Raw genomic sequence first — 70,028 nt, forward strand, 5'->3', positions numbered from 1 at the left:
TCTTGGAACGCGTCATGAAAAGGCTTTTTAAAGACTACTTTCCTCTCCATCCCGGCTGAAATAGCCTCTCGGGTTGCTTCCCGTTTACGCTATCCCGGTTTTCCAATTTCTTCTCTTCCTTTTCCTTTGGCTGCCACTGAAGTTTGTTGAACCATCCACAAAGATGATTAGAGGGACTGGAGGATGGCGGGTAGAGAAGCTGAAATCCCATCTTATCCGTTTAGTGTAAGCTGCCGTGGGTGTTTCTAACACTCTTATTCTAATGCTATTTGTTTCATTAGTTGCTCGCTCTAATCTGCCTGCTGAAACAACTTGCAGTCTTACCATGCTGAAAAATACGAGATTCAGCAAATAGGCTCGGTAGATTTATTACGCAGCGTTCCAAAATATGGGGGGGGTGTCTGAATTTTTGTGCAGTGCAGAGGATGCCTAAGCTCCCAGGAATGACCATCCTGTTCGCTGGCCTTTGTCCACATTCGTCAAGACCTCCTGAAGGAAGGGGCGGGTGGGTGGGCTTTTTGTCTTGCGAGGGCCTGTTTGATACAGCTGAGATTCTCCTCCCCGATGAATAATGAATGGAAACTGTAAATAGATCCTGAATGGGGAACAAGATTCTTTTATTCCTTCCTTGACATTCAACACCACCGCTTCTGTCTCCGGCTGACTTTCTTCCACAGGAGATCCTATAGAGAACCCGGGAGGAACCTGACACAAACTGGCCACAAAAAGACGACTCTCAATTGGCGAGAGTGGTGCTTCTTAGCCTCTCTCTGGTCTGGCCAAAGAAGGGCCCACCTGGAGCTTTGAAAACACAGCTACACTCTTTCCCCCTCCAGGGTCTTTGCCAGTGTGGGAAGTTAGCACCCACTCCCCTCTCCTAAAAGAATGAAATATTCTAGGAAATATGCAAAAAAGGCAGAATATTGTATTTCTCTGGATGAGGGAAGGAGAAACGTGTTTTTAAAGACAAAGATATTTGGTTCCCATTGAGCAAGGCTGGGCCAGCCTACGATAGTGGCCAAAATTGTGAGAACCTTTTGGAAAAGTGTATTTTTGAGGTTTGAAGCCAATAACACCACTTTTGTTGTTGTTGTTGTGAGTTTCAAGATAATCCTATTCCATTGCTAGAATGGCCTAGGAATAGCCCAGACCTTCACCCAATTGAAAATCGATGAATTTTCCGACTAAAGAAACTTGTTAGTCAGAAGCAACCCAGCAATCAAACCTAGTTAATAGAAGCCATCATTCCATCTTGGTTTCACATGATAACAGCTGCAGAACTCAAAGACTTGGTTCACTCCATGGGAAGATGTTGTAAGGCCGTCATTCATGCTAAAGGTGACCCAACTGAGGATTAGCTGACATGGTGATAAATTTTGTATATCTCTTTTTTTTCTAGGGTGATCATTTTTGTATATCTCGGTTTTTTCTACCTGTTTCACTTTTCTTCTGTCACTGCTGTTCTAATAGCAAATCCTTCATAAAAATTATTGCAGTGCATTCTTGATTAAATGATCTTTCCATTGATATATAATTTTATGGTACAACTCCAAACAAAACAAAAAAAAGTGGTGTTATTAGCTAGTTTTAGAAAATGCACTTTCCCCAAAAGGTTCCCACAATTTTGGCCACTACTGTATCTACAAGACAGAAGACCTTCAGCTCCAGGGTGATGGGATTAAGACATGACCCTCCAGGACATAACAGGATTATCAGTAGAGCTCACCACATGGCACAACCATCTGGAGACAGTGCATCACCCTCCAAGTTTCATCCAAACCTGGGAGCTCAGACAAAGTCAATCTTAACCCCTGACAGAGAACAATAGAATACATGCCCTTGTCACAGGAACAGGAAGCTGAAGGGCAAAGCCCAAGAGATGGATATTTCTTCCAACGGGCAGCAAAGCCATCACGATGCGGAAATGCCGTGCACTTGGCCAATAAAGAATTCTATTTTTATGGAAAGACACGTTGATGCCTACTATGGAAGAAGAAGAAAGGCTGCAGAAGTTGATGGAGTTGGCCGAACCAGCAAAACTGACTACTCCGGTTAAAAGAAAAGAACAATAAGTACTTTTCTTTTCATGTGGAAACCGCTTCTGAACTTTGTGCTTGATGTGGAAAAGAATGTAATTTTGACTTTGGGGTTTACAGATTAGATTGATAGATGTTTATAAAAATGACTTGTTCATATTATTATGGAGAAACAAAAAGCTGTGATTTGTCGAAGAAATCAATGCTTCCTTTTCTTTTCTTTTCTTTTCTCTTTTCTTTTCTTTTCTTCTTTTCTTTTCTTTTTTCTCTTCTCTTCTCTTCCCTTCTCTTCTTCTTTTCTTTTCTTCTTTTCTTTTCTTCTTTTCTTTTCTTTTCCCTATCTTTCCTCACTTCTCTTCCCCCTTTCCCCTCCCTCCTCACTGATCTTTTATTTACTTTTGTATTTTATAATCCTTAATAACCTAATTAAAAAAAATGTTTTTTATTAAATTTTGCCAGTCTACCATTATCTGCTTTGACTCACCTCCATCTGGCTTGAAGTTAAAACCCCTGCACCTGCGCCCTGCCCCCCCCCCCCCACGCAGGTGCAGCAGAGACCCGAAAACCAGCTGGCTGGCGGGAGGCCCATTCGTGGCGGAGCCGACCTGCGGCGACAGCTCGCGTGCCCGCAGAGAGGTCTCTGCGTGCCACCACAGTGTTATAGTCAAGGATTGTGCCTCCCTAACTTCTATTATCCATCTTAAATTGCTGCCTACTGTGGCTCGTTTTGCTTGGGCTGAAGGAGAAAATAAATAACTGGCTTTTGCAGAGGCATCGGCCTGGATAATGTAACCTCCGATCAGTGGGTTTTGGTTTTTTTTAATGCTTGTCAGATCTTATGTGGCTCCTTAGATATACAAGGTAGCCCTCAACTTACAACAGTTTGTTTAGTGACCGTTTGGAGTTACGAGGGCATTGAAAAAAAGCAACTTTTTTTCCACTCCCCCCCGAGGAAAAAGCAAGCTCTGACACCTTCCAAACTCTGCCAAGCTGAGCAGAACCTTTTGGAACAAAAAGTCCTTTTTACCTGAAGGGTCTTCCTGTACCTGAGGTGCTCTCCCAGAGAAAAGGGCACAACCTATTCCCCAAAGCACCTGAATGGCAGGAAAAAGAAGTAATGGAGCGAAGACGACCGAGGAGAGAGGCAACCTGGAACTGAGGAGGAATTTCCTTATAGTCCGAATAATTCATCGGTGGAACAGTTTGCCTCCCGGATTTGGAGTTGCTGCTACTCAAAGGTGCCAATCAAGAAAATATTGCACGACCATTTTCCTGGGATGGAATCAGGACTCCTAGATTTGGCTAGGGGGTGGGACTAGAACAGGGGGTCCCCAACCCCTGGTCCGCAGACTGGCATGCCAGCAAACAAGTTGTCGAGCCTGATCTCCTGCTCGACAACACATATGGGAGGAGGAGGAGAGGAGCCCGTGGGAACGCGACCCGAAGATACCTGGAAGCATTGGGGATACTCTTCACAGGAGGCTGGCGATGGTGGCACAGGCTGTTTAGGCAACCGGATGCGTCGGGGGAGAGGATCGGCAGTGAGTGGAAGGATCACGGACGAGCAGAGGAGGTGGAAGCATTTCACGGGCTGGCACAGAGATAATTGATCGCCCATTTGAATGCCTCACTCAGCTGGATATAACTCAGCTGTTCATTATGTGGTGGGACGGGTGGAGCCTGCACGGATGCATAAAAAACGCTGAGAGGCAGTTGCTCTCAGCGCCAACTTTAAACTATTTTAACTAGCGTTGCCGTGGAGCTACCTTGCAGCTGCAGTAAACCATTTGCCAACTCCAGTTTCACAGTGGGTTGTTTGGGGCCGTCAAGGTTTGTTTAGGAAGTTGGCGCTGCTCCCTTTTGTTTTACTCTGCTATCAGCTGATAATTGAGGCAGCATGGCAGAACAGAGCCAGGGGTCCAGGTACCTGATTCAGTGGAGAAGGAACAGGAGCTTACGGAGACTGTAGTACAGGAGGAAAGTGAGACCGAAGGAACGAAAAGCACACCAAGAAGGTGATACAGTTGAAAGCCCAGAGGAGACAGGAACTGGCTTAATGCGACCATCCTCCGGCAATGGGTGGCATAGTTCCGCTTTGGCAGGGCCTCGGGGGGGGGGGGCAAGGCACCAGCAACACCCCCTGCAGGAGAGCATTTCCAGGGGTGGCGAGAGCGGAGGTGGGTAAAGGATGAAGAGGGAGGGTGGAGAATGGAGTTACTCCACAGGCCCTGCACCCACTATTATGGATGTTTTAAGAGACAGGTTTGGGGAAGCCAGTTTTCGAGACACGCCATCCTGGCAACCGTGACCAACAGGGTTGGAGCTGTCCACCACATGGCAGGGACACTCTGGGCTGTCTGGGATAGAGACTCGTTTGGCCAGCCTGAAATTATGACTTGAGCAAGCCAGTGGCCGATCCAGGAAGAAGGAGAGTCAGCCCTGACAAGGTACCAGCTTCCTCACTGGAAGAAATTGGCGGCTCTGAAACAAAGGGGCCGACCGGCTAAGGACTACGTGAAAGAGTTTCGAAAGATTGCAGGAAAATTAAGAGCATGGCCTGAACGTTTGCTGGTGCATCAGTTCCGGGGAGGATTGGACCGTGAATTGAGGCAGGTGTGTGTCTATAGAGACTTACCGGTGCATCTAGCCGTTTGGTTTAGGGCAGCCATAGACTTAGATGTTGGCTTGAGGGAGTTTCGACCACGAGGCGACACTCCGCTGAGACGCGCAGTGGACAGAATTCCACAAAATAGGGAAACCACCTTTAATTGCCCCCTGGGTAGTTATAAATTCCAAGTTATGCCATTCGCTTTGCATGGCGCTCCGGCCGTATTCATGCAATTGATAAATGAGGTTCTGCATGAATATTTGTACCGGGGAGTATTGGTCTATTTGGATGATATAGTCATTTATACCAATACGATGGAAGAACATATCCAATTGGTTCGCAGTGTACTGGAGAAACTGCTGGCAGCCAAATTATTTGTTAAGGTTTCCAAATGCGAATTTCATCAAACCGAATTGGATTACTTGGGTTATAAAATATCGCAGGAGGGGTTAAGGATGGATCCCAAGAAAGTTAAGGCAGTAATGGAGTGGCAAGCCCCGAGGACAAGGAAGCAGTTGCAGAGTTTCCTTGGCTTCGCCAACTTTTATAGGCAGTTCATTCAATCCTTTGCTAAAACCGCATTATCTCTAACCAATCTGTTACGCACATGGGATGTGGACATAAAACCAAGGTCAGGACAGCTAATAAGGTGGACCTCTGAATGTCAGAAAGCCTTTGAGGAATTAAAAGCCTTGTTTGCCAAAGAGCTCATATTACAACATCCTGACCAGAATAAGCCCTTTGTCGTACAGGCTGATGTGAGTGATGTGGCAGTAGGGGCGATCCTACTACAGAAAAATGAGCATGGTCATTTACAGCCCTGTGCGTATACCTCTAGAAAACTCACTCCCATAGAAAGAGGATGGGCAATCTGGGAGAAGGAGGCTTTCGCTGTACGCTGGGCACTCCTTACTTGGCGACATTTACTAGAAGGTGCATGGGAGCAGTTCGAAGTTTGGACTGATCACAGAAATTTAATAGCATTGCAAACCCCTAGGAAACTGTCGCCAAAACAGGTGCACTGTTCCTTCCTTCCTTCCTTCCTTCCTTCCTTCCTTCCTTCCTTCCTTCCTTCCTTCCCTCCCTCCCTCCCTCCCTCCTTCCTGTGGTGGAACAGTGGTTAGAATGCAGGGCTGCAGGCTAATTCTGCCCACTGCTAAGAGTTCGATCCTGACCAGTTCAGATTGACTCAGCTTTCCATCCTTCCAAGGTGGGAAAAATGATGAGGCCCAGATTGTTGGGGGCAAGAGGTTGACTCTGTAAACCGCTTAGAGAGGGCTGGAAAGCACTGTGAACTGGTCTAAGGGATATTGCTCTTCCTCCCTCCCTCCCTCCCTCCACCCCACCCTACTTTCAAACTCCCAGTTCTTTCTTTTGCTGCTGCTGTTGCTGCTGTGATTATTCATTGTGCGACATTAGTTGCTCCCTTAATATCGTATGTTTTTTGTATTTTTTTGTCGTCGTCTTGTAAAAATGAGGGGGCATGAGTATAATGCCAAAAGGTGGCATTTTACCTGCCTGATGAGGGGCTACAGATTTGAGCTCCACCTGTTCTCTCTGCCTATCCTCTATGTTGCTTCTCCCTTCAGCCTGCAGGTTAATCATTAATATGCCCCAGTGGCAGAGAGGAAAGCAATAATAGCTACACACCCATGATGTCCCAAGGTAGGTTTACAGATTTTGCCCTTTAATGTGGAAGCGTTTGCTATGTGACTGTTTCTGTCATCACTCACAAGGGCGTATGGCAACAGGTAATAACTCTGAACAGCATCTGAAAGAAGCAGCCCAAATTTTAGCGTGCTTTGTTTAAACAATATTTTAATTTTAATTTTAATATTCAGGGGCGTGTATGTTTTTTTTTTTAATCTTGCCTTGCCTGCTTTTTTAGTCCTGGGGAGTTTAATCTTCAACCATCCCTGACATTTGCTGAGTTTGGATTAGAATTATGAGCTGTTAGCTGTTTTGCCCGCTCCTTTTACATAGGATGTAGCTGAGAATTTAGTACAAGGGAAATCAGTGGTGGGTTTCAAAAATTTTTTTACTACCATGGCTGTGGCTTGGTGGGCGTGGCTTGGTGGGCGTGGCAGGGGAAGGATACTGCAAAATCTCCATTCCCTCCCCACTGCAGGGGAAGGATACTGCAAAATCTCCATTTCCTCTTGATCAGCTGGGACTTAGGAGGCAGAGAATAGATGGGGGGCGGGGCCAGTCAGAATTTTTACTACCGGTTCTCCGAACTACTCAAAATTTCCGCTATCGGTTCTCCAGAACTGGTCAGAGCCTGCTGAAACCCACCTCTGAAGGGAATATGAGAGAGGATGCAAATGAAGCAGATAGATAGATAGATAGATAGATAGATAGATAGATAGATAGATAGATAGATAGATAGATAGATAAATATAGATGATAGATAGATAGATGATAGATCGATAGATCGATAGACGATAGAGATGATAGATAGATAGATAGATAGATAGATAGATAGATAGATAGAGATGATAGATGGAGATGATAGATAAGATAGAATGGACAATAGATGGATATTAGATGATAGATTGATAATATAGATAGATACTGGTAGATAGATAGATAGATAGATAGATAGATAGATAGATAGATAGATAGATATGATAGATATGATAGATAGACAGATAGATTATAGATAGAGATGATAGATAGATAGATAGATAGATAGATAGATAGATAGATAGATAGATAGACAGAGATGATAGATGGATAGATATAGATGATAGATAGATAGATAGATAGATAGATAGATAGATAGATAGATAGATAGATATAGATGATAGATAGATAGATAGAGATGATATAGATAGATAGATAGATAGATATAGATGATAGATAGACAGACAGACAGAAAGATAGATAGAGATATGATAGATAGATAGATAGAGATGATAGATAGATAGATAGATAGATAGATAGATAGATAGAGATGATAGATAGAGATGATAGATAAGATAGAATGGACAATAGATGGATATTAGATGATAGATTGATAATATAGATAGATACTGGTAGATAGATAGATAGATAGATAGATAGATAGATAGATAGATAGATATGATAGATATGATAGATAGACAGATAGATTATAGATAGAGATGATAGATAGATAGATAGATAGATAGATAGATAGATAGATAGACAGAGATGATAGATGGATAGATAGAGATGATAGATAGATAGATAGATAGAGATAATAGATAGATAGAGATGATAGATAGAGATGATATAGATAGATATAGATGATAGATAGACAGACAGACAGAAAGATAGATAGAGATATGATAGATAGATAGATAGAGATGATAGATAGATAGATAGATAGATAGATAGATAGATAGATAGATAGATAGATAGATATGCCTTCATGCACAGAGTTTGGTTGGAGCAAGAATTCACCAGGGCTAAAACAATACCAGTTAGTTAGAACATAGAATATAGCATAACGTATAGCCATCAAAGTTGACTCAGCCTTCTGTCCAACCTTCCGAAGTGGGTAAAATGAGGAGCCCGGATTGTTTGGGGGGGGGGCAAGAGGCTGACTCTGTAAACTGCTTAGAGAGGGCTGTAAAAGCACTGCGAAGCGGTATAGAAATCCTAAGTGCTGTTGCTTATAACAGGGTTGGAAGGAACTTTGGCGATCCAGTCTAGTCCAACCTCCTGCTTCTACCATCCCTGTCAAACAGTTCTACAGTCTATTCTTGAGCACCTCCAGTGATGGAGCCCCCACAACTTCTGAAGACCATTATTGGAGCAACGTCCACAACGTCTGGTGGCAAGCTGTTCCACTGATTAATTGTTCTCCCTGTCAGGAAATTTTCTCCTTAGTGCCAGGTTAGATCGAGGTTTCCACCCATTACTTCTTCTCTTGCCCTCCAAAGCTTTGTAGAATAGGTTCCCGACAGGGGTGGGTTCTAATTTTTTTTACTACCGGTTCTGTGGGCGTGGCTTATTTTGTGGGCGTGGCTTGATGGTCATGTGACAATTATTTAGGATTTAGCAGAGGTGCTGGTCTACCAGGCTTTTAACTGCATGCAGAGCTGTACCAATCTACCCATTTATTTTTGCAGGCACTGATCTACTCATGTATTTTTGCAGGCACCGGTCTACTCATTTGTTTTCTTTTAACACCGATCAGCCGTAGGGCGGCCCTTTGAAGCCCCGCGGCAAGAGTTTAAACAGTTTTTTTCCCTCTAGCCATCAGCTGGGACTCAGGAGGTAGCAATAGATTGGGGGTGGGGCCAAATAAAAGATAAGAATAACACGGGGGGGCAGAGGGGGGCAGAACCGGTTCAGTGACGTCATATCGTCACCGCTACCGGCTCGGCGGAACCGGGCGGAACCCACCACTGGTTCCCCACCCCACCCCACCTTCTCTCTGACAGCCTCTCAAGTACCAGAAGAGTCCTTTTCTTCACGAGACTAGACTTACCTAGCTCCCTGAACCGTTCATTGTACGGTCGGACTTGCAGATCCCTTCTCATCTTGGCGGCTCTTCTCTGCACCCGTTCTAGGGTCTCTCGGGATCTTGTTTTCGTAGAACGGTGACCAGAACTGGACGGAGTTTTTCCCAAGTGTGGAAAGACAACCTCCCTTCCAGTCTGAATTTAAAGCCCTTCGGATAAGCGCAGCCAGTTAAAACCAGCTTTACATCTTTTCAAGCAATCCCGGAAGAAGTAAGTCGGTCCAAAAAAAAAAAAAAAAACTCCAGGCGCTGATATATTTTTCTTATCAACTGGCACACATGTCAATGTATGCAAACATACCTTTTCCCCTGCTGGAAATCACCTCGCTGTTACAGCGGTGGCCAAAATTGTGGAAACCTTTTTGGGAAAAGTGTATTTTTGAGATTTGATGGCTAATAACACCACTTTTTTTTTTTTTTTTTGGTGAGTTTCAAGATAATCCTATTCCATTGCTAGAATGGCCTGGGAATAGCCGAGACCTTAACCCAACTGAAAATCGATGGAGCCGACTAAAGAAACTTGTTAATCAGAAGCAACCCTGGAGCCTTGGTGGCGCAGCAGACTAAACTGCTGTTGTTAAAGTAGCACTTAGCTGCCAGCTGCCTGCAATTACTGCGAGTTCAATTCTCACCAGGTTGTTGTGGCCCCACCCTCTGAGCCTGTCCCATCGGAGGAAGAAAGCTCCGAGCATGAGGAAGAGGAGTCAGCCAGGCCTCCCTCTCCAGGCCCCTCCCCTCTGGCATTGTCTCAAGTGCCGGCCGAGGGAGAGGAGACAGCTGATTCGAGTCAAAGTGATAATGACACATCATTCCTGGACGCACGCCTCCGAAGGCGTGATAAACGTTTGCAGCAGCTTGGGAGGCATGCTAGGGATTAGAACTGAGTCACTGGACCACACCCCAGAGACCACACCCCAGAGACTATATAATAGAGAGTGGTGGTCAAGGATCTTTTGTGACGAACAAAGCAAAACCTTGGACAGTCACTAAAGCCTCGTCCGGAACTGCTGGGAGGAATATTATTTCTGTTTGGACTTTCTTGAACGTTCGTATCTTATCTGTCTGTTTGTGAAAATAAAGTAACTTGGCAGACGGTGTGTCTATCGCTGCCAAGTCGGAGATAAGAACTGGGTGCGTTCCAAAGTGTTTCCTTAACCCTCGACTGGCTGTGTGTGTGTGTGTGTGTGTGGGGACGGGGACAGATCATCGGTTGACTCAGCCTTCCATCCTTCCGAGGTAGGTAAAGTGAGGACCCAGATTGTGGGGGCAATAAGCTGACTTTGTATAAAATAGAACACCGCTTAGGGGGGCCCAAAAAGCCCTACTAAGCAGGTATAGACAAAAGAATGAAGGCTATTGCTTAATGCATTGTAAGCCGCCCTGAGTCTCCGGAGAAGGGCGGCATATAAATCGAATTAATAAATAAATAATAAATAAATAAACCAAAGCAATAAAACCCAGTTCATAGAAGCCATCATTCAATCTTGGTTTCACATTAGAATAGCTGCAGAACTCAAAGACTTGGTTCATTCCATGGGAAGACGTTGTAAGGCCGTCATTCATGCTAAAGGTTACCCAACGAAGGATTAACTGACGTGGTGATCCTTTTTCTATATCTCGTTTTTTCTATGGTGCTCATTTTTGTAGATCTCGTTTTTTTCTACGTGTTTTCACTTTTCTTTTTTATACGGTAACTGCTATTCTAATAGCAAATCCTTCCTAAAAGTTATTGCGTTACATTCTTGATTAAATGATCTTCCCACTGACATATAATTTTATGGAACTACTCCCAAAAATAGTGGTGTTATTAGCTAGTTTTAGAAAATACACTTTTCCCAAAAGGTTCCCACAATTTGTATATCTCGTTTTTTCCTATGGTGATTTTTGTATATCTCATTCTTTTATGGGGATCATTTTTGTAGCTCTCGTTTTTTCTACGTGTTTCTCTTTTCTTCTTTATGCTGCAACTGCTATTCTAATAGCAAATCCTTCATCAAAGTTATGGCATTGCATTCTTGATTAAATGATCTTTCCATTGATATATAATTTTAGGGTACTACTCCAAAAAAAAAAAAAAAGTGGTGTTATTAGCTAGTTTTAGAAAATACACTTTTCCCAAAAGGTTCCCACAATTTTGGCCATGACTGTATATGAAATATCACCCCGCTGTCCAGTTTTCCTTTCCTGTCTGCGTTTCCCATCCCCTGCTGTAGTTCTGCAAAAATAACCTGGGTGTTTGCACCTTACCTTTTCCCTCTCTTAAGCCCTTTCTTGCACGCCTTCTTCTTTGCGAGGGTGTCGAAGCGAAGCTTGCCAAGGAAACCTGGATGATGCTTCTCCGACATGGAGCAGCCTCTCTTCAGGGAGATCCGTCCCAGGTGCTCCAGAAAGCTTGTTCTAGCCCTTCGAACCCAATTTCTCCCACTTGGGGCTAGCTCTTTCCCTCGGGAATTTCAAGGGACCCTCCCTCCCCCATCCCCTGGACAGAAAACGTTCAGCAGTTCAACTCCAGCTACTGTACTGCCACCCAGGCTGACTCTCCTCCCACTTTCTGCAGCACAGAGGAGACATTCACCAGCCTCCCAAGCCCGCACCGGAACAAAGCGACTGCTTGTATCTCGCTGCGGGACTGGCATCAAGAAAGACATTGTTCCTGGCATAGCTGCTTTTTCTTTCCCTCTTTCTCTAGCTAGGAAAGGCAAAAGCCAGCAGACTTCCCCCAGCCCAGTCTTATACTACAGGTAGTCCTCGACTTACAACAGTTCATTTAGTGACCATTCAAAGTCTCTCTCCCTCTCCCTCTCTCCTTTCTCTGTGACTCTGTCTTTCTCTCTCTGTCTCTGTCTCTGTCTCTCTCTCTCTCTCTCCTTTCTCTGTGACTATCTCTCTCTCTCTCTCTCTCTTTCTCTCTCTGTCTCTCTCTCTGTCTCTCTCTATCTCTCCCTCTCTCCCCCTCTCTCCTTTCTCTGTGACTCTGTCTTTCTCTCTCTCTCTCTCTGTCACTCTGTCTCTCTCTCCTTTCTCTGTGACTATCTCTCTCTCTCTCTCTCTTTCTCTCTCTGTCTCTCTCTCTGTCTCTCTCTTTCTCTGTCTCTCTGTCTCTCTGTGTCTCTGTCTCTCTCTATCTCTCCCTCTCTCCCCCTCTCTCCTTTCTCTGTGACTCTGTCTTTCTCTCTCTCTCTCTCTGTCACTCTGTCTCTTTCTCTCTGTCTCCTTCTTTCTCTTTCTCTGTCTCTCTGTCTCTCTCTATCTCTCCCTCTCTCTCTCTCCTTTCTCTGTGACTCTGTCTCTCTCTCTCTCTCTCTGTCACTCTGTCTCTTTCTTTCTCTGTCACTCTTTCCCTGTCTCTGCCTCTCTGCCTCTCACTCTCTCTCTCCTTTCTCTGTGACTCTGTCTTTGTCTCTCTCTTTCTCTGTCACTCTTTTTCTGCCTCTGCCTCTCTCTCTGTCTCTGTCTCTCTCTCTCTCTCTCTCTCTCTCTGTCTCTCTCTCTACCTCTCTGCCTCTGTCTCTCTCTCCCTCTACACCTCTCTACCTCTCTCGCCGTGTTAGAATCAGCAGTTAGCTAACATTGGTGTTACTTTTTTCAATGGTGAAAAAAGTAAGGTTCTACATTTAGGTAAGAAAAACAAAACAACAGGTACCGTATATGTGGTACCTTGCTCAATAGTAGTAACCGTGAGAGGGATCTTGGAGTCCTAGTGGACAACCATTTAAATAGGAGCCAGCCATGTGCAGCAGCTGCCAAAAAAGCCAACACAGTTCTAGGCTGCATCAACAGAGGGATAGAACCAAGATCATGTGAAGTTTTAATACCACTTTATAAGGCCTTGGTAATAAGGCCACACTTGGAATACGGCATCCAGTTGTGGTCGCCACGATGTAAAAAAGATGTGGAGACTCTAGAAAGAGTGCAGAGAAGAGCCACAAAGAGGATTAGGGGAGGATTGGAGGCTAAAACATATGAAGAACAGTTGCAGGAACTGGGTATGTCTAGTTTAATTAGAAGAAGGACTAGGGGAGACATGATAGCAGTCTTCCGAATATCTCAGGGGATGCCCCAAAGAAGAGGGAGTCAAGCTATTCTCCAAAGCACCTGAGGGCAGGACAAGAAGCAACGAGTGGAAACTCATCAAGGAGAGAAGCAACTTAGAACTAAGGAGACATTTCCTGACAGTGAGGACAATCAGTGGAACAACTTGCCCCCAGAAGCTGTGAATGCTCCAACGCAGGAAGTTTTTAAGAAGAGGTTGGATAACCATTTGTCTGAAGTGGTGTAGGGTTTCCTGCCTAAGCAGGGGGTTGGACTAGAAGACCTCCAAGGTCCCTTCCAACTCTATTATTCTATTCCTATGCTATGCTATGCTATGCTATGCTATGCTAACATCTGCAGTGTTTTGACACTTGCCAGAAGCTAAAGAGATTGGCCACAAAAGTTTCATTTGTAGGAAGTGTTGGACTAGCAGGCCGAATGTGGCTTTGTATCTGTTGAAGGATTCATGACTCACTTGGAACTTACTGTGTAGGATGCACATTTCTTGTCCCCGAGATAGCATCTCCTTTTCAGGAAGAAGAGGCCCTTGCAAAAATCAGAGCTAAAAGCAGCCATCAAAGCAGTTACCTGAAAAGTGCTTTTTGAATCATGGGATTGGATTCTCCTCTTCTCTTGGAAGCTGCAAAACAAAAATGCAAAAGATTCCGTTAGAGCTGAAATACTTACGCAGTCTTAATAGATTCCATTCTACATCAGATACTGTGTGCAATTTGTTTTTCTTTTTTTTTTGCCAATAATCTGTTCCAAATCAAATGACACCGTTGCGAGATTACTAAGAGAATATTCCTGTTTCTTTTCTGGCCTGGACGACAGTTGAAATTTATGGCATTGCTATCTTTCTCATTGTTAAAGATATTTTACGAGAAGAGTCCTCCATTCCTCTAACCGCAATAAAATACCTTATGCCACCAGACTCCAAATTTTGGGCTTAAGACAATTTAGAACTACGCCGACTTCAGTCTGACTTAAGCATAGTACATAAAATTATCTGCCACAATGTCCTTCCTGTCATTGACTACTTCAGCTTCAACCACAACAATACACGAGCAAATAATAGATACAAACTCAAGGTAAACCGCTCCAAACTCGATTGCAGAAAATACGACTTCAGTAACAGAGTGGTCAATGCCTGGAATGCACTACCTGACTCTGTGGTTTCATCCCCAAACCCCCCAAAACTTTAACCTTAAATTGTCTACTGTTGACCTCACCCCATTCCTAAGAGGTCTGTAAGGGGCGTGCATAAATGCACCAGTGTGCCTACGGTCCCTGTCCTAATATTCCTTTTTACTTACTCTTTTCATCCATTCAAATTATGTTTATACTTTCACCTGTTATCTTATATATGCTTGACAAATAAAAGCTTATGACTTATGACTTAAGTTGATTCCTAAAAGAAAACATTTTGAAACATGTTCAGGTTCTTGAAGAAGCATGATATACTGAAGCAGGCTTGTTTACCAGTAAACCCAAGTTTATCTGTGGTTAATCTTCTAACAGCAACCATTCATGATTCATGACACTGGACAAGGTATTACAAGAGAACAGCTCTGCTAATGTTCTGGTAAGACATCGAGAGTATGAATTTTGCAGTCAACCAACTTCGTCCCAGGCGAGTGTAGACTGCTATCTTGAAGAAGACAATCCCAGTTCATCTGGGAAAATTCTAAACGTAAATTTAGAATTCAGAAGCTCATATTTACCTGTGCTATTTTCTCTATATAAATTATTTTTTAAAGAAGAGGCCTTTAGTTTTGGAATCAGTCCCCCACCCCCAGCCCCCGTTTAATCTTACTTTGTGGGAAGGCCTATCTTCAATTCAGTATAATGTTTCTTCCTGGCAAACAGAGGGTTCAAATTAGAATTTTATAAACATCTCAGCACAATAATATTGTGGAAAAATTGCCCTAAATATCCTAAAACCAGGAATCTGGAAGCATTTCCCGCCCCCCAACTAACAAATGTTGTTAAACTTTTAAAAAGGGACTTGTCTGAAATGTCTCCTGCAGGGGGTTGGACTAGAAGACCTCCCAGGTCCCTTCCAACTCTTATTCTGTTACTAAAATGCAGACAATTTTTATTTATCAGATGCATAGAGTTGCGGGAGTGATGTAGGGTTTAAATTGGGGGGGAAGGGGAAATGGGGGAGTGGGGGAAAGGGAAGACAGATTTTATGCAAGTGTAAGTTACGTGTGACACAAGAACCCTGTTGGTTAGTAATGTGTTTGTTGTGCACATATTAGATTGCCTAAAAAAGGTTATTTGCTTTTGTTTGTTTGCTTTTGTTTGTTTGCTTTTAAGGTCTGTTTTTTCTAAAAATTGTTATTTTGCAGCCTACCATGGTTGGGGCTATCAGACATCTTGAAAAAGCAGGAAACGTCATCCTTTTGATTATTTTTATTTTTTATCCTTTTTATTTTTTATTTTTATTCTTGATGAATGTATTTTATTCTCCTTATGTACACTGAGAGCTGTTCTGTCCTCCTCCCTTACATCAAAGGCACCACAGACAAAACATTAGAGCTCAGGATGCTACCACACAACCCATTACCCAGGTCGTTACAACATAAAACATTTGTATTGTCTGTTACAACATAAAACATTTGTATTGTCTGTATTTTATCTTGGTTGTTCACCGCCCTGAGTCCTTCGGGAGTAGGGCGGTATAGAAATTTGATTAATAAATAAATAAATAAATAAATAAAAGACTAATGGGCACACAGCCAGGACTTCGGCCACACAGGATGTTACGAAACAGCCGACTAATCTGCAAACATCAACTCCATCAACTAACCAAGATGTAACAATACAGCCAACCAACCTGCTTACAACAACAAAGCCAGCACTCCACACCTCCCCACCAGTATTTATAGAGATGGCATCTCCGATCACGCTTTGCTCGCACATGCACAAAGCCGAAGACACCAGCCTGAAGATGACGAGTAGGACCTCGTTGAAACGTCACCAAGATACTCTCAATCTTACATGGGAATAGACCCGAATTCTCCAACACTTGCATACCTGTACCCGTGAAAATCTACGAATATATATATATATATATATATGTAGGTCTTTGGTTATTCGGGTCTTCTCCCACATAAAATTGGAAGTGTCTTGGCGACGTTTCGACGAAGTCTCATTCGTCATCTTCAGGCTGGTGTTCTCGGCTTCGTGCTTCCAGGAGCAAAGACACTTCCAATTTTATGTGGGAGAAGACTCGAATAACCAAAGACCTACATACAAACACCCGTGAAAACCTGAGAAAACATATATATATATATATATGTTTATATTATATATTATGAATTATATAAATGTATATATGTATATATAATTTATATATATATATTATATTTATTATAAATTTTTATAAATTTATTAAAATAAACTTAAAATATAAAAAAAGATCTATATATCGATTTATAGATGTAGATATACAGATATATAAATTTATTTGTATCTAGAGCTAGATTTGTTTTTGTATTACTTTTTCTCCCTCTACTGTTTCAAAAAAAATATATATATAAAAAAATCCTCCTCGTAGTCTCGTATCCTGAAGCATTAAGCTTATTCTTCTTTTTTGCCTTGCCATATAAATTTCCTTATTGTCTTGTTTAAGTATTGAAAATAAGTCTTTTTTTTATAATGTTTTTTTTTAAAAATTACATCATTTTTTTTTTTATTAAATAAAGGCCAAATATTTTTTAAAACAATAAAACAAAAAAAGATGGTTAGCTCGCATCAGCTAGGTTAACACAATGCACAAAACCTGACGGTATCAATCATAGTCTGTCAAGGGAACCAAATTAGTTGGGCTCACACTAAGCCACAAGCCATGGTTTACAACAACAAACCATATTATTGCTTTAACCAGGTAAGGAACTCAGCAGCAAACTACCAATATCATTTCATATATCAACTACATCAAATAGATAAAACAAATAGTACTACAAGAATCTTATTTTGCAGGACATTGAAAAAACCAAGATGGCAGTCAGACCCCTGTTGAATCCTCATTTGCGGCCGCCATTTTGACTTTTTTGACCCACCATGACTTCTTGGCTTCATGGGAGAGCACCTTCCCCCTCATTTTGGTAAAGATATACGTAGTAACTGCCTTTCATCCAAGACATTAGGGCCCACGCTTGCAATTCGCCATAGCTGCCATTTTGCTAAAAATCGCATTTCTTTAATCCAAAGGCCCAACGGAGCCCAGCCAAGGATCAACTGCTCTCTTCCTGTGCGTCACTAAGCCATCATTTAGCCCAAATTGATCCCAAAAGCCACAATTGGCTGGGTTCACACATCATGACACCACATGCTCGAGTGGGGAGGTTCCCTTGCTCAGCCCAGCCGACATTGCAAACCATGGCTGAGGAGTCGGCTGGCTGGAGATGACCAGTAAACCACCATTGAAGCAGGCCGTGGCATAAGGCCACGGGAGGCCGTCGCACAGCTGGGCCCAGCCCCATGGCAGCTTAGGCAGGATGGCGAACCATGGTCTGTTGGAAGGGCCTGTGAGAGACAGCCTAATGGAGGCCTAGCCAGGATGGCGAACCATGGTCTGTTGGAAAGGCCTGTGAGGAACAGCCCCATGGTGGCCTAGCCAGGATGGTGAACCGTGGTCTGTTGGAAAGGCCTGTGAGGGACAGCCTAATGGCGGCCTAGCCAGGATGGCAAACCATGGTCTGTTGGAAGGGCCTGTGAGGGACAGCCTAATGGCAGCCTAGCCAGGATGGCAAACCATGGTCTGTTGGAAGGGCCTGTGAGGGACAGCCTAATGGCAGCTTAGGCAGGATGGCGAACCATGGTCTGTTGGAAGGGCCTGTGAGGGACAGCCTAATGGAGGCCTAGCCAGGATGGCGAACCATGGTCTGTTGGAAAGGCCTGTGAGGAACAGCCCCATGGCGGCTTAGCCAGGATGGCGAACCGTGGTCTGTTGGAAAGGCCTGTGAGGAACAGCCCCATGGCGGCCTAGCCAGGATGGAGAAATGTGGTCCGTTGGAAAGGCCTGTGAGGGACAGCCTAATGGCGGCCTAGCCAGGATGGCGAACCATGGTCTGTTGAAAGGGCCTGTGAGGGACAGCCTAATGGCAGCTTAGGCAGGATGGCGAACCATGGTCTGTTGAAAGGACCTGAGGCGAAGAAACAAGAAAGAAAAGCAAAATCCAGCCACCTCGGACTGTCCTCCATTGACCTGCTGCACTGGGTCCAGTAAAGAGGCCGGAATCCTGGCTGGGCAGTTTGACCTTTTGCCCTGAATGACCACCACCAAGATGGAGGCCGAGCAGCCCGAGGCCAAAGGGGAGAGCCTGGGCAGCTTGCCTGCAGGGGCAGCTCTCAAGGGGGCAGCCCCCAAACCAGCCCCTCAGCTGGGACCCAGGCCTGGCATGGCTGCCTGGCAGGTCTGGGGTTGCAAGAAGCTTGCCATGGCTAGGCCGGATGTACCCCCCAAACTCCATTTGTGCCTGGGGGGGGGGGAAGATGGGGAGCCATCTCCCCATCTGCCCCATGGCACCCCTGTCCATCTGTGGGCGATGGGGGGCTCGGGATCAGGATCCCATTGGGACATCCCACTGGCTTTTGATAGGCTGGGGCAAAGCCCAAAATGGCGTCACTTCGGTTTTGGCTGAGACTCCATCCTCCGGGATTGAGCTGAGCTAACTGGGTTTTTGCTCCCTAAACGATGGCTAAGCAAACCATTTAACAGATTAACCGAGTTGGAAGGGACCTTGCAGGTCATCGAGTCCAACCCTCTGCCCAAGCAGGAGATCCTACATCTGCCTCTACCTAGGATCGAACTCACAAACCTCTTGATCGTGATTCATGGTTTAGCGAGTGCCTCGGTAGCTTCATGCTTATTTTTAATTTGCTCTTTGGGTGACTGTCCTGTTGTGGCGGCTGCCTGGCTTGGCTTGATCGATGCCTTTATTTTTTGGATTTTTAAGAGTGTGGGTTTGCTGTGAATAGACAGCTTCGGCTATTGCGGTTTAAATCTTTTGTTTAAATCAAAATTAAAAATTACGGGCTAGGCTTCTAATGTGCTTTGGAGCCTGGCAGCATTGAAAAACCAAGAGCCAAAATGGATGCAAAGGGTAAAAGTTATTTTAGGAAGGGAACAAGGAAGAGTCATTGTACCTCTTTAAATTCTTGGGATGATTTGAACCCTTAGCTGTGTGTTTTCCCAAGCAGAATTATTATACTTGATATTATTTCAGGCAGGAAGAGAGGGATGAGTTGATGGAGAGAGAAATGGAGATTTGGCTGGAATCCGAAGCTCCATTTCATGCTGAATAAACTCAATTATTTACGTATCTTAAATAGAAAACTATCTTACGATAGATTTTTACCCCAAAAGTTTTTTATTAAAATAAATTCGATAAAGATCAAAAAAATCCGATTTAAATAAAAAAAATCCGATTTAAATCAAAAAAATCTGATTTTTTTTTTAAAAAAATCATTGATTTTTATCCACCCTGTTTGGAAGTCTATGCACAGAGCATTATCCCACATGCTGCTTTTCTTGGCTGGTTTATGGCAGGAACATTCAGCCTGGGGTCTCCGAGTGGCATGCAGCCCCCCCCCCTAGAACTATGGCATCGGCCCTCCAAAATTTCAGACCGTATGCTTAATGCAAAAGAACAAAATTAATAATTGCATGGGAATGAATCCCATTCGAGTAATTTAAATGAAATCCTTCGCCTTGATGAAGCTTGTATTTTATTGATACCTTCCGTTTGTTTTCCACCTTTTATCTACAATTCAAGGCGGCGTGTATGAAAAGTTGGCCCTAATTTTGCCTCTTAACAGCAGCCCTGCAAGGTAGGCAGGGCTTAAGACAAGTGAATACTTGGTCACGTCCTGCTGTATTTGCAACGTGTTCTGTACCAGATTGCTCCTGAAAACCATCCAGAAGCTTTAATTGAAAAATAACCGCAACAATGTCGTACGATTGAGTTGCGGGACTGGCGCGAAGTGCAATAAGTTCCATGGTGCAATAGGATTGGGTGTTTGCTAGCAGGATTCACCGGGATAGGGATTTTTTTGTTTTTCACTGTGAGTTGTATTGTGTTGGGGTGGGTGTAGGAGTGCACGAAGGGCAGCTCAGCCAATCTCATAGTACACATGTTGTACTCTGACAATAAAGGCTTGAATTCGAAATTGAAAATCTGAAATTTTCAAAGTTCAGTTTAATAACGCCTCGTTGCTGTAATTTACAACCAAAATGCAAAAAACACGCGGACTCCACAATGGCTGCAAAATGAAACAAGTGTTGCTGGCTAGAAGATACCCTCCAACTGAGGTAGAGCCGAACTATCTTAATCCCGGATTTTATTTACACGCATAAAAAGATTACCTTGAACGACTCTTAAAATAACGTGTTAGGCAAGAACTTCAAAAATGTTTATTCTGTGCCAAAACTAAAAGGGGAAGAAGAGAAAAAAATAACCCTCTGCTCAGAAAGCAAACCAATTTTCTGATTCCAGATAGGAACCTTGTTCATGTGTTTGCTATTTTATGTATCCTTGGCAAAGCGGGACTGTTCGTGACTATTTCTCTCCTCAAAAATAACATTTCTCCATCCAAGACTGGAGATCTAGCTTACCGTCTCACTGACGCTGGTACAGTGGGTGTGACAAAGACAAAAACTGAATGGAATCAAACATTTACACGTCTTTTCAATAGAATTTCCCTAAAGAAATCAGGGTACCGTAGACCCAGTTCTGATTAGTTCTGTTTTGGAGAGGGCAAAGCCCCAAAGAATCAGGAATTCCAATGTTGTCCATCTCCAACGTGAAAGATCCATCTTTAGGTCCCAGGTCCACTTTCCAGGGCTGCGTTGTGAAATGTTAGCCCAAAACGAGATGGGCTCTTCTATTCCCGTCGTGCCTTCTTGCTTTTCTTCTTTTCTGATTTTACTGCCGCATCGTGAGCTTTCCGTTTCTCTGCCAATTTGTTGGCCTGAAAGAAGAAGAAGAAGAAGAAGGAGGAGGAGGAGGAGGAGGAGGAGGAGGAGGAGGAGGAGGAGGAGGAGGAGGAGGAGGAGGAGGAGGAGGAGGAGGAGGAGGAGGAGAAGAAGAAGAAGAAGAAGAAGAAGAAGAAGAAGAAGAAGAAGAAGAAGAAGAAGAAGAAGAAGAAGAAGAAGAAGAAGAAGAAGAAGAAGAAGAAGAAGAAAATTGCTAAGTCCAATTCTCACAGAGAAGTTCCTTGAAAGATGGGGCTCCGGCAAAAGTCCAAAAAGCTCGGAAGACAAAACCTCTGGTCCTGATGACCGATCCAGATTGGATCCTGCAACATTATCCTAGGACAGTGATGGTTAACCTTTTCGTCGTCGTGTGCCAAAAGTGGGGGGAGTGCAGTGGGGTCGCGCGTGTGTGCCCACACCCATAATTCAATGCCCCCCCGCCTGCCCACCTGTGCATGTGCACACGACCCCCCCTTTGTGCCTCCCCCGCTTTTGGCACACGACAGCAAAAAGGTTACCTGTGGGCCTGCTAGGCCCGTTTTTTCGCCCTCCCCAGGCTCCAGAGGCTTTTTTGGAGCCTGGAGAGGGCGAAAACAGCCTTCCCCACCCCCCCGGAGGCCGGAAACAGTCAATTTCCCGACTTCCGGTGGGCCCGGAAGGCCCAAAACTCAGCTGGCCGGTGCGCGCATGCACGCTGGAGCTGACCTAGGGCAACGCTCACGTGCCCAGGGATATGGCTTCGCATGCCACAGGTTTGTCATCACGGTCCTAGGACATGGATAGAGAATTCATTCATAATTCTCGCAGTTCCCAAAGAACCTCAGGAGGGAAACTGAGCAGAGCAAAAAAAGAAGAAGAAGAAGAAAAAAAAGATACCTCTCTAATTTTGCGCTTCTTCCCAAACATTATTTTTTGGTAGAGGTATTTCTCTCGTTTCTTCATCATCATGATGGCCAAGCGTTTTTCCTCGCTCTGCTGTTCTTGCATCAGCCGCTCCTTATCTTCCTTCACAACCTGACCAGGTGTCACCTTCACTGGGAGATTCTGAGACAAGAGGAAATTGCGCACTGAAAAGATTGTTTCAGTTAACCCGGAGAATAAAACTTTTAGGAAAACTTTCCCAAGTCAATGCTAGAAGGCTTGATTTTAATATAATATAATAAATATAATAAATATAATATAATATAATATAATATAATATAATATAATATAATATAATATAATATAATATAATATAATATAATATAATATATCCTATAATAAATATAATATAATATAATATAATATAATATAATATAATATAATATAATTAAAAGTTAAGTTAAGTTAAGTTAAGTTAAGTTAAGTTAAGATAAGATACTGTGTTTCCTCGAAAATAAGACCAGGTCTTATATTAATTTTTGCTCCAAAAGACGCATTAGGGCTTATTTTCTGGTTAGGTCTTATTTTGGGGGGAAACACAGTACTAAAGGCATTCATCTGGCTGACAATCTTAACTGGGGCTTATTTTTGGGATGGGGCTTATATTACGAGCATCCTGAAAAATCATGCTAGGGCTTATTTTCCGGTCGAGTCTTATTTTCGGGGAAACAGTTTAGTATACCTGCGTTGCCCCCAAAATAAGACATCCCCTGATAATAAGCCCAATCGGGCTTTTGAGCGCATGGCAATAAGGCCAAGCGCTTATTTCAGGGTTCAAAATAAATATAAGATAGGGTCTTATTTTCGGGGGAACACAGTAATTAATATTATATAATTAATATCATACACACACTTATTGGGTCACTCTGAGATTGACATCAGTTCTCATACGGTGAACAGATTTCATAAAGAACTACAAAATATAGGTAATCCTCGACTTACAGCGGTTCATTTAGTGACTTGCTCAAAGTTACACCGGCACCTGTAACCCTTATTTTTTTTACTATGACTGGATTCAATCAACGTCCTACCACTTTCTGACTTCATAAATAAGCATCTTTTAGGATACCTTGTTCTGAGATCGCTGTGCTTCCATTTTGCGTAGTTTCCCTTCATCTTCCTTGTCAGAATCCTCCTCTTCCTCCTCCTCTTCTTCCTCCGAGCCTTCAGTTGCACCTTCATCCTCTCCACCGCTCTCTTCTTCCTCTTCCGACTCACTATCTTTGGCTACTGAAAAGATCCAAACCATGTTAAAGTTGTTGCTGAGAAACCCCAGAAGGTATTCTCAGCTCACCCACCCCCTAAAAATGCAACAGGTTCGCCAGAAACCCAGGAGCCGCTGGATACCTGGTTTTTCACCCTGTTGCAAGGCCAAAAGTTTCAGCTTCTCTGGGGGCATGTAGTCCCCTTCTTTCTCCGAGACAAACGGGGAGAGGTGAGGGGGCAGCATTACGCCGGGGAAGTAATCGGCCACGGGAAGGCATATCTTGGCATTGACTGAGTCAAAGACCCACTGAGGCTGGAGGTAATATCTGGGGAGAAAGGAAAGCCAATGAGAAGTGGGCGTATTAGAATGTCAAGTTGTACATTGCGGTGGCGCAGTGGTTAGAGTGCGGTACTGCCGGCTAACTGCCGGCTGCCTGCAATTTGGCAGTTTGAATCTCACCAGGATCAAGGTTGACTCAGCCTTCCGTCCTTCAGAGGTCAGTAAAATGAGGACCCAGATTGTTGGGGGCAAGAGACCGACTCTGTAAACCGCTTAGAGAGGGCTGTAAAAGCACTATGAAGCGGTATATAAGTCTAAGTGCTATTGCCCCCACTTCCTTCCTTCCCCCCCCTCCTTTCCTTCCTTTCCCCCCTCCCTTTTATCCTTCCTTCCTTCCTTCCTTCCTTCCTTCCTTCCTTCCTTCCTTCCTTCCTTCCTTCCTGTTAGAATGCAGTATTGCAGGCTAATTCTGCCGGCTGCCAGCAGTTCGATCCTGACCGGCTCAAGGTTGACTCAAGCTTTCTTAAAATCTGATGTCCGTTTTTTGGCCTACCAAAGGGCAGAGTTCTCACCTTCCAATCACTTGCTTCTCTACATTTGGACGGTCCACTATCTGGTGGGTGATGCGGGGGTCCGTAACATCGTAGGTGGCGCCAATGCAAACAGACTTGTCCCAGGACACTTTGCCGCCAAAGCACCTGGTGAAGGAGAGGCGGGGTTAAGCCAGATCTAGTGACAGGTTTTACATTCAAATGCACATTTACTGAATTTCTCGGAGTATAAGACGCACCTTCCCCCCCCCAAAAGGGGGTGAAATTCAGTTGCGTCATACATCGAATGTAGCCCCGCCCACCCACTGGCCCCCACCCTTTGGCCTCTGCCTCCCAGCAGTTTACCTCCTTGCAGCAAGCAGAAACAGCTCCTTTCAGCTTCAGCACAGGCTAATTAGCACATGTTGATTGAATCGTCAAAGGCTTACACACCTGATGACAAAGGCTAAGGGTTCGCGAGGCACCTCCCGGTTGAGAAAGAACTGCAGCCCTTCGAAGAGCTTCTTCTGTTTCTCCAAGTCCTCTTCCTCCTTCCTCCTGGTCTCTTCTTGTTCTGCAGTCTCCTAGGTAGAGAGAGAGAAAAAGCTCTATCGAACCCCTTCTCTGTGTTGAGTTTGTGTGTGAGAAGGAGGGTGAAGGCAGCCTCTTTCCTAACAGTTCCCAGAGTATGCTTCGTGCGCGTAATAAGTCTGTTTCAGTTTGGCAAGATTCTGTCTATAGGTTTGGAACAATGAAGAAATCATCTTGGAAGAATCGCTACATGAGCCGCGGTGGCACAGTGGTTAGAGTGCAGTACTGCAGGCTACTTCTGCTGCCTGCCGGCTGCCTGCAATTTGGCAGTTCAAATCTCACCGGCTCAAGGTTGACTCAGCCTTCCGCCCTTCCGAGGTTGGTAAAATGAGGACCCAGATTGTTGGGGGCAAGAGGCTGATTCTGTAACATGCTTAGAGAGGGGTGTAAAAGCACTGTAAATCAGTATATAAATCTAAATGCTATTGACCTTCCTTCGTTCCTTCCCTCCCCCTCCCTCCCTTTTATCCTTCCTTCCTTCCTTCCTTCCTTCCTTCCTTCCTTCCTTCCTTCCTTCCATCCATCCATCCATCCATCCATCCTCCTTTCCCTTCCCTTCCCTTCCCTTCCCTTCCCTTCCCTGTGGTTAAAATGCAGCATTGCAGGCTAATTCTGCCAACAGTTCAATCCTGACCTGCTCAAGGTTGACTCAGCCTTCCGTCCTTTCATAAAATGAGGACCCAGATTGTTGGGGGGCAATAGGCTGACTCTGTAAACCACTTAGAGAGGGCTGTAAAGCACCACAAAGCAGTATGTAAGTCTAAGGGCTATTGCCATCTTTCTTTCTTTGAGTTTGGGAGACTGACATTTTGTTAACAATAACTATTGTGTTTCCCGGAAAATAAGACCCTGTCTTATATTTTGTTTCTGAACCCTGAAATAAGCGCTTGGCCTTATTGCCATGCGCTCAAAAGTCTGATTGGGTTTATTATTAGAGGATGTTTTATTTTGGGGAAAACAGGGTATCTATCTATCTATCTATCTATCTATCTATCTATCTATCTATCTATCTATCAGCTATCTATCACTTATCTCTATCTATCTATCTATCTATCAATCTATCTGCTATCTCTCTCTCTTCTATCTATCTATCTATCTGCTATCTATCTATCCATCTATCTATCTATCAGCTATCTATCACTTATCTCTATCTATCTATCTATCTATCTATCTATCTATCTATCTATCATCTATCACTTATCTCTATCTATCTATCCATCCATCCATCAGCTATCTATCACTTATATCTATCTATCTATCTATCTATCTATCTATCTATCTATCTATCTATCTATCATCTATCTATCTATCTATCTATCCATCCATCCATCTATCTATCAGCTATCTATCACTTATCTCTATCTATCTATCTATCTATCTATCTATCTATCTATCTATCTATCTATCTATCTATCTATCTATCTATAGTGTTTCCCCAAAAATAAGACCCTGCCTTATATTTTTTTGAACCCTGAAATAAGCGCTTGGCCTTATTATCAGGGGATGTCTTATTTTGGGGAAAACAGGGTATCTCAAAGTACAGTCTCCCCAACATCCTGTCTCTTGGGAAGGTATTTTCCTCTGACTCCCCCAAAAAATGGGGTGTCACTCACCCCTTCCACGGGGAACTCATCCACTTCGGCTTCATCCTCGATGTTGGGGGCAACGACTCGAGCCAGGCTGGTGCTGAGAGCCGACAGTTTCTAAGGGAGGGTCAAAGAAAGAGAACCATGAAATTGATGGGCGACTTGATCCAAGTCAACTTAAACGAAGCACGCAGCTCATGTAGATACCCAGAATGGAAGCAGGCTGGCTGGGGAATTCTGGGAGTTGAAGTCCACATATCTTCAAGCTGCCAAGATCGAGAAACACCGACATAGAGACTGCAATGTTCCTTAAGGAAGGACGTGGAGGAAAATTTGGAAGGATAGGATTGGGCATCCGTGTTCTCACCTCTAAGGTGCTCTCAGAGTCCAAGGCGTAAGCTTCTCCATCCTCTGGCTTCTTCTCTACTGAAGAATGGCCTTCGATCTAAAAGAACAGAACACGGATACGGCAGTGGTGAAATGTAAAAATTGTTACTACCGGTTCTGTGGGCGTGGCTTGGGGACTGGGTGGGCGTGGCCAACTTTTTTTTTTCTTCCTTTTCTTTTAAAAGCATTTTTTCTACCACCTCTTCGGCCGAAGAGGTTGCAGGAAAAAAAAATGCTTTTAAAAGCCTCTGACGATCGGGCAACCCAGCTGGGATCGTCAGAGGCTTTTAAAAGCATTTTTTTCTACAACCTCTTTGGCCGATTTTAAAAGCCTCTGACGATCCCAGCTGAGCCGCGCGATCATCAGATCCTTTTTTTTTTCTTTTAAAAGCATTCTTTCGGCAGAAGAGGTTGTAGAAAATGCTTTTAAAAGTAAAAAAAAAGTCTCTGATGATCACCGGGCTCAGCTGGGCATGGAGGGGGGACTGCAGGGATTTTTGTTACCGGTTCTCCGAACCACCCACCGCATTGCTACCGGATTGGGCGATCCAGTCCGAACCGGGAGCATTTCACCCCTGGGATACGGGGAGGTCAACCCTTTGAGGTAGTCCAGACAGGCCACTCAAACCACGAGGGATAAACACGACTTGTTATTTTAAGGTTACAGTCCCAGACCCTTGCAAACATTTTTTTGGAATATTTCTTTTTTTTAAAAAAGGAAGTGTTGGGTAGAGCTTAATATGAAAAAAGGAAATTGGAATCAGTTACAGGTAGACCCTGATTTACAACAGTTCTGTTTAGTGACTGTTGTGAAGTTACGACAGCCCTGGAAAAAGTGACGAACGGAACAGAATAAAACAGAACACTTAACAACTCGTGTTGCAATGATTCACTTAACAACTAGGTCAAGAAAGGTCATAAAATGCACTTAACTAATGTCTCTCTTAACAACAGAAACGTGGAGCTCAACTTTGGTCGTAAGTCGAGGACTACCTGTACTGAAAAGACCCCTGGTATCGAAGAGCTGGGTCACTTGGAGTTCCTTTCCAATTCCTTCTCTTTCCTCGGGCATCAATAATGTTTTGCCAATGGCCTGGACTATTATTTTTTTTTTTTAAGACCATCTCTGTGTGTGTGTGTCTCTCTCTCTCTATCTGGGTCAGTTGCCCGTTAAGAAGATAAACTGGGCTTCTCAGTAGCTTGTCTGCTTCACTCACCTTCGGGGGATAGTGCAAGTTGAGTGTCTGGTAGAGACGAAAATTGACAAAGCCAAGGAGAGTGGTGTAGAATTCAGTGAAAGTAGCCATGACCCTATAATCCACATCCGTCGGGTGCTGGAAGAAAGTCAGTCAATCAATCAATCAATCAATCAATGTGCAGAAACTTTTTTTTTAAAAAAAATCTAACTCCCAGTTCTATTTATTTTTTTGTAAACAGGAATATATATATATATATTTTAAAGGAAGACCACAACAATACACGAGCAAATAATAGATACACACTCAAGGTAAACCGATCCAAACTCGATTGCGGGAAGTACGACTTCAGCAACAGAGTGGACAAAGTCTGGAATGCATGACCTGACTCTGTGGTTTCATCCCCAAACCCCCCAAAACTTTAACCTTAAATTGTCTACTGTTGACCTCACCCCATTCCTAAGAGGTCTGTAAGGGGGCGTGCATAAGAGCACCAGCGTGCTTACGGTCCCTGTCCTAATATTCCTTTTTTACTTACTCTTTTCATCCATTCAAATTATGTATATACTTTTACCTGTAATCTTATATATTCTTAATAAATAAATAAAAATAAAAAGTGTTGGGTATGACTTAATATTTAAAAGGAAGCTGAAATATGTACCCATGAGACCACGACCAGAAGGGGCCATGATTTCGCGGGCTGCCTGCATTCCCGCGGATGGGAGTTTGTTTGTTTGTGTGGACTGGTTGCTGGCATGCCGGGGACCCCTGTTCTAAGCTATCCTTCCCAGATCAGGTGGGAAGTTTGATGGCTTTCTCAAAAGTTCACCAGGTGCAACGGCCAGCTCTCCTGCACACCTGGGTTAATCTTTCGGGACACGTGTATGAATATGCATTTCTACGGTTAACACAAAATGCAAGATCGACCTTCAAGGCAGCCTGTAAATCAGGGACTAGAGCAGGCAGCTTTCTGGGACACCTGTCAATCTGCATAACCTTCCAAGGCCATAAGCTTAGGTCAAAGACAAGCTTTATCTTACAAAGTCCCGAATCCGATTTTCCAGGAAGGAAGTTTGTCATTGCTCTAACTCTCGAGAGAATTGGGACTGAAATTGGAATGTTGGTTTGTTAAGTCATTGCAGTCGTTAAGTCAAGGCACCAGGAGACTGGACTTCATTTTATGACAGTTTTTAACAACAGTTGTTAAGCGAGTCATCATGGCCAATTAAGTGAACTATACAGTTGTAAGTGTGAACCCACTTCATTCAATGGACTTTTTTTTTTTTTTTGCTGGAAAATGCAATCGTGTGACACTGCAATTGGTTGCAAATGTGAGGTGAGTTGCCAGCACCCAAAATACAATCGGGAGAGCGTTTGGGGTGGGGTGGCAGTTGAAAGTTGAAGGATAGGGTCATAAGTAACTTTTTGGGGAATCTGTTTTTGCTTTGAATGTTCATTAATTGGCAGTCGTAAGTCAACCTGCATAAAATAAGTTTACACGTGCAATACTTAAGATCCTAAAGTTGGTAGAATTTTTATTTACTTACTTTTAAGACTTTTAAGCTTTCTAAATAACATTGACGTTCATAATTGGCAATTAATTTACATAAAGGTTATTGCAGCGGAACCTGTGGCTGAAGTAATGAAATATATCAAGATTGATCACATCACAATCAATGGAAAAAAGAGATCTTACAGGCACAAGAAGGGATGCCTTGGTCGGTGATCATTAAGAAGCAAAATATAACGTTTTTTTTTTTAAAAAAAAATGAGAGAAATGCTTTGTAAATAAGCAAAGACAGTTCTCTGTGTCCAAGCAACTGTCTTCTAACAATGAAACTCCATGCTTAGAGTTAATTGTTAATTGCCATTTTCACCTTGGGTTTTTGTTTTTTTTTAAAAAAAAGTTAATGATTTGCTTCCCATGAGAACACTGAACACTAAAACACCAAGCATGAGAGTTCGGCACGCAAAAAACAGGAAGGAATCTGCCTTCTGGTCAAGAATGCCTAATTCTGTTCAGGTACATAACAGAGTTGGAAGGGACCTTGGAGGTCTTCTAGTCCAACCCCGTTCAAGCAGAAGACCTTATATCACTCCAGACAAACAGCTGTCCAGTCTCTCTTTAAACACCTCCAGTGATGAAGTACCCACAACTTCTGGTGGCAAGTTGTTCCACTGATTATTTGTTCTCACTGTCAGGAAATTTCTCCTTAGTTCTAGGCTGCTTTTCTCCTTGGTTAGTTTCCACCCATTGCTTCTTGTCCTGCCTTCGGGTGCTTTGGAGAATAGCTTGACTCCCTCTTCTTTGGGGCAGCCCCTGATATTAAACGATATTAAACAGCCCTATACTCACGTTGTGGGAGAAGGCATAGGGCGTTATCCAGGTGACAAGCTGGCCCAGCACCTCAGCCTGGTAATAGATGCCCTTAATGGAGAGGAAAACCTGTGGGAAAGCAGAGAAAAACAAACTCAAGTCAGGAAAACAACCCAAGAGCCTAAAATTGCAGACAGGAAAGAAATGACTAGCACAGGGTTGGTAAATCTTTTTTGGGCTCAGGCGTGTCAATAATTCAAAAAAATAAAAATAATAATGCCTAACTCTGCTGGCGTTACCCTTTTTCCCATGAGCAAAACAGAAATAATGCTTTACATAGTCACTTATTTTTTTTTTTTTAAATACAATCCAATTGTGTGTGTGACACATTCACCCACCCCCAGGATCGATGCCACTTTTGTTAGGGCAGTGTTCCCTTTCGGTTGACACGCTCTGCGGCCTGCCCGTGCCTTCTCCGAGGCCCACGAGGCCTTCGTTCTTGAAGTGGCTTCCGGGAGATCCACGGCCTCCGAACACCTCACAAATATATGACTTTCGAATGCTCCAGAGGCCGCATAGCAGCCTGGCCCCCTCACGTGATTTTTGGAAGCTGCACAAGAGCGCATCCCTATTCGTGCATGGCCTCCAAAAGCAGCACGAAACCACGAGCTTTGACGAATAACGCCTTGGTAGTACAGTGGTCTAAGGCACCCTGTTATTAAGCTGGTTATTAAAACCAGCTGCCTGCAATTACTGCAGGTTCGAATCTCTCCAAGGCTCAAGGTTGACTCAGCCTTCCATCCTTTCTAAGGTAGGTAAATTGAGGACCCAGATTGTGGGGGCAATAAGCTGACTTTGTATAAATATACAAAAAGGATGAAGGCTATTGCTGAGCACATTGTAAGCCGCCCTGAGTCTCCGGAGAAGGGCGGCATATAAATCAAATTAAAAAAAAAAAAATGTTGTTGTTGAACACTGATGTACCGCTCGAAACATCATGGCGTGTCAGCTTAAAAACGTGTGTCAGAGGTATGCCGTCTGTGGATTAACAGCTCCGTTGACTTAATTCTCTTGGCATGTATTCATCATCATTTAATGATCCCATAATCCATTGCGGGGTGGAGTCTGGGCAACTGAATGGAGCTAGCAGAGTGTTTACTGGCCGGATGCCTTTCCTGTCACCAATGCGGAGTTTTGTTCAGCAGATATATTTCTCATAGTTCTGAGAAATATCTGCCTCTACCTAGGATCGAACTCACAGCCTCCTGATTGTGAGGCGAGAGCTCCACCTCTAGGCCACCGCACCACTCTTATTCTCTTGGCATGTATTCATCATCATCATTTAATGACCCCATGGAGTCTGGGCAACTGAATGGAGCTAGCAGAGTGTTTACTGGCCGGATGCCTTTCTTGTCGCCAATGCGGAGTTTTTGTTCAGCAGATATATTTCTCAATGTGCCCAGAGAGAGAAATATCTGCCTCTACCTAGGATCGAACTCACAGCCTCCTGATTGTGAGGCGAGAGCTCCACCCCTAAGCCACCGCACCACTCTTATTCTCTTGGCATGTATTGATCCGAGGGAAATCCATCAGCATTGGCGTCTCCAAAGGGGCCCTTCCCAGCTCACCTTGCGAAGACCGCGCGAGGCGATGACGTAGTTGAGGAACTCCACGGTCAGCCGACGACACAGCTGGATGGTCTGGATGTGACACTTGCCGGTGCGCGGGAAGGTGGAAAAGAGGACGCACATGGAGAGCGCATCGTCCAAATCTCGCAGGGCGTCCACGAAGGTTGGGTATCTGCAGCCATTTGAGAAGAAGATGAGAAGTTCAAGCACCATCTGCCTCTCCAGACGCTTGTGGGAGTGAAGTTGTAAGTATCATTGCGGCTTCCTGCTATTAGGGCTTAATCTGCCAACAGGAATTGCCCCAAATCTGTCGTGCAATCTTGCTTAACCAGGTTTTGTTGAACGAACTGTAATCGTCTGGATAGCCACTCAAGTCTAAGCAAAATTTTATACATACCATATTTTTTGGAGTATAAAACGCACTTCCATCCCCTCCCTAAGAGAGGGTGAAATTTTGAGTGTGTCTTACACACCGAATGTAGCCAAAAATGTGAGGCACGGAGGCAGCGATGGTCTGTGGCAATCCCTGCAGCCTGGAACAGCTGATTGGAGACCGATCCACCCGCCAATCAGCTGCTCGTGCTGAATCAGGCGGCAATAATATGCTGAAGCTCACCTGCGGTTTGCTATTTGATGCAAGGACTCAAGAGTTTGCAACAGCAATCCCATCCAGAAAGCACACACAAATAACTGATTCAGCAGGATTCAATAACTTCTCTTTATATACAATATAACACATGAAGTAAATATACAATACCAAAAGCAGGTTTTCCAACGTGGTAGTAAATACAAGCAAAACACAAGCAGAGGAGAGGAGTTTCAGTTTCAGTTTTGAGCAGCAGACTAGTTTAGAGCTCAGCACAGACTCAGAGCTAAGCCACGCCCAGGCTCCTTGCTGTCTCCTTCCGTGTTGCTCACATAGCAAATAATGTTTCAGTTTCCAAACAGCCCTCAACTCTCTCACATATTGACAGGACGCTAGCCAGACGAATACCGATGGATGCTGGTAGTCAGAGGCAGATTTTTTTTTTTTCTTATTTTCCTCCCCAAAAACTAAGGTGCGTCTTATACTCCGGAGCGTCTTATACTCCGAAAAATACAGTCATTGCAACCCTAGAATTCCCAGACAATCGTTTGAAAACTGCTCCTTTTCCCCTCCCAAAGCCAGGCGAGATTATTGATCTTGAGGGCTTTCAACTCTTACCTCTCTTTGATGATGTGGTCCAATTTATAAGCCGGCTTGTTGTCTTTCAGGCGCTGCACTGTGTTCCATTCGCTCTTCCCGTAGGCTTTTCGCAACTTGCGGACAAACACCTTGTGGGGAGAGAAACATTTTACAGCCCCACATTTCCCAATGTCCAGACCACAATTCTAAGGGGCTGGACTGCTATCCACCAGCACGTTTCCTTCCTCTTCTTCAACAAAGAGACCCCGAGTCTTTGGCTTGTTTTCTTTTATACCAGGGGTGTCAAACCCGTGGCCCCCGGACCGGATGTGTCCACGTGGCGGCCACGCCGACCCCCATTTTAGCCAAGGGGAAAAAAAGTTGCAATACGTCACGTGATGACGTGAGTTTGACACACCTATTTATGCTACCCTGTTTCCCTGAAAATAAGACATCCCCTAAAATAAGCCCTCCCCGAAAATATTTAAACGCAGAGATGGAAATCAGGTAGGATGGCAAGAGGAGCCCCATCTTGTTCCACACGCCCCAAAATAATAAGACCTCCCCGAAAATAAGGCCAAGAGCTTATTTTGGGGTTCAAAAAAAAAATAAGATAGGGTCTTATTTTGGGGGAAACACGGTAAGCATATATTTTTTGCGTATTATTTTTTCATTTCTCTTATGACCGTATTAAAAATACTTCTCTATTTCACAGACGTCAAATGCTTTAAACTTCTCACCCAGAACGCTAGATTTTAAGGCTGGATAAAATGATCCCAAGAGTCCCTTGGACTGCAAGGCGATCCAAGCGGTCAGTCCTAGAGGAGATCAACCTTGACTGCTCTCTAGAAGGCCAGATCCTGAAGATGAAACTCAAATCCTTTGGCCACCTAACGAGAAGGAAGGACTCCCTGGAGAAGATGCTGGGAAAGATGGAGGGCAAAAGAAGAAGAAGGGGACGACAGAGAACGAGGTGGCTGGATGGAGTCACTGAAGCAGTCGGTGTGAGCTTCAATGGACTCCAGAGGATGGTAGAGGACAGGAAGACCTGGAGGAACGTGGTCCATGGAGTCACGATGGGTTGGACACGATTTCGCGACTAACAACAACAAAATGATCTTAAATTAACTTTGCCACTGGCGCCCTGAGTTGCAAGTGAAAACTGTGCCGATCAAATAATTAACACAGGAAGAAAAAGCATTCCAGTAAGTTGCAGAACAGCAATTTTTGAAGTGCCAATCACTCCCACCCGCCCCGTCCAAAGTGGCTGTTACGCCCAGAGGTTCATCTGCAGCTTTTAATCAGTTCCGGGGTCCCCCCTCCCCCAAATCGTGATACCTTATAGTCCCGGAATTTGTTGACAATGGGCTCATGGAGAAGAAATTTTATGTCTTTCAAGAGGTAAAACGTCCGGGCGGCTGTTGATCCCTTGTTCACCTTCTTCTTGTGTTTGGGCTCGTGGGGATAAATCCCTTTTAGGATGCAGAGTCGCCTGGAAAAACGAAAACGGGTGAGAAGACGGATTTGCTACCTTAAAGTCTTGGCTGGCTTCACATTTAAAGATGGGGATGCAGTCTTGTGTGTCCACCGTTAACTTGGAGTGGCGGCAGGCGCCAAAAAACTCAACGACCAAATCACAATCTGAATCATGGATTTATATATCTTGGCAATCTCCTAACTTTTGGATAGCGAAATGGGCAGCACCATCAGGCGTTGCCCCGAAGAAGAAGTGGGGTGGTAGTGGTAGCTATTCTCCAAAGCAGCTGAAAGGCAGGACAAGAAGCAACGGATGGAAACTAAGCAAGGAGAGAAGCAACCTAGAACTAAGGAGGAATTTCCTGATAATTAGAAAAATTAACCAGTGGAACAGCTTGCCACCAGAAGTTGTGGGTGCTCCATCACCGGAGGCTTTTAAGAAGAGGTTGGACAAGCATATACATTTCATAAATAATTAAAACAAGCATCTTGTGTGAACTCAACCATCACTTAAGCCCAGCGTGATCCTTACCCAATATTTCTCGGTCTCCAAATTTGTCCCACCTCCTCACCCTCTCCCCTCTCCACCCCACTTCAGTTTCTACTCCATTCCTAAGGCATCACCTGCACCTTCCCTGCACAACTAGAGCAAGTGACACCCCCGGCAGACCACTCAAAATCTCTTGGCCGTACCTGAAGTCTGGAAGGCTGAGCTGCAGTTTCTTCCGAGCTTTATTTCTGGTGATATAGTTGGTGGCTGAACCCCTCTCGTACTTTCGTAGACGGGCAGGGAAAAAAAGAGAGACAAAGCAGTTAATTAGCTCTGGCCCTGCCAATAACTTCTCGCCTTACTGGATGTGGAGCCTCCCAGATACGCTGCAGCTCCTTGACTGGCACATTTGCCCGGCTGGAAGATGCCAGGCAAAAAGGCCCTCCAAGAATTTGATGTCATGATCTATGACCAACCAACTCAGGAAGCTCAAACTGCCCAAGGAGCTGCTGATCCAGTTCTACAGAGGAATGATGGAGTCTGTCATCTGCACCTCCATAACTGTCTGGTTTGGCTCTGCAACCCAACAAGACAGACACAGACTTCAGAGGATCATTAGAACTGCAGAAAAAACCATGGCTACCAACCTGCCTTCCATGGAGGACCTGCATACTGCACGAGTCAAAAAGAGGGGCTGGGAAAATATCTACAGACCCCTCACATCCTGGACATAAACTGTTTCAACTCCTACCCGCAAAACGATGCTATAGAGCACTGCACACCAGAACAACTAGACACAAGGACAGTTTTTCCCCCCGAACGCCATCACTCTGCTGAACAAATAATTCCCTCAACACTGTCAAACTATTCACTAAGTCTGCATTACTATTACTATTAATCTTCTCATCGTTCCTATCACCCATCTCCTCCCACTTATGACTGCATGACTGTAACTTTGCTGCTTACATCCTTACGATTTATATTGTTTCCTAGTATGATTCGATTGCTTATTTGTACCCTATGACTATCATTAAGTGTTGTACCTGATGATTCTTGACAAACGTATCTTTTCTTTTATGTACACCGAGAGCAGATGCACCAAAGACAAATTCCTTCTGTGAACAATCACACTTGGCCAATAAAAAATTCTATTCTATTCTATTCTATTCTAATTTCCCCCTATTCAATTCTATTCCCTATCTATACCCTATTCTACTCTACTCTATTTTCTATCCTATCCTAAATTCCTCTCCTCTCTCTTCTCCTCTACTTCTATTCTTTTCTATTTTCTATTCTATTTTCTACCCTATCCTAAATTCCTCTCCTCTCCCCTTCTAATTTCTATTCTATTCTATTCTAATTCTATTCTATATTCTATTCTATTCTACTCTACTCATTTTCTACCCTACCCTACCCTATATTCTTATTCTATTCTATTTTCTATCCTATCCTAAATTCCTCTCCTCTCCATTCTATTCTATTCTACTCCACTCTCTATCCTATCTATCATCCTAACCTAACTTCTGATTCAATTCTATTCTATTCTCTATTCTATTTTCTATCCTATCCTAAATTCCTCTCCTCTCCTCTGTTCTATTCTACTCTACTCTTATCCTAAATTCTTACTCTACTCTACTCCCTATGCTATCTATCATCCTAACCTAACCTAGCTTCTTATTCTATTCTATTCTTTTCTATTTTCTATTCTATTTTCTATCCTATCCTAAATTCTTCTCCTCTCCCCTTCTAATTTCTATTCTATTCTAATTCTATTCTATGTTCTATTCTATTCTACTCTACTTATTTTCTACCCTACCCTACCCTATCCTATCTTCTTATTCTATTCTATTTTCTATCCCATCCTAAATTCCTCTCCTCTCCTCTCTTCTCCTCTGTTCTATTCTACTCTACTCTCTTATCCTAAATTCTTACTCTACTCTACTCCCTATTCTATCTATCATCCTAACCTAACCTAGCTTCTTATTCTATTCTATTCTTTTCTATTTTCTATTCTATTTTCTATCCTATCCTAAATTCCTCTCCTCTCCCCTTCTAATTTCTATTCTATTCTATTCTAATTCTATTCTATATTCTATTCTATTCTACTCTACTTATTTTCTACCCTACCCTACCCTATCCTATCTTCTTATTCTATTCTATTTTCTATCCCATCCTAAATTCCTCTCCTCTCCTCTCAATTCTATTCTATTCTACTCTCTATCCTATCCTAAATTCTTACTCTACTCCCTATCCTATCTATCATCCTAACCTAACCTAACTTCTTATTTTATTCTATTCTTTTCTATTTTCTATTCTATTTTCTATCCTATCCTATCCTAAACTCTTATTCTGTTCTATTCTCTATTCTATTTTCTATCCTATCCTAATTTCCTCTCCTCTCAATTCAATTCTATTCTACTCTCTCCTTTCCTCTCTATCCTATCCTAAATCCCTCTTCTCTTCTCTTCTCTCCTCTCCTCTCTTCTTTTTTCTTCTTTTCTTTTCTTTTCTTCTCTTTTCTTCTATTCTATTCTATTTTCTATTTTCTATCCTATCCTAAATTCTTATTCCATTCTATTCTCTTCTCTTCTGAGCGGGGAGGCTCGGCCCCATCTTCCCAGGAGCTCTGCGTGGGCGGGACAGAGACCTCCCCCCCCCCCGAGAGGCGACTCGCAAGATGCGTGTCGGGAGGCGGCTAAACCCGGAAGTGGCGTGTCTGCATTCAGACGTTCTTTCCAATACACGTGAACAAAAAAAAGAACCGTGAACGCTTTTTTCCCCCCCCAGGGCGGCTCAGTGACAGCCGCCGAGGCTCCGCTTTTCGCTCCACGCCCTTGCGGTACCTTCTTTTTCTCCAGGCCGCCCATCGTGACCGACCCGCCGCTTCTCCCCCTCCGCCTTCTGCCCACGTGGTGGATGGAGAGGCTTCCGGGCCGGGCCTTTAAGCCCCGCCCCTTCCGCCCTCGGGAATCCCGCCCCTTCCGCTCCTCGGAGGGGTTGTCCACGTTAGTGCCTGAACGGGAGTCCGGAGGGGCCGCTCTACGGGCCTCGGGAGCGGACGGTTGTGGACTCCGCGAGGCAGGAAGATGTGCTTTATTCCCGGGGTTGATCAAGCCGAGAAAATCTCCCCGGAGCCCGCTGTTTCGAGCAGGCACCAAAGTAGAAGGTCGGAGAGGGGTCCTTTGGAGAAGGGTCCTCTCTGAAGGTGGGGGGGGAGCGTGATGGGGATTGGCTGTCCGGGATAAAGAGGAGGCGCACGAAGTCGAGTTTTTCCGCGTCTCTCTGCTGCCCCCTGGAGGCTTCTTCATGGACCGGGCTTGCTTTGCTTTGGCGCAAGCGCAGAAAGACTGAAGTGTTCTTGGAGATACAGAAAGGAGAGAGGAGGGGAGGGGAAGGGAGGAAAGGAAAGGAAAAGGAGAAAGAAAAGAAAAAGAATAGAAGAAGAAAGAAAGAAAGAAAGAAAGAAAGAAAGAAAGAAAGAAAGAAAGAAAGAAAGAAAGAAAGAAAGAAAGAAAGAAAGAAAGAAAGAAAGAAAGAAAGAAAGAAAGAAGTGTGATGGGGATTCTGAGAAATATATTTCATAAATGGAGAAATAAGATGATTAATTAATGTTACGCTAAGTAACTAGGAATTAAAGGGCAGATGGCGATATTTTTCATATATTATGTATTAAGAAGAGATTAAGATAAGATTAAAAAAAATAGGGAAAAAGAAAATTATGGCTGAAAACCGAAATAGGTAAATTGTATTTGGAAAAAAACAAAGGAATATTGGAATGGATGATAAAATTCAATATATAACTATGTTATAAGATGCATAAGATATGACCTGGTCAACGTTCTCTTCATAAAATATGTATGTAAAAGAAAAATTAAATAAAACTTGTTTTTTTTAAAAAAAAAAACTGGTCTCACAAATGTATCCACAATGAGTTTCCCAACATTAAAGCTACACTCTGACTTGATCATTTAATCACATTCAGGAGTTGTAATGGACATCATCACAAAAACCTTTGTTAAAACAAACAAACAAACAAAACCCTATTTTAAAAGTGACTTTGGTTCAGTGGCAATTGAGATTCTAGCTTTAAAAAAAGGAATCCCAATACTGTAGGCACAGATCCTTCTATGCCTGCAGCTTTTGTTCCTTCCCTGATAAGAAATCTTAACCATCCTCGATGTATTTCAATGCTGTTATCTGTTTCAGATTATTATTAGAGGATATATTTTTTTTCTCGGTCTAACACAACTTGTCCTACACACTTGTCCTCTGCCCCGCCTTCCAGATCTCTGCTCTGGTCTCTCAACTTTCTTTTTTTGTTTAAAGCCACTTCCTGCAAAAACAAAAAAACAGCTGACTTCAGCAGCTGGGAGGGGAAAGCAGAGATCGTATGACAAAGGATAAACAAGAAATCGTGGGAAAAGTGAATCTCCCACAACTCAGTTTCTGGCTACTCATGAGAATTCGAAAGAAGACCCCACTAGGATAGAATCAACGGCCAGTACAATTAAGGTAAGAGGCATCAAGGAAGCCCCTGTCATTCAAAACATTGAAGTTTTACCCAACCTGGTGCCCTTCAGGCATTGTGAGGCTAGAGGGGGAGATTTCCCCAAGAAGCATGAAAAGAGCCAGATCTGAAGACGGCTGTGTTATCAATCTGCCTGTCTTTTTTTTTTTTAAAAAAAATGCAAAATTCGGCCCCATTGGATTCAGTCGGGACTTATTTCTGGAGAAACAACATTGCCTTTCTCCGGTGAGGAAACAGATCGAAGAGGAAGTATGAGACAGTCTCAGTTTTTAAGTTTCTCTCTTGCTACCGGTCGGGTTGTCTCTCGATTCAACAAACTTGCAAACTAGCCAAACATTTGAAAACGACGGGCTGAAAAAAATCACTCCTTAGGGAGGGTGTTATAGGGAGAGCCTGCTGAATAAACTCTGTTCTGGTTAACCATGTAGAGAGAAGATTATCTCGCAGAATAACTTTCAGCAAAAGAAGATGTCAGAAAGATGTGGAGACTCTGGAAAGAGTGCGGAGAAGAGCAACAAAGAGGATTAAGGAACGGGAGGCTAAAACATATGAAGAACGGTTGCAGGAACTGGGTATGTCTAGTTTAATGAAAAGAAGGACTAGGGGAGACATGATAGCAGTCCTCCAATATCTCAGGGGCTGCCCCAAAGAAGAGGGAGTCAAGCTATTCTCCAAAGCACCTGAAGGCAGGACAAGAAGCAACGGGTGGAAACTCATCAAGGAGAGAAGCAACCTAGAACTAAGGAGAAATTTCCTGACAGTGAGAACAATTAATCAGTGGAACAACTTGCCTCCAGAAGTGGTGCTTTGAAAAATTGCTTGACCCCCTCTTTTTTGGGGCAGCCCCTGAGATATTGGAAGACTGCTATCATGTCTCCCCTAGTCCTTCTTTTCATTAAACTAGACACACCCAGTTCCTGCAACCGTTCTTCATATGTTTTATCCTCCAGTCCCCTAATCATCTTTGTTGCTCTTCTCTGCACTCTTTCTAGAGTCTCCACATCTTTTTTACATCGTGACGACCAAAACTGAATGCAATATTCCAAGTGTGACCTTACTAAGGCATTATAAAGTGGTCTTAACACTTCACGTGATCTTGATTCTATCCCTCTGTTTATGCAGCCTAGAACTGTGTTGGCTTTTTTGGGCAGCTGCTGCACACGGCTGGCTCCTATTTACAGTAAATGATGAAATATGGGAAGATATGGGAAGCTCCCGGTCTCCCACTGCAGCCTCTCGCCGACTCCATCCGGTTCCATAAACCGGCCTTCCTCATCCTGAGCCAAGAGATCGAAATGTGATACAGGATGCCAAAGTCCCCTTCCAGTCTCTCCCGTCGCTGTTTTTCTTCCGACTCAGCCAAAGTCCTTTTCTCTTTTGTAAGATTCAGCCGTTGCTCCGGAGAGGATGCCGTGACCCGGATCGGTCCTTACGGTGATCAGTGATCTGGGATTCCTGAAGAGAAAGCTTTTTTGGGACAGTCCACGCCATTTTCCTGCCGTGGTCTCTGTCGGGATGGGCTTTCCATGGCTCCAACTTCCCTTCCTTTTCCTCTTCCACCTCCTGTTTACGTCAGTCCAGCTGTGCCGTAAGTCTCTTTGTCTTTATGATTAAGATTGTCAGGAAGTGCCAAAACTGGAAAGCAGAAAAAATTCCTACGAAGGGAGAGGTAAGTAAGAAAATATTAGAATGTGCAGAAATGAGTAGATTAATCTTAGCAATTAAGGGGAAGGAAGAATCGGAGGATTACAACGTATGGGGACAATTTTGGGCCAATGGCTGGAGACTGAATATAGACAATAGGCAATGTAAAAGTAAGAAATATGGGGAAAATATGTTGTAATGCATTCAATTTAAATGTAAGAGGAAAGATAAATATGTATTAAGAAAATGATGATAAATGTAGAATATGATGATATGATATCAGACCTCCTGATTGTGAGGTGAGAGCTCCCCTTCTAGGCACCACTCTAATGTTTCTTTCTTTCTTTCTTTCTTTCTTTCTTTCTTTCTTTCTTTCTTTCTTTCTTTCTTTCTTTCTTTCCTTCCTTTCTTTCTTTCTTTCTTTCTTTCTTTCTTTCTTTCTTTCTTTCTTTCTTTCTTTCTTTCTTTCTTTCTTTCTTTCTCTGGAAGAAATCCCTGCAGAAAACCTCCAGCTCATCCAGTCCCTGAATTCGGAGCTCCTAAAGGTAGCGGGCGATGGGTCCCAGGAGCCAGACCCCAGCCTCTATTTGGCCCTTCGACTTTCCAACCAGCATAATTTGGAGAAGGAAAGGGAGTATCTCAACCGACTGTCGGATGTCTTTCAGCCTCAAAGCAGCCGGTAGGTGCAGCCTAATCGCAACCCAGAAATTTGTCTTGAAAAATTCTTCCAAACAAAGAAGAAAAAATGCCTTAGAAATTCTTGATGGAAATGTAGAATTCCTGCACGGGCGTATTTATTATTTACAGAGAGTCCTCGATTTACGGCAGTTTGTATAGTGACCACTCAAAGTTACAAAGTTCCATTCCATTCTACCCTACTCTACTCTACTCTATTCTCCTTCCTTCTTTCCTCTTCCTCCTCTTCCTCCTCTTCCTCCTCTTCTACTCTCTTCTCTTCTCTTCTCTTCTCTTCTCTTCTCTTCTCTTCTCTTCTCTTCTCTTCTCTCCTCTCCTCTCCTCTCCTCTCCTCTCCTCTCCTCTCCTATCCTATCCTATCCTATCCTATCCTATCCTCTTTCCTCTTCCTTCTATTCTATTCTATTCTATTCTATTCTATTCTATTCTATTCTATTCTATTCTATTCTATTCTATTCTATTCTATTCTATTCTACTCTACTCTACTCTACTCTACCCTACCCTACCCTACCCTACCCTACCCTACCCTACCCTACCCTACCCTACCCTACCCTATCCTATCCTATCCTATCCTATCCTATCCTATCCTATCCTATCTTATTCTTCTTCCTTCTTACATTCTATTCTATTCTATTCTATTCTATTCTATTCTATTCTACTCTACTCTACTCTACTCTACTCTACTCTACTCTACCCTACCCTACCCTACCCTACCCTACCCTACCCTACCCTACCCTACCCTACCCTATCCTATCCTATCCTATCCTATCCTATCCTATCTTATTCTCCTTCCTTCTTACATTCTATTCTATTCTATTCTATTCTATTCTATTCTATTCTATTCTATTCTATTCTATTCTATTCTATTCTATTCTATTCTACTCTACTCTACTCTACTCTACTCTACTCTACTCTACTCTACTCTACTCTACTCTAATATATTAACCCTGCAGAATCCCTCCCAGCCCACAGAGAAAGAATTTAATGATCCGGTTTCTTGTCTTAGCAGCTCCAGGATCCCTTCCGATCCCAGCCACCGGAAAAAAACTGGGACAGGAGAGCTGGCTTTGTACCTCCTCGCTCTGCGGGCTGCTTGTCAGAACATGGACACCCCAGAGAGGAACCGAGCGGTGACTCAGCTGAAGCTTCTCTTGAATAGAGAAATGAAGCACATCGGTGAGAACGGGGTCAGCCCGAAGAATTCCCAATCACGGTTATTTCAGAGGGTTTTCTCCCACTAGGATAACAGTGTTCATCCGAGATCGTAAAATTAGAAACGACCAATTTTGAACTTGGTGCCCCCAATCCTGGCCAAATGCTTCTTGTCCTGCCTTCAGGTGCTTTGGAGAATAGCTTGACTCCCTCTTCTTTGGGGCAGCCCCTGAGATATTGGTAGACTGTCTCCCCTAGTCCTTCTTTTCATTAAACTAAACATACCCAGTTCCTGCAATCGTTCTTTGTATGTTTTAGCCCCCAGTCCCCTAATCCTCTTTGTTGCTCTTCTCTGCACTCTTTCTAGAGTCTCCGCATCTTTTTTTACATCGTGGCGACCAAAACTGGATGCCTTATTCCAAGTGTGCCCTTATTACCAAGGCTTTATAAAGTGGTATTCACACTTCACGTGATCTTGATTCTAATCCCTCTGTTGATGCAGCCTAGAACTGTGTTGGCTTTTTTGGGCAGCTGCTGCACACGGCTGGCTCCTATCGAAATGGTTGAGGACGGAAGGATTTCATTGTTCAGGAAGCATCTTTCTCTACACCTAGGGCACAAGGAGAAAGGTTACCCCATCACCAACTATTTCCAGTACAGCTTGGGGATCCTGGCTTTGTGCGTTCATAACAAGAGGACCGATCCGGAGGTGATCCGGAAGCTGCTGTCGGCTGAACACCATGACAGATTTAATCACCACCAGACACTCTCTGTAGGTAAGATCAGCCTGGCCCAAATCTTCCAGGTGAAGGTGCTTTTTTTTTTTAGCCTTTTGGCCAAATTTTCTCTCACTTAAGGACCGTGTGACTGGCTTAACAACCGCAGCGATTTGCTTAGCCATTGTTTAATTTATTGTCATTGCACCCAGTACAATGAAATTAAATGCCATCTTCAGTGAACATTATACATAAAATAAAATAAAACAAAACAAGAACACCCCTCCTTCATGTTCTATGCAATTGAATTGAAAACCTCTGATATTGCACTTCTACTATACAGTAAAATTCAATATATAGTTACCGCTCTGGGATAGAAGCTGTTTTTCAGCCTATTGTCCTTGTTTTTCTTGTCCTGTACCGGCTGCCAGATGGTAATAGTTCAAAAAAAAAAAAAAAAAAAAAAGGGTACCCAGGATGAGATGGATCTTTTAAGAATGTTTTGAACTTCCTTAAGGCAGTGGGAGCTATAAAGTTTTTCCAAGGAGGGGTGTGGCAAGGAAGGTGTTAAAATGGTGCAAAAGTCACTGTCTCGGTTAACAACGGAAACGTTGGGCTCAGTTGCGGTCGTAAGTCAAAGTCTATCTGAATGAATTGAGTCCAGCTGTGGCTGGAAAGAAACAAGGTTTTCTTAAATGAGCTACAGATTGATTGATTTGTTGGGATGCCCGGAGCTGTTAACCCTGGTTCACAATTTGTGTTCCAACAATGTGTCTCCTCTGTAGTCATCTCCTCCCAGTTGGGTGGGATTCATTGAAGGGCCTCTGGGGCCGAACTGACAGTCTTGGGACCTCACCCCATCCTTCTTTTCCTCTCCTTCACTCAAGACACGGAAGCCATGGCCGGCTTGGCTTTTATCTGCTTGGAACAAACCCCCGGATACCCCCACAATCTCCAGGTCAGCGTAAGCAGGGCTGTGAAACGAGCAAAAGCAAAGATCCTGGAAGCTCGGACTCAAGATGGGGTTTATGGGAACATCTACAGCACCCCGCTGGCGGTGCAGGTGAGGAGAGGGTGGGGTGTCCTGTCCCTGGCATTGTCTTCCTTGATGGTAGGGGGATTTCTTTTGGGGTGCAGGTCATTTATTCACGATTAATGGCATACAAGAGGGTGAGCGATGTGGTAGCCTAGAGGTGAAGATGCTTTGCCTCCCGCTCGGAAGGTTGAGAGATCAATCCCAGGCAGCAACAGATGTTTCTCTATCAAGGTGGAAAGAGAAAATATTTGCTGTGAACCCCGCGTAGGCATCAGGAAGGGCATCCGGCCAGTAAATGCTCAGCTCCGTTTAGTCTCCCGATTCCACCCTGAATCAAGGAATTGGAGGGATTACCAAAAAAATGACATATAAGGGGGCGCGATGGCTCAGCTGTTAAAGACACCGAGCCTATCAGCAGGAAAGCTGACACCCTGGGTTCAAGACACGATGAGCTCTTGTTCCTGCCCCAGCTTTTGCCCACCTAGCAGTTCGAAAGCATGCAAAATGTGAGTAGATAAATAGGTACCACCGGGTTGGGAAGGTATCCACGTTCCTTGATATAGTCATGCCGGCCACATGACCACAGAAGCGTCTTTCGGACGATGCTGGCTCCCGTGACTAAGAAACGGGGCTGAACACCGCCCCCTAGAGTCAGACACAACTGAACTTTTACTTTAATGACCTATAGAGGGCGCTTTCTTCTCTAATCTTGGGTGAACTTGTTTAGCTTTGCCATTTGTTTTCCGTTAGTTTTTGAGCGCTGTCGGAATGAGGCAGAACCAACAGGAGTTCTCCAGCGGCATGGAGGCCCTGAGGCAGAGCCTGGAACAGGGAGACTTTCAAAACAACCTGATCCGGTCACAGCTGCTGCCTGCCTTGTATTGCAAGAGTTACCTGGATGTTGCCAGCATGACGTGCCAAACTCAAACAGGTAAGGGAGAGAGAGAAGGGAGGGCACCGAAGCTGACTTTGGCTGAAGGGGAAGCGCGACTGATTAGAACAAGGGCATCCAGGAGTGGCCTTCAAAAATTTTAGCAAGGGGTTCTCTACCTGGTTGCTGGGTGGGTGTGGCCATGGTGGGCGTGGCCTAGTCGGCCTCCTGCACCATAGTGGGAAGGAGGGATTTGCCCTCCCTAGGCTCCAGAGGCTTTTATTGAACCTCCGGGAGGGTGAAAACGGCCTCCCCAGGCACCGGAGGCCCTTCCCGAACTTCTGGTAGGCCTGTTTTTCACCCTCCTCGAGCCTCCGCGCGCGCCCTGCACTTACCTGCATCCAAAACAGGCCATGTGGGGACTCCTGGGAGGGGAGGGGAGGGGTGGGCGGGGCCAGCCAGGAGTGGGATTTGGGGGTTCTCCGAACTGTACAGAATCTTAGCTAGAGATTCTCCCAAACCGCTACGAACCCCCAGCAGCCCACTCCTGAATCCCTTTCATTCACAGTCAGCAAGGCCTGTCCAAACAGTTTTTCAAAGGAATATTTATCAACACAGTCCTTATCTCGCTTGGCAAGCTGCCACGTAATGAGTTTCCAAACGCAGGGCAAGGCCAAACTTGGCACAGAGTCTCTCAAGAGTCACGGAACGAACGGATTGTTTCCTGCAAAAGCCCACTCCCTGTTCGCTCCTCTTTTGTTTCCTAGGGGAGGGGGCAAATCTCCTCCAAGGTGTGGCTTTACTCCCAAGTCGGCCCTGATTTCTGAGTTGTTCTTGTCTTCTGGCAGCTCTGTGCATGCACAAACTGGGAACAGGCTCCAGCTATTCCTCTGCCTCACTGCCATCTAGCTTCTTCTCTGCCTCCAACGCAAAACCCTCGTCCGAGCTTTCTCCAGCCCCCAGGACTGGCCCATGTTCCTCCCCAACCTCCTCACTGTCCAACTCTGCTGCCAGCTCCGTTGGCCACCGGCGGGCCACAACAGCTGGCTGGGGAATTCTGGGAGTTGAAGTCCACCCATCTTAAATTGCCTAAGGTTGGGACACACTGTTCTAACCAGGAAATCGTTTCTGATTCTTCTTCTTCTTCTTTTCTTCACAGAAAGTTCAGTCCCTGATCTTTCCCTGCCGAAACCTCAGGGGATCGATCCGACACGGAATATTTCTATCCGGCTAGAAGCAAGGAAGGCCTCTCAGTTACTGTACCAGCATGTCGTGGTGGTTCCTCGGGGATCGTCTCTTCTGGAGGTCCTGGAAGCTGCAGCCAAAGACATTCAGCAGCCTTTGAGGTCAGCGCCTCGTTCTCAGGTTTCGGGTGGGCAAGGGGAATTGGCTAGAGGACGGGGTGGGAAGATGGCTGCTTTGGGACCTGGGTGATTGGCCCAGAGTCACCCAGCTGGCTTTCAGGTCAAAGGTGGAACTAGAACTCACGGTCTCCTAGTGATTGGCCCAAAGTCACCCAGTCACTTTCATGCCTAAGGCGGGACTAGAACTCACGGTCTCCTAGTGATTGGCCCAAAGTCACCCAGTCACTTTCATGCCTAAGGCGGGACTAGAACTCACGGTCTCCTAGTGATTGGCCCAAAGTCACCCAGTCACTTTCAGGCCTAAGGCGGGACTAGAACTCACGGTCTCCTAGTGATTGGCCCAAAGTCACCCAGTCACTTTCAGGCCTAAGGCGGGACTAGAACTCACGGTCTCCTAGTGATTGGCCCAAAGTCACCCAGTCACTTTCATGCCTAAGGCGGGACTAGAACTCACGGTCTCCTAGTGATTGGCCCAAAGTCACCCAGTCACTTTCATGCCTAAGGCGGGACTAGAACTCACGGTCTCGTAGTGATTGGCCCAGAGTCACCCAGCTGGCTTTCACGCCAAAGGTGAGACTAGAACTCACAGCCTCCTGGTTTCTAGGCTAGCGTCTTCACCACTAGACGAAACACTCAACCAGTAGATAAAATAATAGACTTTTGTTGGTTTCCTAGTCCGGTCTACCTCAAAGGGCTAACAGGCAGCTTTCCTGATTTGGCCAGATGGCAGGTCCAGAAGCCCAGATCCTTTTGGAGAGTCCCGGATTCCAGAAATCCTCGGAACTGGGGTGACCTGATGGGCAGACTTTGGATTAGCAGCATTCCCAGAGTCCCCTTTTTTCTCTCATCAGGAGAAGAGCAGAGCCGGAATAAAAATTAATCAATGAATTTAACTAATCCAATTCTTAGAAGATTTGGGCATCTTCATAATTCGGATCGTCTCGTTCCTGCAAAAAAAAAAAAAAATTGTCTCGGATGTAGCCTAACGATGCTTTGCCCGGTTTTCTTAGATGCTGGTTCTCTTTTTTTTTGGGGGGGGGGGTGCGTGAAATAGGTATGAGACCCAGAAAACCCTCTCCGGCCCCATGCTGACGGGAGTGATGGGGGAGAAGCCTCAAGAAGGCGAACGGAAGTACTGGAGGCTCCTGAGGCATCCCAACAGCAGTTTGGACCAAGGTGAGGGCTGGATGTTGGATTGGGGGCAGGGGGGTCGTAGGGATGCTGTTTCTGCCCCAGCTACGGACCCCAAAGAACGCAGCACACACAAAGTCCGTTCAAACCTTAGTTTACTAAATAAACCATGTTTTTTTTTACAACAACGGCATTAACAGCCGCCAAGAATTCCAAGAATAATAACTGAAAGCTTACTGTGGTTGGCAGAATGCCCAGAAGCAATTTGCAGGAAGCTGATAAGATAAGACAAGAGGGAGGGGGAGTGGGGGAAGGGGGAGGAGAGGGGGTGGGAGGGAGGCGGGGAGAAAATGTTTGTATCTTTGATAAAACTTTTTAATAAAAAAAAAAAGATAAGACAAGACACAAAGGAGAGTGAACGAAGTTGTTCCCTGCAAATTGTTTCAGTCGGCGTTCCTCCTTAAATAGGCTAAGGGAGTGGCCAATTAGCCCCAAGCTAATTGGTGATCCCCAGATAGCCGGAATATAACTTGGGGCAACCCTACAGATTATCCTGTTTCCTTCCTCCTCATAACAGCAACGAGGTGTCTGCATTTCTGCTCCTCAGGTATCGCCGAATACATCCCACAAGATCAAGAGCATATTATTTTGAAGATGACTTCTTGGTAGAGATGGATCCCACCGCTGGTAGGCCCAGCTGTCTCTTCACAAACGATGGGCATACGTGCGGACTTGTCCTCGGAGAATTGGAGCACGTTCTTTTCCTCCCCTCTTGAGGACTAGGATCTTGGTTGTTGTTTTTTAAACGCCTCTTTTGATTTCAGTCCAAAGTCCAGTGATGGAAGGAAAGAAAGAAAGAAAGAAAGAAAGAAAGAAAGAAAGAAAGAAAGAAAGAAAGAAAGAAAGAAAGAAAGAACAAACACAACAACAAATCATGACCTACAAAATGTAAAATTTTGTTAAAATTGAAAATACAAAGAAGGAGAAATTGGATCTAAATCTGTGGCTAAAGGTTTTATAATTGCTCAAGAGCAAAAATGTCCTTAAACCTGTGGATCAAGCTTGACATCACCCAGGAGATAATTTGGTGTAGTGGTTAGAGCCCGAGGCTGCAAAATTCGCACGAGACCAGTAATCGTGGTCTCAGAAACCAAGTTAATACCCGAAAAATAATGAGTGGATTTGAATGAGATAAAAAAGGAAAGGGACAGAAAATGTGTTTGATTTATCCTGGGAGTTACTCAAAAGAAGTGTTTATAGTACGGGTGGGAATTCCTATAAAAGAAACAGTAAAATAAAACCTTGGATTGTGCAAGAGAATAACCTCTTCCCTGGGAATTTGTAATAGTAATCTAATCATAATCATAATCTGTCTATCGGAAATCTGTTATCATGCTTCTTGTAGATCTTCTCTTCTAAACAGACCCAGAATTTCTCAGCCTCAAGGACTTTAGGAAGTGGGGACTGCAACACCCAGAATTCCCCAGCCAGTTTGGAGTTGAAGTCCCCCCCTCAACTTTGAAGAGAAGGTGTAAGAGAGAGAGAGAGTAACAGACTTCCCAGATGCCAAGAGATATCCTGGGAAAGGGTCTACGTAGTCTATGGTACAACACCAAGCTTTTCGTTTATCGTTCTTTTTATAAGGTGCCGAAATTCAGCTTTATAAATCAGATGGAGGATGGATTGATGGATGGATGGATGGATGCATGGATGGATGGATGGATGGAAGGAAAGGAAGGATGGAAGGAAGGAAGGAAAGGAAGGATAGATACGAAGGATGGATGGAAGGAAGGAAAGGAAGGATGGATCGAAGGAAGGAAGGAAAGATGGATGGATGGAAGGAAGGAGAGATGGATGGAAGGAAGGAAGGAAAGATGGATGGATGGATGGAAGGAAGAAAAGGAAGGAAAGATGGATGGAAGGATGGAAGGAAGGATGGATGGATGGATGGATGGAAAGAAGGAAAGGAAGGATGGATAGAAGGAAGGAAGGAAAGATGAATGGAAGGAAGGAAAGATGAATGGATGGAAGGAAGGAAAGGAAAGATAGATACGAGGATGGATGGAAGGAAGGAAGGAAAGATGGATGGATGGGTGGAAGGAAGGAAAGGAAGGAAAGAAAGATGGATGGATGGATGGAAGGAAGGAAGGAAAGGAAGTATGGATAGAAAGAAGGAAGGAAAGATGAATGGAAGGAAGGAAAGATGAATGGATGGAAGGAAGGAAAGGAAAGATAGATACGAGGATGGATGGAAGGAAGGAAAGGAAGGATGGATGGAAGGAAGGAAGGAAAGATGGATGGATGGGTGGAAGGAAGGAAAGGAAGGAAAGTTGGATGGATGGAAGGAAGGAAGGAAAGGAAGAATGGATAGAAGGAAGGAAGGAAAGATGGATGGAAAGAAGGAAGGAAAGATGGATGGATGGAAGGAAGGAAGGAAAGGAAAGAGATACGAAGGATGGATGGAAGGAATGGATGAAGGAAGGATGGATAGAAGGATGGAAGAAAGGAAGGAAGGAAAGATGGATGGAGGAAAGGAAGGAAGGAAAGATGGATGGAAGGAAGGAAGGAAAGAAAGATGGATGGATGGAAGGAAGAAAGGAAGGAAAGGAAGGATAGATACGAAGGATGAATGGATGGAAGGAAGGAAAGGAAGGATGAATAGAAGGAAGGATGGATGGAAGGAATGGATGAAGGAAGGATGGATAGAAGGAAAGGAAGGATGGGTAGAAGGATGGATGGAAGGAAGGAAGGAAGGATGGATGGATGGATGGAAGGAAGGAAGGAAGGAAAGATGGAAGGAAGGAAGGAAGGAAAGGAAGGATGAATAGAAGGAAGGAAAGGAAGGATGAATAGAAGGAAGGAAGGAAAGATGGATTGAAGGAAGGAAGGAAGGAAAGATGGATGGAAGGAAGGAAGGAAGGAAAGGAAGGATGGATACGAGGGATGGAAGGAAGGAAGGATGGAGGGATGGATAGAAGGAAAGGAAGGATGGATAAAAGGAAGGAAGCAAGGGTGCCTCGCCAGGAGGGTCGCGTTCGGCCGGGACAAAAGGCAGCCCCCGCTGGATTCCTCCTGCGCGCGACTTTGCGCAGCCCACTGTGGGGGCCGCTCTGCGCCGGGGCTCCGCGCGAGGCGGCCAGCAGGGGGCGCGGCCGAGGCGGCCGCCTGGTCCAGCTCCCGCAGCATCCGCGGCCGATGCGCCTTCGGGGAGCGGGAGCCGCGAGCCCATCTCCATCGGGGCAGGGCCGCGGCGGGGCGAGGCGCGTTCTCGCTCCAGCCCACGCGCGCCGGGGCCGCGCCTGCCCAGCCCAGCCGCAGCGCAGGTAAGGGTCACCTTCAGGCATCGCCCTGGCGGGATCACGCGTGTCGGGGACACGGGTGGGAGTGGAGAGGGGGGGGGGAAGAGTTTTGGCCCGGAGAGGCCGGGAGGGGAGCAGCCCCACCGCCCGCCAGTCCCGTTCCCACGCAGGAGCCGTGGAGATCTGCGCTCCGGGGTTCCTGCAGGGATGCGCGCGGGGGGGGGGGGGGGGGCTGGAGGGAGCAGCCCCGCATGGAGTAAAGCTAAGGTGGAAGGGGAAAGAGCCCTCCCCGTCCTCCTCCTCCTCCTCTCCGCAAACCCCACTCCCTTCTAGCCCTGATGATGTAACCTAGTTGGGTGATGAAAGGTCTTCAGGAAAACAGCCCAGCTCAGAGAGCACCAAGGACCCCAAAGTCCTCTTCCTCCTTCTCCTAATCCTCCTCCTCCTCTCTGCAAACCCCACTCCCTTCTAGCACTGATGATGTAACCTAGTTGGGTGATAAAACGTCTTCAGGAAAACAGCCCAGGTCAGAGAGCACCAAGTACCCCAAAGTCCTTTTCTTCCTTCTCCTCCTCCTCCACCATCTATTTCTCCCCACTGGAGTAGATCGAAAACCACCACCTCCGAAAGGTAAAAGCAACTTGCCACCTCTCATAAAAACCAACCCTCCTAGAATGAGAGAAGGCCCGAAGCGAAGGGTTGGGTTGCTAAGGCAGCATAACTCAACCTTAGGGACTTTCAAATCTAGGGGGATTCTGGGAAGGAAAGCCTAAAAATTTGCCGAGGTTGGTTGGGTTGGGTGGGGTTGGACTAGATGACCTCCAAGGTCCCTTCGAACTCTGCTAATGTGCAATCAAACTGCTGGGCTGAATAAAGACTGAGTAGCTGTGGTGAGAAGACGCTCCCCAAGAATTGGGAAAAGAACGAATTGGGCTCGGAACAAATCCTTGCAAAAGGGAGAGTGAGTTTGCAGGGCATAGGCAAACAATTTGGGTCAGACATTAACCAGGAATTATTTATTGTATTTATTTATTTATTTATTGGTTCGATTTATATGCCGCCCTTTTCTGGAGACTCAGGGTGGCTTACAGTGCGTTAAGCAATAGCCTTCATATTTTTTGTATATACCTGCTTAGTAGGGCTTTCGGGCCCCCCCAAGCGGTGTTCTTTTTTATACAAAGTCAGCTTATTGCCCCCACCATCCGGTCCTCATTTTACCTACCTCGAAAGGATGGAAGGCTGAGTCAACCTTGAGCCTGGTGAGATTCGAACTCGCAGTAATTGCAGGCAGCTGGTGTTACTTAACAGTGCTTTAGTCTGCTGCGCTACCAAGGCTCTTAACAGTTAACCGTTAAAATGCCCCGGGCAGGCTCAGAAACTGACGGACAGTTTGCATCTGGGTTACCAGCGCTGGAGGCATCTTCAAAAGTAACTTTTTGTCGGAAAAAACCCGGGGAGTTAATCAGGAGGAGTCCATGTTGTTTATTTACAAAATGCCTTTTTGGGGGGCTCAGCAGCCCCCTGGAGAAGTGAATAGCACAGGCCCTGAGCTCACAAAACGCGGCAACTCTTCCAAAAGTTAGACAAACGGAGGGGAAGGGAATAAAGTAGACATAGACATAGAATTGGGACCTTGGAGGTCATCTAGCTCAACCCTCTTGCTGGAGCAGGAGAGCAAACGGAGGCGAATGAGTGGATGAGATATAAGGCATATGATAAAATGTACATTTCCTTCTCTCTCTCTCTCTCTTTTTTTAAAATCAAGCTTTTTAACTGAAGAAAATTGTACCCATCTAACTTTCCGGGGAAGGGAGTTCCCCAGGCTAAATAAAAACAGTAATTTAAGTATTAAAGGATGCTATGATTCAGCGTGCCTGGTTTGGGGATTGGTGACCTTCTCGCCTTCCGACATAACATGATTCCAGATAAGGTTGCTTTTCTACGCTCAGCCTCCTGGGATCCATTTTCCAGGGACCAGGGCAAACCAGAAATGCAGAAAATCCGCTCCCCGGCAATTTTGCATTGCTGATTTCTGGCTCCCTTGCAAGACAATGCCAGAAGGGCAAGGGAAGTGTTTGTTGTGTGTGTTTGTGTGTGTATGGAAGAAGTTGTGAGGAAGTTGTGAAGCAAAAGTTATGGGCATAAGCTTGTCAGTGACTCACCAGGGGCAACTTCCTGGCAGCTGTTGTGTTAAATGAAAGAAGTAATCAGCTCCATCTCTTTGTATGGCTGATTATTTCATTTCTTTTTTTTTCTTCGCAAAATGGGATTAGCTGCCCTAACAATACTTTGCAAGCAAGAATCTCTCCTGCAGAGGGGAAGGGGGGAAAAAGTCAGCTTTTCCCCCCAGAGTTTTGAGTTTTCTTGCTGGGTTCAGACACGTCACCTCCTCCTCCTCGCTTGTCCATCTCCATGTAGAGCTGAGGTCTTTCGAGGGGAGGGGAGCTGCAGAAGGTCCTGAGCTGCTCCTCTCTTGGAGGACCCCTCAAGCAGGAGGCAGAGGGTGGGCCTTCCAGGAGTTGAGACAGCCTCTCCAGACAAGGGGCCCGTCCTAGGCTCCTGAAGCACCTGGCCGAATTTGGTCTCACCGCCTGGAACACCCAGGTGGCTTCTCTGGAATTGCTGGAGCCAGAATTGGCAAAGAGGACGCCCATCCAGAGAACTTGAGCAAAGCAGGGACCCAAGGAGGACCTTCTCACTTCCTTTGCAAAGGTGGGAAATCTCTCCTTTCCTCCTGCTGCTCTGTGAGGTCCCTTCCTTCCTTCCTTCCTTCCTTCCTTCCTTCCTTCCTTCCTTCCTTCCTTCCTTCCTTCCTTTTCCCTTTCTCTTTAGCCCCCTCCCTCCCTCCCTTTTCCTTTTCCCTTTCTCATGCTCCTCTTTTCCTTCCATCCTTCCTTCTTTCCTTCCCTCCCTCCCTCCTTCCTTCCTTTTCCCTTTCTCATGTTCCTCTTTTTCCTTCCTTCCTTCCTTCTTCTTCCTCCCTCCCTCCCTCTTCCCTTTCTCATGCTCCTCTTTTCCTTCCCTCCCCCTTTCCCTCTCCTTTTCCTTCTCTCCCTATCTTCGTTCCTTCCTTTCCTCCCTTCCTATTTCTTTTCCTCCCTCCCTCCCTCACTGTTTCTTTCCCTCCCTCCTCTTTCCCTCCTTCCCTTCCTTCCTTCATCCCACCCTCCCTCCCTTCCTTTTCCTTCTCATGCTCCTCTTTTCCTTCCTTCCTTCCTCCCTCCCTCTTTCCCTTTCCTTCTCTCTACCTTCTTCCTTCTCTCCTCCTTCTTCCTTCCTTCCCTCCCTCCCTTCCTCCTCTTTTCCTTCCTTCCTTCCTTCTTCCCTTCCTCCCTCCCTCGATTGCTTGGGATGTTAACTTCCATTTTCCTTTGTGCCGTGTTCCCCATAAATGGCCACCTTCTTGTGATACCTTTTGTCTTCAGACTGTTCCTTTCAAACTTTGCTTAGTGACTTTATTCGCAATTCAAAACCGCGCTCTGTGCAGCGGATCCAAAAGAATCGAGCAGATTCTTGGGCAGCCTCAAAATCCTCTCCCTCTGAAGGTCGGAATAGAGCCAATCAGGTCTTCGGAACCAATGGATCCGATGGAATAATTATCCTTTCAATTTCACTCGGCAGCTGCCCGAATCTGTAAACAGGTTTAATAATGAAACACCTTGTCAATAACATTGGTGATGAAAGCGACGCAGCTTTGAGTGTTGGCTCAAAAGCAAGACTTCTTCAGTTGGATAGAAAAAGTTTCTGGTTGTGTGTGTGTGTGTGTGTGGTGGGGGAGACACTGTTGTGTGGCTTTCTCCTTGCAATAAGTGTGGATGGTGAGAAGGTCCCTCGGTGGCTGCTGGGTTTCTAGGACGACTGGAAGTTCAGGAACATCTTGACTCAGGTTTTCCTTGCCTTTCCCCTCCTCATTTATTTTTTTTTAAAAAACAATTTATTTCTGCAGCCACAAGCCTTGGATGAGCTGTCCTGGCCAGCCCCAACTTCCCTCCCTCCGTCTGGCACTGGCACAGGATTGGCGCCTCTGGGTAAGATAGTGTCCTCTCGGCCAGATTCACTCCCTGGTTACCCGAAGGTGGAGCTTCCTGCCAGGCTAAAACTTGGTGTCACTTCTCCCTTTCTGCTGGGATCCCCTCGCACGTGGCCGAGGCCAAGCCGGCCGGCTGCAGGAAGGGGGAGCGGGCCCTGGGCGTGCCAAAGAGGCTGGAAGGCAACCCGGCTGCGACACCAGGGGACGGAGGGAGAAGGCGGCTCAACTCCTTTTTCCGAAGAGTCGAAGGAGAAAGTCTCCGGCTATCTTTGCCACGCGAGGAGTCTTGTTTTGTTTCCAAGTTCTCCAAACAAGTTGGGAGTTCCCAACCCGTTCCAGACAGGCCTGGGAGAAGACCACAACGCAAGGAAAGGAAATCTGATCCCGGTGACTCACAGGGAGGGACGGCGGAGAGCGAGGAGGCGAAAGGAAGGATCGCTCGGAAGAAGCACCGCCACCAAAGGATTCCAGTTCTGAGCAAGGGGCAACTGAACAGCCCTCCTTCTTGGCCTCCAGACCAGCAGAGACCCTCCCTGGGGTCTCCAGATTTCGTTCCCGGTTGCAGAACTCAGTTCTGCCCGTGCCGTCTTTACTTTACTTTTACTTTTATTGAATTTGTATACCGCCCTACTCCCGAAGGACTCAGGGCGGTGAACAGCCATAGAATAAAACATTTAAAATTTAAATTTTAAATATAAATGTTAAATTTAAAATAGAATAAAACGAATGAAATAATTTGGCTGAAATTTAAAACCCCAATAATTGAAAAACCAAATTTAAAATTGCCATTAAAAAGGGGGGAAAAAAAAACTTAGGTCAGGCTAGCTTGATGAAATAAGAACGTCTTGAGCGCGCGACGGAAGGTACGCAGGTCCGGGATCTTCCGTATCTCCGGGGGGGGGGAGCTTGTTCCAGATAGTAGGCGCCCCCACAGAGACTGGGCCGCCAGTCGACGTTTTTTGGCCGTCTCAGATCGCCGTCTCCAATGTGCCTGCCAGCGGGGAAGAAGCACGATGCCGTGATGGGCTCGGCCGCCGAAACTTGGCCGCTCTCGCCCTGGAAGCAGGATCCCGGGCAGCGCTGGGGGCTGAGGCTGTTTTCCCGGTGGCGCCACACTCTGCCTTTGGTGGCCACCGTCCTGACGTGGCTGGCCACGGGCTCCACCATGTCCAGCCTGAACAAGTGGATTTTTGCCGTCCACAATTTCCGTTACCCGGTGTTGCTGTCCTCCTTACACATGCTGACGGCCGTGGTGGTAGGCAGGCCCCTCGACAGGCTCCAGGCCGGAAGATCGGGGCACCCGGCTCTCCATCCCAAAGCCCAGCTCCGGGTTTTCCTGCTAAGCCTGACCTTCTGCGCCAGCGTGGCTTTTGGGAATCTGGGGCTCAACCACGTCCAGCTGGACTTCGCCCAGATGGTGTACACCACGACTCCGCTCTTCACCCTGAGCCTCTCGGAGCTGCTCCTGCGGAAGCGCCATCACCCGCTGCAGTACGCGGCCATGGGCCCCATTTGCTTGGGGGCCTCCTTGAGCTTCGTGGGGGAGGTGCACTTCGATCAAGCCGGCTGCTGCTTCCTCTTCGCCGCCACTTTCCTGCGAGGCCTGAAGTCCATTCAGCAAAGTAAGTGACCCAGGGGAGTCGGCGAGGCAGGCGCTCTCGAAGGGGGCCACTGGAAGGTGGGCGGACTCCTGAAGTCCACCCATCTTCAAGTAGCCATGGTTGAGAAACGTTGTCCTACTGTTGATTGGCTAAAGCTCTCTGTCTGTCTCTCTAATCAATCAATCAGTTTGTCTGTCTGTCTCCATCCATCCATCTATCTATCTATCTATCTATCTATCTATCTATCTATCTATCTATCTAATCTACTGTATATATCTATCTCTATCTATCTCTATCTATCTCTATCTATCTCTATCTATATATATATCTATCTATCTCTAACTATCTCTACTGTATATATCTATCTCTATCTAACTCTATCTATCTCTATCTCTAGCTCAACTTCTATCTATCTATATGTATATATCTCTATCTCTAACTATCTCTACTGTATATATCTATCTCTATCTATCTCTAGCTCTACCTCTATCTATCTATCTATATGTATATATCTCTATATCTATCAAACTATCTCTACTGTATATATCTAACTCTATTTATCTATCTCTATCTCTATCTCTACCTCTATCTATCTCTATCTATCTATTTCTATCTCTACATCTCTCTCTCTCACTCTGTCTGACTATTTATCTATCTATCATCATCTATCATCTGTCTATCCATCCATCCATCCATCATCTATCTATTCTATCATCATCTATCATCTATCTATCCATCCATTATCTATCTATCTATCTATCTATCTATCTATCTATCATCTATCAATCCATCCATCCATCCATCCATCCATCCATCCATCCATCATCTATCTATCTATTCTATCATTATATTAGGGGCCTGGTGGCTCAGCAGACCGATAGCATTGTGATTACCACCAGCTGTCTGCAATTACTGCAGGTTCGAATCTCACCAGGCTCAAGGTTGACTCAGCCTTCCATCCTTTCTAAGGTAGGTAAATTGAGGACCCAGATTGTGGGGGGCAATAAGCTGACTTTGTATAAATATACAAAAGGATGAAGGCTATTGCTTAACGCATTGTAAGCCGCCCGGAGTCTCCGGAGAAGGGCGGCATATAAATCAAATTAAAAAAAAAAAATCTATCCATCCATCGTCTATCTATCTATTCTATCTATCTGTCATTCTATCATCTGTCTATATGTATCTCTATCATATCTCTCCCTCCTCTTTCTCTCTCTTTCTCTTTCTCTCTCTCTCTCTCTCTCTCTCTCTCTCAATCCATCAGAATAGAGCTGGAAGGGACCTTGGAGGTCTTCTAGTCCAACCCCCTGCTCCAGCCCCCCCCCATACCGTTTCTGAGAGATGGCCTGATGACTCCCGCATCATCTCCATGGTCAGGCGATTTACCTTCGGAGGTTTGGCAACCGGTTCATATTTATGACGGTTGCAGCTTCCCGGGGTCATTTGATCCCCTTTTTACGACGAAGTCGGTAGGGAAGGCAGCTTCGCCTAACAACCATATTTAACAGCTGCAGGGATTCCCTTAACAACTGTGGCAAGAAAGGTCGTAAAACGGGTCGAAGCTCACTTAACAAATGTCTCGCGTAGCCACGTAAACGTTGGGCCCTATTGCAGTCGTAAGCAGAGGACTACCTATATTGCGGCCGTAAGCCGAGGAGTAGCGGAAATGTCTTGGGAGTTTCTTTTGGCTGCATTGGCCAACGGGGACGGTTGCCCCTGGCCTTCTGTGGGCCCAGATCCTGAAGCTTTGCTGATATCTCTCCCCCACCCCTTGTCTGCCCCACAGGTACCCTCTTGCAGGAAGAGCACCTGGACTCCTTGAGGCTCTTGTGCCTGACTTCGCTGCCCAGCTTCTGCCTCCTCTTCGTGGCCGCGCTGGGCATGGAAGTGGGCTGGGCCTGGGACGGCCTGCTTACCTACGAGGCCAACCTCTGGACTTGCGTGCTGCTCAGCTGCCTGGGCTCGGTCCTTTACAACCTGGCCAGCTTCTGCATCCTCTCGCTGACCTCCGCCCTGACTATCCACGTCCTGGGGAACTTTAACGTGGTGGGCAACTTGCTTCTCTCCCATTGGCTTTTCGGAAGCCACCTGACTTTGCTGAGCTACGTGGGCATCGCCCTCACTCTGCTGGGCGTCCTCATGTACCATCACTCCGAGGGGATCGCCGCTTGCTGGCGCTCGCGGGCGGGCCCAGCCAAAAAAGAGTAGGTGGGCGGGTGTGTGTGTGTGTGTGTGTGTGTGCGTGTCAGAATCGGCTGGAACAGCTCCCTTTCCGACGGCGAGCTCATCCTCCCTTTCTGCTGGCCTTGAGATCTCCCGTAAATCCTATTGGCGGTCAGGATCGGCAAACAACAGCCTGCATACGGGAAACTCCTATTGCGGGCGGAGTAAAACCACTATGGGCTGAATAGGCACAACAAGCAGAGCCGTGGATTATGGCTTAGGAGTCTCAAAAGCGGGGGTCGCGTCGCCTCTTTTGAGTCTCAACCCCTGGATGGCTTAGATTAAGCCAGGAGTCAGCAACCTGCAGCTCTGGAGCCGCATGTGGCTCTTTCACCCCTCTGCTGCGGCTCCCTGTCACTCAAAATATGTAACACAACTGCCAATGTGTGACACCTGCCGGCACATGATTTATTGAGCTTTTCAACCCCCGGTAGGCCAACCATAGATAAATCCAAGAAAAGAAAAGTTTCCGAAGAAAACAGAACGTTTAATTCGACTACATAGGCTAGTTTTGTGGCCGCTCAAGAAATCGTCAGGCACGGGAAGGGTTTTGTGGCTCCCGGTGTTTTCTTTTCTGTGGGAAACGGGTCCAAATGGCTCTTTGAGTGTTTAAGGTTGCCGACCCCTGGTTTAAGCCATCTAAATTGGGCTAAATCCGGTCAAAAAGCTTTGAGAAGGAAGCTTTTTTTCTCTCCCTCTCTCTCCAAACAGGTCCCTGTGATTTGAATGATTTTGTAATTCCGGGCAAGAATTACAGTAAACGGTTTTTAGGAAATACTTTTGCCTGCCCGGCGCAGGTGAGTGCGAGACAAATTCTGATTTTTCACAAAAAGACAAGATGCCAGAAAGTTTTAGCTTTATGGGTTTTTTTTTTTTTTAAAGTTATGGAGATTTCCAAGTTTGTCTTCTAAAATCTGGTCTTTGGAAAGAGAAGAAGTTATTTTTCATTCAGAGTTGTGTTCGTCAACCTTGGCAACTTGAAGACGGGCGGATTTCAACTCCCACAATTCCCCAGTCTTGGCTGGTTCAGGAATTCTGGGAGTTGAAGTCCGCTCTTCTTCAAGTTACCAAGGTTAAGAAACACTGCTTCATAAGACGCCCTACAGATTTAGTGCATCTTTCGCAAGGTTTGTTTATGGTTCATAATATTTATTTTTATACTGCCGTATTTCCCAGGGATTCCTGGGGATTTAACTGTAATTCAAAAACACATCAGAAGGACACAACTTCGGATCTGAACAAGGTGCCAGGACTATTCTTAGCAGTGGTGAAATCCGAACCGGTTTGCTAATGGTTTGCGGGTCGCGCATGGACGCCGCGCGCCGAACACATGCTGAGCACGAGCATGTGCAGTACGGGCCAAAAGGAGGCTTGGGAAGGTAAGTAGAACAGCGAGGGGAGGGATCAGCTGTGCCGCACGATTTAGCTTTGCCAGAAAGCGGGAAATCCTGCTTTCTAGCAAAGCTAAACCCCGCGGCACAGCTGATCGTCAGAAATACCGGTTCGGAGGAATCAGTCGCTTTTTTTAAGTACTTTTTAGTTTTTAACTACTGGTAGTTTTTATCACTACCGGTTCGCAGCAAACCGGAGCAAACCAGTAGCATTTCACCCCTGATCCTAAGCGATCCTTCGCACAAGTGATTTCGTGACACACGTCATCACCTCAACCCTGTGGGTCCTATCAGGGTGTGTCCGTAACTGTACATCGTTTCTTTGTAACTCCGCAGAAGACGATCTCAAATCATCTGCTTTTTCCCGCCTGGGGGTTGTTCGTACAGGAAGGGAGGGGGGTGTCATTGTACGGCCGTCATAACAAAAAAAAAATGGAAACGTTGTGGCTGCGTATCTTTCTGTACCCAGACTGGCTGCGTAGAGGACATTAAACTACGATTTGTTTAACTGTGATCTACTGAATAAGCCACTGGGGTGAGTTTGCACAGTATATGCTAAACCACAAGGTGCTGTTTATATAGATCCTAAACCTGCATAAACCACATCTGGGCTTAGCATCAGCATTTTTTTTTTTTGCTTTAATTTATATGCTGCCCTTCTCCGGAGACTCAGGGCGGCTTACAAGGCGTTAAGCAATAGCCTTCATACTTTCGTATATTTATACAAAGTCAGTTTATGGCCCCCACAATCTGGGTCCTCATTTCACCTACCTTTGAAAGGATGGAAGGCTGAGTCAACCTTGAGCCTGGTGAGATTTGAACTTGCAATAATTGCAAGCAGCAGATGTTAATCTGTTAATAACAGTGCTTTAGTCCACTGTACTACAGGCTCTTTAGCATTATCCTACAATCTGCATTGTTTGGTGCTATAGACTATTAGTTGCTTTGAACGACCAGGCAAATCAAGCTATTCCTCCCTGCCTCCTTTAAAGATTTTTAATCTTGGCTTGCAAGACATGCAATAACCACAGAGAGGCAGCAAGGAGATACAAAAAGAAAAACCCCTCCACTACTTTGCTGCCATCTAGTGGTAATCTAGCATCTTGCAGGCCAGGAAAAAAAAACTCGTCTCCCTTTGTTCCTAAAGCACACACAGGGCATTTGATTCCTGAATTAAAGATCTCGCCAGCAACAAACCACGTTTTCAGATTCTAGATGAAAGCGAAACGAAACTACGGGTCGAGACGCTTATTGAGAATGGTGATTTAACTGAAGCGAGAATCAAAACTCCGAAACTGGGAGATGGGAGGGAAGGAGAATGCCAGGCCTGACTTTGATGGCTCCTTTTTTTAAGTAAAAGTTTGGATGGTTCGGCCCAACTCAACACAGTTTCTGCCTAGCCTTTTTTTTTTCTTGAGGTGGTTGCAACCAAAAAAAAAAAAGTTTGAGGGGGGGCATGAATCAGATATTGTGTCCTTCCTTACTAACCTTAGTTAAGCTCCAGAATTTGGCTGGCAGAAGATGTTTCGATCCACTTGGATTGGATTCGACTCTTCGTTGCAAATGAGGAAGACCCTTTAAATCAGATTTAAACCCAACCTTGAGAATGTTAAGGCATGTGGACTTCAACTCCCAGAATTCCCCAGCCAGCATGGCTGGCTGGGGAATTCTGGGAATTGAAGTCCACACATCTTAAAAGTTGAGAAACACTTCAATGGATTCTTAGTTTAGAGAAAAAAATGTTGTCAAAGAAGTCCACAGTTGATATTGTGGATTCCTCCCTCACGCTTTTCTGAATTAACTGAGACTCGGCTGACCTCTTGATAGAACTGGGAGACCCCTGAATAAAGTCTCCCCTAAAAATTTTTTAAATTATTTTAAATTATTTTAAAATTATTAAAATTATAGGGACGCGGTGACTCGGTGGCTAAGACGCTGAGCTTGTCGATCAAAAGGTCGGCAGTTCGGCGGTTCGAATCCCTAGTAATGGGTGAGCTCCCGTTCCTTGTCCCAGCTTCTGCCAACCTAGTAGTTCGAAAGCACTTAAAAAAAAAAAAATGCAAGTAGAAAAAATAGGGACCACCTTTGGTGGGAAGGGAACAGCGTTCCGTGCGCCTTTGGCGTTGAGTCATGCCGGCCACGTGACCACGGAGACGTCTTCGGACAGCGCTGGCTCTTCGGCTTTGAAACGGAGATGAGCAGCGCCCCCTAGAGTCAGGAACGACTAGCACAGATGTGCAAGGGGAACTTTTACCTTTACCTTTTAAATTTATGGCTTCTGGCTCAGAGACTTCTGTCGTCCCTGGGGTTTTTCAGAATCGCATCTTCCTGTTTAGGGATCCTTCGCCCCTTCTTTGATTCCCAGGCTTTGCAACGGAACAGGCAAGGGCAGTGATTTGTTTTGCGACGGTCACGAAACCACGGTTTATTATCTTCTGAGTGGGGTGTGTGTGTCGCAAGTAGGGCTGGACCTCAAGAGCCAGAAGAGTTTAAATGTTTTGCTAACCAACGGAAGATGAAACCTTTCCCAGCCTCATGGGAAGTCAATAAGCACCCGGCAACCTATTTAGCATCTCGGCTGGTGTTTGTCTCAAAATAAAACTCTATTTTTGTCTTATTTGTGTCCTGATGTCCTTGAATGACCCGGAGGAAAGGAAGGGCTGTCTTGGAATATATGACGCGCCTCCGGCCTCTGCAAAAAACACACACACACACAAAAAAAACTGGAGGTGGGGAACAGTTTGACAGCCTAGAGAAGCTGTTTTGGGGAAAGAAATGACTTTTCTGGGGAAGGAAGGATAATTATTCAGAGGGGCTGAATAATTGGTTGCTGTAGCAACGGCTGCCCAGCATTTCAAGCAGCCAGGAACCAGGCAGAAAGGAGAAGCCTTTGCAAGCACGCTGGATAATAATGCATGTGTGACCAAACCTATGGAAAAAAATTTTAAAAAGAAAAAAATCTTTGGGAAACAGCAAGGTTTTTGCAACAGGAAGGTTGCAAATTAAATATATTATTATTATTATTATTATTATTATTATTATTATTATTATTATTATTATTATTATTATTATTCAAATTTCTATACTGCCCTTCTCCTTTCGGACTCAGGGCGGTGAACAGCCAAAATAAAACATTTATACATAAAGTATGATTAAAAATAGATTTAAAATAATTAAATTTGGCCCATAGTTTAAAATTTATCAATTTAAAATCCATATCAAAATTTAAAATCAACCATAAAATCATAAAATCAAGAGAGACCGGCTAACTGAAAGAGATGAGTTTTTAGGGCCCGACGAAAGGTCCGGAGGTCGGAGATCACTCGTATCTCTGGGGGTAGATTGTTCCAAAGGGTAGGTGCCACCACAGAGAAGGCTCTCCTCCTGGGGGTCGCCAGCCGGCATTGTCTAGCCGACGGCACCCTGAGGAGGCCCTCTCTGTGGGAGCGAACTGGCCGGTGGGAGGCTATTGGTGGCAGAAGGCGGTCCCGTACGTACCCTGGCCCTAAGCCATGGAGCACTTTAAAGGTGATCACCAACACCTTGAAGCGCACCCGGAAGTCCATAATAATAATAATGGGGGAGAGAGCATCCTTTGGCAGCCGGTTCAATGCTGAACAATTCAGGCCTTCTGAAAGATGTTGTCGTCGCTTTTGTGTGTAATTGGAACGACTGCAGTTGTCACTAAAAATGTTAGCATGCAGGGCAGAATGGACCGGATTTCTTGCCAATCAACCGCTGGAGTTGCAATCATCAGTCAACTTCTCTCTGGTTGGAAAAAAAAAAACATTTGGTGATTTATATGTCGTACGCTTGCTCCTGGGGAGGAAAGCCATGGCAAATCTAGACAGCATCCTAAAAAGCAGAGGCATCACCCTGCCAACAAAAGTGCGTATAGTCCAGGCGATGGTTTTCCCAGTTGCGATGTCTGGCTGTGAAAGTTGGACCACAGGAAGGCTGAGCGCCAAAGAATGGAGGCCTTTGAACTTTGAACGTTGGAGAAGACTCCTGCGAGTCCCTTGGACTGCAAAGAGATCCAACCGGTCGGTCCTAGAGGAGATCAACCCTGATTGCTCTTTAGAAGGTCAGATCCTGAAGAGGAAACTCAAATCCTTTGGCCACCTAATGAGAAGGAAGGACTCCCTGGAGAAGAGCCGAATGCTGGGAACAATGGAGGGCAAAAGAAGAAGAAAGGGACGGCAGAGAAGGAGGTGGCCGGATGGAGTCCCTGAAGCAGTCGGCGTGAGCTTCAATGGACTCCAGAGGATGGTAGAGGACAGGAAGGTCTGGAGGAGCATTGTCCATGAGGTTGCAATGGGTCGGACACGACTTTGCAACTAACAACAACAATATTGTATGGATGCTAAAGAGGGGAAGGCGTTTTGTTAACCATAGTCGGTAACCTTAGATCCCAAGGCTAAGTTTCTGCATTCCACCAAGCTACAAATAAGCCAGCATTGGGTGGAATTGCAGCACATGCTAAGCTAGGAAATGACAGTTTGCACACCACTGTAGTTGTTTCTCAGACAATGGGTTAAAATAATCACATTATGATTTACACGCTCAGGTGTCCAGAAGACATCCATTCCTGTTGGACTTCATTTCCCCACCACCAACCCGAGAGTGGGGAATTCTGGGAGTTGAAACCCACAAGTCCTAAAATTGCAAACCCTGCCTTGTTTTATAGAAAACCAGGATGCTCACTTGAAGGCAAAAAAAAAAAAAAAAATCCATTTAGAAACCTGAATATAACAGATCCCTTTTTGCAATCCGGAATTTTGCAGATTCTGACAGGTAGCGGAAATTTTGAGTAGTTTGGAGAACCGGTAAATACCACCTCTGACTGGCCCCACCCCCATCTATTCTCTGCCTCCGGAGTCCCAGCTGATCAGGAGGAAATGGGGATTTTGCAGTAACCTTCCCCTGGAGTGGGGTGGGAATGGGGATTTTGCAGTATCCTTCCCCTGGAGTGCGGAGGGAATGGGGATTTTGCAGGAACCTTCCCCTGGAGTGCGGAGGGAATGGGGATTTTGCAGTAACCTTCCCCTGGAGTGGGGTGGGAATGGGGATTTTGCAGTAACCTTCCCCTGGAATGGGGAGGGAATGGGGATTTTGCAGTATCCTTCCCCTGGAGTGGGGTGGGAATGGAGATTTTACAGTATCCTTCCCCTGGATTGAGGAGGGAATGGAGATTTTACAGTATCCTTCCCTTGGAGTGGGGTGGGAATGCAGATTTTACAATATCCTTTCCCTGGAGTGGGGAGGGAATGGAGATTTTACAGTATCCTTCCCCTGCCACACCCACCAAGCCACACCTAAATTTTATTCGGTTGGTATGACCTAACTATTTTTTTTTTTTTTTGTAATCACCTGCCTTGGAAACTGAAATTAGTTCTTCCTCCTGCATGGGAAATCTGTCTGTTACCAACTCTTCATTCACCTGAGGATTCAGGTAAACATCAGAGAAAAGGGGTAACTGAATACGAACTGTTTGAGCACCTGTTACTTACTCATGAAGGTTTTGTCCCATTCCCCGGAACAGATTAAATTGACCTCAGGTAGGAAAACCTGTTTGATCAGAATCCTGGCTTTGTCACATGACCTAAAATCCTAGCCAAGTGTTAACTTTTATCTCCTTTCTGTAAAGAAAGAGCGGAGATCCAAGTAACTTTCTTTGGGAAGTCCAAGAATTTGGTGAGTTTTCCTCTTGTTTCCTGGAGTCAATTAATATTTAGGTATTGCTGCCTCTGAATAAAATTCAGGTTAATACAGGTGTAGATGTAGCAAGGAAAATGATGGTGGGGGGGAAACTCTCTTTTGTTCTGAATAGCTCAGTTTTCACGCCAGCGTATTAACCGAGGCAAACAATACAGGTAGATTGGGGAATTCTGGGAGTTGAAGTACACCCATCTCGGACACGCCAAGGTTGAAAAACACCTGTGTTGCATCTTTCTAAACATGCAATGCCCTTCAGGTTAATTGATACGAATTGAGAGGTTCCAGATTGTTTATGTAGACTCAGAGCATATCTAAGATTCTACATTGGGGATACAACTTGAAAGAAAGAGAATAGAATAGAATAGAGTTAACAGAGTTGGAAGGGACCTTGGAGGTCTTCTAGTCTAACCCCCCACTTAGGCAGGAAACCCTCCACCACTTCAGACAAATGGTTATCCAACCTCTTCTTCAAAACTTCCAGTGTTGGAGCATTCACAATTTCTGGAGGCAAGGAGTTCCACTGGTTAATTGTTCTCACTGTCAGGAAATTTCTCTTTAGTTCTAAGTTGCTTCTCTCCTCGATTATTTTCCCCCTGTTGCTTCTTGTCCTGCCCTCAGGTGCTTGACTCCCTCTTCTTTGGGGCAGCCCCTGAGATATTGGAACACTAATATCATGTATTAATATCAGTAGAGCAAACAAAGATTTGCCTGCCGTGCCCCCACAAAAAGCGATGAAAAAGTAGCTTTATAATCTAACCATAAGTAGAAGGGAAAAGGAAAGAAAACATGGATTTATCATTAGCCCCGAAATTGGATTACTGAGGAAATTGTTCCTTTCCAGACCGTCCAACCAGATGAATTCATCGACTGCACACCTGATTCGATGTTTGCAGAAAATACACAAGGTTGGTGCTTTCTGCTCCTCTTCAGATCTTAACTTTTTGTCTGCCAGGTTTCTTCTCCTTCCATGCCTCCATCCGTCATTTCGAAGTGGATTGTATAGAGTTATTTTTTTGTTCACAAAATGTCCATGCAACACACACACACACACCTGTTTCCTACACTTGACTCTGGGAATTCTGGAATTCTGTGCCCTATTCCCTTGCGTGGGAATCCATATTGGACGTGACTTCCTTCAAAAGTTCAAAAGGGAAGCAGTATGCTCTCTCCCATATTGGGGTAGACCAGGTAATTCGAGAGAAAAACACTTTATATATATATATTAGTTCGAATCCGAGTAAGGGTATGGCTAGCTGATGAGAGCTAAATAGCTTGAAATAGATCTACACAATTCTCTCTTGGCTCAGAGGTTAATACAACTGCCTAATATGCAGGCAGCCCAAGTTCGAATCCGAGTAAGGGTATGGCTAGCTGATGAGAGCTAAATCGGTTGAAATATCTACATAATTCTCTCTTGGCTCAGAGGTTAATACAACTGCCTAATATGCAGGTAGCCCAAGTTCGAATCCGAGTAAGGGTATGGCTAGCTGATGAGAGCTAAATTGCTTGAAATATCTACATAATTCTCTCTTGGCTCAGAGGTTAATACAACTGCCTAATAAGCAGGCAGCCCAAGTTGGAATCCGAGTAAAGGTATGGCTAGCTGATGAGAGCTAAATAGCTTGAAATAGATCTACACTAGTCTCCCTTTATTTCTTTATCAGCAAAGTATAAATTTGGTATAAAATGGTTTGTCGTGAATGCGACTGCTTGAGGGCTCCTGGATTGGAGCTGAAAGGCGAAAGGGAAGCAGTATGCTTATTTATTATTTATTATTTGGATTTATATGCCGCCCTATCTCCGAAAGGACTCAGGGCAGCTCACAACAATAAAACACACAAAGTTCAATTTTTATTTTATTTTTTAAGAATACCCAATAAAACTATAAAAACCATTAAAATCCCCTCTAAAACCCCTTCAGTCCAAGCCGGCCGGCCCGAAATTTTTATTTTTTATTTTTATTTTTATATGCCGCCCTTCTCCGGAGACTCAGGGCGGCTTACAATGCGTTAAGCAATCGCCTTCATACTTTTGTATATATTTTATACAAAGTCAGCTTATTGCCCCCACAATCTGGGTCCTCAATTTCTGGAAAGAAGCTATTCCACCGATGAATTGCTCTGTTGGGAAATTTCTCCTTAGTTCTAGGTGGCTTCTCTCCTTGGTTAGTTTCTCTCCGTTGCTTCTTGTTTTCACTGAGATGTTTCCACACACTGCTCTGCAAATATTTTGAAATATAATTCCTACCATGTGGTGGCAACGCACCGAATAGCCAGGCGGTTGGTCCTCATTTGGCAGATGTCTCACTGAGCAACTATTCACACAGTTAGGATGGGGATAAAAATGTAATTGTATAATGAATCCTCACCTACACAACCTTTACAGGTCTGTCAAGCAAAGGAAAGCTGAGAGAAGGTCATAAGCACAGTTGTGGTTTCGTTTAATGACCAAGTTGCTGGTCCCAATTGCGGCTACTAAAGGAGGACTACCTGTGGCACAGTTTTCGACCGACTTTTGGGAAGGAAAATTTAAAATGGCTGACTATGCACCCCCTTCGTTTTTAAAACAACAACAAAGAGTTGGAATGGCTGCAAGAGGAATCGCCTTCACGACAGGTCGTCCTCGACTTTCGACCACAATTGAGCCCCAAATTGGGGGGGGGAGCCAAGAATGGGATTTGGGGGTTCTCAGATCTGCACAGAATCTTAGCTAGAGGTTTTTTTTTTTTTTTTTAATTTGATTTATATGCCGCCCTTCTCCGGAGACTCAGGGCGGCTTACAGTGCGAACCTCTGCGGAGAGCCCACCCCTGTTCATAAATCGCTTTTTTCCCCCCAGTGCTGTTGTAACTTTGGTCGTTAAATGAAGTTTTGTAGCTAGAGGATTACCTGTCTCTCTTTTTGGGGGGGCCAGAAAAAAAAACACGCCTTGGTGGTCTTCAGAACCGCCACCTTTGCTAGCTTTCTGACTCCTATCCTAGATTAAATCCAACAGAATGTGTGAAATCGATTGTCTCCCGGAATGTGCTCACCTGTCTCTCTCTGTATCTCCTGGGCAGGTAATCAGGAAGGCCAACGAAATCCTTGCAGGCATCAGCCAGCCATCTGTCTGTAGGGAGGTGTTGCTTTCTGCGCCTGGAACAGCCTACATTTGGGGTACAGCAGAGATGCCTTTCTCCCTCTTTCTTTTTTTCTTGAATTTCCTGAAGATCTCCTACGCTCATTCCCGATTTTGGGGATGTGCCAATAACCCCGCATTCTGACGATATTGGAGATGAGAATCTTGGTTCAAAGATAAGGGGAGTGCAGACAATTTCAATGCGGATGGCTTTGTGAGCCTGAGAGGGCTGGCTGAAACTGTCCTATCGTCTTTAATCAGAAAAGTTAGCTTCTTGCGTCGACGCGATTTTTGTCTAATGGGCTTGCTCCACTCTGGGGGAATAGTAGCCTTTCTCGATGTCTTCTGGGTTTAGGAGACAAAACGTCCTACGAAGAATGATTAAAGGAACCTGGTGGGTTTAGCCCGAAGAAGAGAAGATTCAGGATCCCTTAGAAGCCTAAGTGTCAGGGAAATACTTTAAGAGCTGACCAGCTGCTACAATGATATAAGGCACGGAATGAGTCGGCAAGGTTTTTGAGCTGATACGACTTTAAGAGGCTGTATATATAAGAGATGGTATCTCTCTCTCTCTCTCTCTCTCT

At 45.1% G+C, this 70,028-nt stretch overlaps 4 protein-coding genes across 6 annotated transcripts in view; 2 read left to right on the forward strand and 2 right to left on the reverse strand.

Annotated features, from left to right (window-relative positions):
• GAL3ST1 (galactose-3-O-sulfotransferase 1) overlaps positions 1 to 3,654 on the reverse strand; it is a 10,807-nt gene extending 7,153 nt beyond the window's left edge. Inside the window, exon 1 of the mRNA XM_070950932.1 lies at positions 3,487 to 3,654. Coding sequence (XP_070807033.1) covers positions 3,487 to 3,654 — 168 coding nt within the window. The remainder of the gene's footprint in view (positions 1 to 3,486) is intronic.
• A 16,684-nt stretch (positions 3,655 to 20,338) lies between these two features.
• Positions 20,339 to 37,834, reverse strand: PES1 (pescadillo ribosomal biogenesis factor 1). Its single transcript, XM_070951018.1, has 15 exons — positions 37,772 to 37,834; positions 35,132 to 35,211; positions 34,301 to 34,454; positions 33,002 to 33,111; positions 31,798 to 31,969; positions 30,209 to 30,298; positions 27,874 to 27,990; positions 26,637 to 26,714; positions 26,297 to 26,386; positions 24,546 to 24,676; positions 24,135 to 24,260; positions 23,424 to 23,608; positions 23,146 to 23,306; positions 22,032 to 22,199; positions 20,339 to 21,151 (listed from the first exon to the last, which is right to left on the reverse strand). Exons 1-15 carry the CDS (start codon positions 37,793 to 37,795, stop codon positions 21,065 to 21,067), a joined length of 1,773 nt encoding a protein of 590 aa, XP_070807119.1. The 5' UTR covers positions 37,796 to 37,834; the 3' UTR covers positions 20,339 to 21,064.
• A 1,471-nt stretch (positions 37,835 to 39,305) lies between these two features.
• Positions 39,306 to 49,432, forward strand: TCN2 (transcobalamin 2). 3 transcript variants are annotated; one of them, XM_070950601.1, is made up of 10 exons: positions 39,306 to 39,440; positions 40,841 to 41,044; positions 41,590 to 41,779; positions 42,803 to 42,972; positions 43,563 to 43,724; positions 44,552 to 44,727; positions 45,451 to 45,631; positions 46,731 to 46,917; positions 47,990 to 48,111; positions 48,674 to 49,432. In XM_070950601.1, exons 2-10 carry the CDS (start codon positions 40,972 to 40,974, stop codon positions 48,733 to 48,735), a joined length of 1,323 nt encoding a protein of 440 aa, XP_070806702.1. In that variant the 5' UTR covers positions 39,306 to 39,440; positions 40,841 to 40,971; the 3' UTR covers positions 48,736 to 49,432. The 3 variants fall into 3 exon arrangements, with proteins under 3 accessions (XP_070806702.1, XP_070806704.1, XP_070806705.1); XM_070950603.1 differs by having other exon boundaries at positions 42,806 to 42,972; XM_070950604.1 differs by having other exon boundaries at positions 41,602 to 41,779.
• Positions 49,433 to 56,380: 6,948 nt separating this feature from the next.
• On the forward strand, positions 56,381 to 59,204 carry SLC35E4 (solute carrier family 35 member E4). The gene is made up of 2 exons (XM_070951306.1): positions 56,381 to 57,017; positions 58,783 to 59,204. The coding sequence occupies exons 1-2, from the start codon at positions 56,381 to 56,383 to the stop codon at positions 59,202 to 59,204; spliced, it is 1,059 nt and encodes a 352-aa protein (XP_070807407.1).
• The last annotated feature ends 10,824 nt before the right edge of the window (positions 59,205 to 70,028 follow it).

The sequence above is a fragment of the Pituophis catenifer genome, unplaced genomic scaffold, assembly GCF_029215685.1.
Source record: "Pituophis catenifer annectens isolate HBS135680 unplaced genomic scaffold, rPitCat1.0.hap2 SCAF_10, whole genome shotgun sequence".
NCBI classification, from domain to species: Eukaryota; Metazoa; Chordata; class Lepidosauria; order Squamata; family Colubridae; genus Pituophis; species Pituophis catenifer.

Coding starts and splice junctions, on each gene's coding strand:
- PES1 (XM_070951018.1), bottom strand. CDS start 37,795: ATGGGCGGCCTGGAGAAAAAGAAG. Junction 23,307..23,423: donor GCAACAGGGTGAAAAACCAG/GTATCCAGCGGC, acceptor GGATCTTTTCAG/TAGCCAAAGATAGTGAGTCG. Junction 21,152..22,031: donor AGAAGCGCAAAATTAGAGAG/GTATCTTTTTTT, acceptor TTCTTCTTTCAG/GCCAACAAATTGGCAGAGAA.
- TCN2 (XM_070950601.1), top strand. CDS start 40,972: ATGGGCTTTCCATGGCTCCAACTTCCCTTCCTTTTCCTCTTCCACCTC. Junction 41,045..41,589: donor TACGTCAGTCCAGCTGTGCC/GTAAGTCTCTTT, acceptor TTTCTCTGGAAG/AAATCCCTGCAGAAAACCTC. Junction 46,918..47,989: donor GACATTCAGCAGCCTTTGAG/GTCAGCGCCTCG, acceptor TGCGTGAAATAG/GTATGAGACCCAGAAAACCC.
- SLC35E4 (XM_070951306.1), top strand. CDS start 56,381: ATGTGCCTGCCAGCGGGGAAGAAGCACGATGCCGTGATGGGCTCGGCC. Junction 57,018..58,782: donor CCTGAAGTCCATTCAGCAAA/GTAAGTGACCCA, acceptor TCTGCCCCACAG/GTACCCTCTTGCAGGAAGAG.